Raw genomic sequence first — 62,268 nt, 5'->3', positions numbered from 1 at the left:
GAAGAAAACTAATAGAAACATCTGAATTAATTAGTTTCTTTGTAAACTGGTACTTAACATTTGATTTTTTTCCCAAAACCTGCGAAACAGATGAACAGTGCACCTTAATTTTTTTTAATACTCTTTCATTCCCAGCATTGAAAAGTGAGGTGTAAATGACAGATATAGATTCCACTAAACCATACGCACAGTCACAAAAAAGTACAAAATTGTCTCACCTTAATACACAAATCTGTTTAGAAAAAGGAGAAACAAAAGCACTATACATTTACTTGTGCAAAGACAAACAGCTATGTGCTAATATTTAAATACCATTGGTATAGACTGAACCAGATAATTTTCTCTTTCTTTTTTTTCAGGACTCCCTGACATGAGGTAAAAGTAAGGTCTTTTTATCTTTAGTTAACATAACTTTTAAAAGTCTTTACAAAATTATGCATATCTTCAGTTCATCAGTACTGTAATTGCTACGAATAGTACAATGTGCCTTTTATGTGCATTGGTCCTTTTATATGACAGTCATCAACAAAAGGACTACAACACATTTTTTTAAAACTCACAAACAATTCAAAGAGCCCTTTCAATGTGCACACAAAATGGAAAACCTACATTTTCATGACAGTATTCGGCTAAATTAGAGTACGTAACCCTTCCGCCTTCAAATCCAACACTCGAACAACGGATCACAATAACCTTAAATATACTTTGTGGTCATTTTAACTTGCGGTGGGAATGCCTGAAAAAGCCCCACTTCAATTTAATAAGTCCAGTATCCTTATGTGATGGCTAAATTAATAAAAACTTGTCTTGTTGATTTCAATTGCTCCATTTTTAAGAAACCATGGTTCTTTTCCCCCCTCCAAGCTATTAGGAAAAAAAACACAGAGTCCAGGCTTAATCCTATGTAATCTCTTTCACAGACTCCACACTGTGCAAAGAGACAAGTTGAGACAATGATATGTTGTCACCGTTGTCGAACGAGGTATACTGTATGCAAGAACCGGGCAGGTTGAGAGAGAAAGGGGCAGAGGGGTTAGTATTGCTTTGCCTCTCTCAAGAATCCTGAAACCAGAGCACTCTCTGTCCTATCATCAAAAAAACACAACTTGGACTGTTTTGGACCTTTGGATGTGTGCATGTGTCTCTGAGCCCTCACACACCATATGGAGGCTAGGATGTGACTGTGAAATGCACAGGTTTAATGGAACGGCATGATCAATATGTCACGGAAAATCCAAGCAGGAGATTTGAGAAGTATCAGTTTGTCCCTGTTTTTCCATCCATCTTTTTAGTTCTTTAAGCAGCAAAAAGGCATTTCAGAAGGGGCTATTGAAACCTAGGTGTAATATGTCTGTAAAAAAAAAAAAAGCAGCAGTGTTAATGCATGATGCATTTAAAATGCCTGTGCATGCTCTGCACAAAATATGCAAACTAAGATGTTAAACCAGATCAAGTTCAAACACTGCTTGAAGTTTGCCTGCTGAAGAAGCTCCTCTAAAGGGGTTTTAACCTTATGCAAGTAATGTTGGTGTCATGCACTAACACATGCACACCATGCTAAGAAATTAGTCATTTGCATATTTTGAGCAGATGCGTCACAAAAGCAGAACCTCTAATAAATGTTGTTTTCATAGGCAAAACAAAAAGTGCATATTAGCATTAACATAAAAGGCAAATAAACATCAGAGCAGTGTGCCTTACAAAATAACGTGTCTGCTTTTATAGCATAACAGAAGTCACAAGGATTCATATTGCTGATTTTTAAATGATACATAATTACAAAATATAGAAGATCTCTTTACAAAGTTTCTCTTGCTATATAATACAATTTACAGCATATCAACTAGGAAATATTAATCAGGCTATTCTAAAATTTTAAAATAACCTGCCTGCTAGAGCATTTGTCACAAATGCTTTTGTTGCTTCAAAAGTACACATCTCAAGTTGAATGATGCTATAATTAGGAAAGTTAGTTCCTGCATAATCTGGTATGACTCTATTAGTGCTCCTGACATTTTCACTCAGCTTTAGCAATCTTTGAACAACCTGCTTAAACAACAAGGGGACCGTTTTTTTTCTAACAACTACTCGACAAGATATGCCTCTCTACGCTTGCATTGAAAACTTGCATGATATGCCAAACCTTAATAAAGTGACTGAGGTAATGACATCATAAATGTGATTGTCATCACCCTTAGAAACCCATCCTGTAGAGTATCTCACACCTTTGCCAGCTGGTCCTTCTCTTTCACTGGCATCAATGTCCTCGCCTTCACTGGCTTCAGGCTGTACCTGCAAGTTACCTCAAGGTCCAGACCTTTGGAGGAGGGTAAAGTCAGTCCCTCTGGGCTCAGCAGGGATGGTAGCTAGCTCGGTGCTGTGACCTCCTTTGCTGGCAGGCGGAGAACATTTAAAAGACGGGACTACTGTGGTGTGTCCTTCTTCTATATGCCTTTCCCTTCTGTGTAAAAGGCACTTCTTTTGGTCAGAGCCAACGGATGCATTTCTTTTTAAAAGTTTCTCGACTGTAGTCTATCAAGCTTGTGATCTGCATAAGTCTCCAGCCACTGCTATAAAGTCGTGATGCAGATCATTTCGTCCGCCAGGTCCTCCTCATAAGGAGCCCTGGGTTCCGTCTCTGGCTCCTCGTCACTGTAGCTGGCTCCGGTGTCCTGCAGTTCATAGTCCCTTGGAGTTAGAAGGGGAAACACATTGACCCCGTTAATTCCTGGGGCCATCCCTCCATTTAGTAGGTGGCTCGCTGCACTCTCCATCTCGTCTATTGTCATCTCACATGCATCTGCTATCTCATGTTTTGTGGCAGCAACAAACTTTGGATCCTTGGCGTATCTCCCAAGCCCTTCTGATATTAAAACCTGTAAGACAAAAAGCAAGGAAAGACGCATTACTGTGGATTTTAAGAACTGAGATTTGTTATCTTTTCCTCATAATATTTTTTTAAAACCAAACCCTGTGAGATAAATTTGTCATATCTAAAACAAAAAAAAAAACAACAAAAAAAAAACAGCAGTATATGAACCAACAGCATGAAACCTACAGCTTCTACAAGGCTGGTTGCGCTTCCTCTCTTCTGGTGGTACTGGTTGTGGTACTCAGGTGGCACCTGCAGGTGGACAGGTGAGTATGTCCTCTGGGAGAACTCTGGATCATCTGTGTACCAGGAACTCTTACGCACAGACACTTGGCTGCCTACAACGCTCTCCCTGTGGGGGCGGTCCACACGGATAAGAGGGGTATAGTATGGTGACTGGTCTTTGCTGGCAGGGGTGGCAGGAGGTGTGGCCCAGGAGCGGGTGGAGCGAGTCGGCGAGAGGCGGTGGGCTCTGCTCGAGTCCAAGCCTGCTACAGCCATAACCTAAATAGTCAGAAGGGACCCATGAATACAAAGTGATACATTAAGTCAATCTTTGCATTGTTTCAACTTATTGCTGCTCCACTCCATTTGTACTTCACACCAGCAGAAACCAAAATGGGACACATAAGGTATGGAGGTAGACCTGGCATACCTGATGCTGCATAAGGTGCAGCGGAAGAGCAGTACGCTGATGTGGAAGCTCATCCTGGCTACTTTGTCTGCGCAAACACTCAAAATTGAAGGACGGCCTTCTGTGACCTGAAACAACCAAGGAAAGTAAGAAAAGTCATACTGGAAACATTGATAGCCAGTTGTGAAGACGAGAAATAACACAAGGGTAAGCTAGTGGGAAACTTGCATGGTGAAAAATGTGCTGTTTGTGATAAGCAGCAAACATTGCAGAAACAGTAGAAGTATAACAACAGCTGAACAGCTGCTGTCTCACTTGCCATTGTGCCCTGTGCTCTAATTCTGTTTCAGTGAAGTTTATTTATTCTTATTCTGATTTCATTCTTTTCAAGCTTGACTGGCATGGCTTTTTACTTAACTTTAAGCTTCTCAGTGTTTTGTCTTACTTTGCTGTTCCAATGGGAGAATTGGCATCAACGACTGTACATTTTGATAAAGTAATGTTAAATAGATGCATTACTGCAGTGGAAATGTGTAAAATGTTGATGAATTCCTGAATTTATTTAGTTAGAATTTACAACATATTTGCATGTAAAACTCAGCTAGTGCTCCTGGTTTTGTAAAATAGCTTACATGTGTTGTGTTGTGATATTCAGTTAAAATGAAGGATATACTTAATATTTGTATTTGTGTAAAAGTGAGCAGATACCTTGAGGTGTTGCAGGAAGCAGCCTTCTCTTTGGTGACCTCCGTGAATCACGGTAGAGAGGCTGCTCATCATCATCATAGTAACTATCGGGGTGATGGTAACCTTTAGGAGTTTCATACTCTGTATCACTGTTCTGATACCTGCCAACCATAGAAAATAAAGGGTTTGTTGGAAAAGCTGTGGCTCGACACAAATAACCTGAATTTGTTTGGATCACAGCCTCCTATAATAATTAAAGAAAACAAAAAATAAATTAATTTTTTTAAATTTTATATTATTTAATATATATATATATATATATACATACACATATATATATACAGTATAGATAGATAGATAGATAGATTTCTGAATGAATCTGGATAAATGTTTTCCCCCTTTTTTTTAAAAAAAATAAAGTTGCAAAATATAACAAGTAACATGAATTAGAAACAGAAATACCTCTCTCCTGAGAGCATGCTGTCATCTTCATAAAACTCTTCGCCACTGTAATATTCCCCAGAGAAACGGTCTTCATCAAACTCCTCCTCTCTGCGGATGGTGGGATGGCCGCCATCCCCTCTGTGGGACCTGAGGAATGATCAGGAGATGGGGTTATTTGCTTGCACATTGCTCCAGTTCAGGGGGGATTTACTGCAGAAGGGCCATGCACTGCCATGCAAACACAAGCCTCCAGGGGGCAGCAATGCAAGTGACTATCCTTATTGGAGCTTATTTACCACACTCAGACCAAGACAACAGGCAGATAGAGTGGGCTAAAGAGCACATTCCTGTCATTTAAACTTTGCATTCACCATCGTCTAGTTTAAAACACAGATGTCTTTCTGGTGAGAAGTCATGAAATTGTAGGACAGGGCAGTGTTGTAGAGGGTCAAAAAAGGAAATAAGTGTTTAAACATTCTCTTAAAATTCCTGAAATTCAAGCATCTGGTCCTTCTTCAAAGCAATTGCATCACTTCGACACATGCTTGAGCAGGGCAGCTTCCAGCAATTACTCATCATTTCACGCCAACTCACCTCACTCTCCCATGCTATGCCATGGATTTTCATAACTAAAGAAAAATTGTGTGGCTTTACAAAATCTTACAGCTCTACTCCTTAAACTTTTACAATTTTGAATTTTATAAATTTAAACTTGAAAAAATTATTTGTGTAATTCTTTCTACTCACAACCAATCAACCCTTTTTAATTGGCATTTAATAAATATAATATAAGATATTCAAACACAATAACGAATAACTAAGTAAAATAGCTGTTTTCAGGGAAAATTCTTGAATGAAGAAAAAAGATGCTTATTTTAAATATTCATTATGAACTTAGACAGATTTACAAAAATAAAATAAAGTAAAGTAAAGTAATGTAAAGTAAAGTAAAATAAAATCAAGTAAAATAAAATAAAATAAAAATACAGCAGGTAGCATTTTTAACCTTTGAAATGCCACCTTTATTTAATATTATTAATGTGATAATCTTAAAACAGTTAATAATAACTATGTAGAAGCAAAGTACCCTTACGGTGTTGAACATGTTCAGTCCAAATTTTAAAAAGTCAAACACAGAATGAATGGCTGGAGAGGCTTACAAAGAAGTGCTAACATGAATAAATTCAACACCAAGCGCCATACTAAACAAAATATAGGAAGTAGAGATTAGGACTTTGAAAGGTCACACAAACTTTATATGAGCCCTTTATATATATATATATATATATATATATATATATATATATATATATATATATATATATATATATATATATATATATATATATATATATATATATATATATATATATATATATATATATAATATCAATGGCATTAACTGTGAGGGTTTGGTTTTTTGGCTTGGAATGACCTATATTCTGGCCACATATATTTCTATTATATGTGGCCAGCTTTATTCAGTCTAAAGCAAAGATGGATGATAACCAAATGAATAACTGGCCAACATGTAGCACATACTGTGGACTTAGCGAGGATGCAACCATTCACCCGTTCAAAACTATGTCAACATGAAGCAAACATACTAAAATAGTCCTCCTATTGCTGTTGATGCATATTGCTGATGTCAAACCTAGAAAAACAACATACCTAACATAGGTCTCATAGTAGCGCCTTCTGTCCAAGAAAGCAGAGGGATGGTTGAAAGAAAGCATTTTAGTTAGGAAGAAGATAAGGAGAAGGGGGGAACACAGAGAACAGGGTGGGGAAAGAGTGACATATATATCATACAGTATATGAAACATATACAGCATTCTCATATATATGTATGAGGAGGAGAGAGTATGATGCCAGGTGACAGCTCCAGTGTTGGATGACAATTCCATTTTCTATCCTTAGGATAAGAATCATTCCTCATGTGTAAAGAGGCAGCCATGAAATTGTCCTCCAAACACAGTGGGGACTAAAGAGAAACAAGTCCAGCACTGCAGCAGCTGACTGAACAGAGGATGGGAAATCAGGAAATGAGACTGAGGTTGGTCATTTAGGAAATTAGGTGTCAGAATGAACGCAGGCTGGTGATTCTTTACAGAACGGTGAGATTACAGTCAAGGTTTGTGAAAGGGCTGATAAGAATCTGCTTGTGGATAAGGCTTTGCAGAAAACAATGTCCTCAAGTTGTCTTGTTGCAGCAATCCCTCAGTGCAGAGAAGCTTTCCATCTTTTTCTCTTTTCTCAGATATGTACCGTCATATTATTTAAGATATATGCATGAAATGAGCAAGAAAGTGTCTGAGATGAAAAATGGAAGAAGACGCAACTCTACGTACACAAACATTACTCATCTGACTGAATGCTGGTGATAGTACTAAAGCATTTCTAAAGTAGACATATTATGGCCTTTTTTTTTGCAAAATATCAGTTTTCTAAGTTCTGTGACAGACTTTGGACAAAATATTTAATCACCTCTAGTACTTCAGCTCCGTTTTTACCCTCTACTTTCATACCTGTTTATAGTTGCCAAAACACTTAATCAAAGTGCCTGACAACACAAAATAATATTATTACTGTACAACAGAAAAACTGAAGTAATGGAACAGCCAAGAGTTACAGGTTACAGGTAATAACTACTGCATTCAATAATAAATAGAAGTTTCCAACTGGAAAAAAGTAAATACATACAAGTCTTTTTTTTCTACTTGGATATAAGACATTAAACAAAGTACTTGCAGGGTATTATTTGCTTAATTTGATCTCAGTTTTGTCTGACTTGTAACTGCGAATGAGAAACTATTGTTACTAGAAATGTAAAGAACCAAGAATAAGACAATTGTGATTCATCAATGTGCGTTTTGCAGCTTAATTTGAATTGCAGCTTTTTCTTACTGAGTAAACAAGTCCTTATTCCAAAAGAAAATATCTTCTCACAAAACCATGAACACACCTTGATAACCTATTTGGTATAGGATCGTAGAGAAAAAACAGGTGCATGTACAGATTGAACATTTAGAATAAAAAGAGATGTAAAAGAGTTTTGGTAAATAGATTAATAAAAAAGCAAAGTGATTTATTAGAAGGTAATCAAGATTTTATAATGGTATTATATAAAATAATAATGATGAGGAGGCGAAGGATTCTATTCTTTGCTGCACTGTGACACAAATTTACCCTAAATAACAAAAGTTGAACATTGTGATTGATTATATGTCATCTGAATTGGAAAGCCCTCAAATAAATTTAGAGGGTAAGCAGTTTTTTCTTTTTGTAACGTAAGTTTTTTGAGTCGCAGGTCACTTTAAAAACACTACACCCTCTGACTCATAGAGACTTTTACGTAATGTTTCCTATGAGTTTTCTTTCTTTTCTTTGGTACCTTCAACCATTTATAAATTCATTACTAATTCCATACATTTTCATGTTCTTTCAGGCATGACCCTTACGGTCTGGTGAGTAGAGAGAGAAGAGAATTTTACAAATAATTATACAAACAAATATCTGTCTTTCCTTGTTTTTCTCACATGTAATTTTAAATATTTAGAAAGCTTAAAGAGTAAAAGGCTATCAAACAACACATTTGGAGACAGACGGCACTACAGAGTGTTAAAAAGTTTCAGTATGGACTGAATATTTTATTGTGTTTTATTTGGAAGTGATGTGTGTGAATACCTTTGACCCTGCGGTGTCCGAGGCTTGTCGTAGTCATAATAGGAGCTGCGTAGACCTGGGTATCCATTAGGGGGTGCATGTTCGTAGTAGCGATGGTGTCCTCCATTGGGCAGGCTGGACACGTTGGCATTGTTGAGGTTGATGTTGGTGGATTTGGGAGACTTTCCATAGGAGTTGTGGTGTCGGTGGTGATGGTGGTGGTGATGATGATGATGGTGGTTAGGGTGGGACATTGCATTGGCTCGAGACAGGCGCCCCACTGGCTGCTCCATGTGAGCATAGTGAGGGGGAGGCTGCACCTGCAGAGGGCGCTGAGTGGCGTTGGTTTGATGCCCGTTGGATCGCCGGTGACCACCGTTCATGAGGTGGCTACCAAAGAGGCCACCGTTGCGCTGTGAAGGAATGCTCAAAGTAAAACCACCAGAGCTTCGAGCTGGTACAGCAGAGCACAAATCCCATTGATGTTAAGGCTGAGTACTGATATTGTTTCAGAAATCATATGAGCAAAATCAAATTTAAAAGCTGGTTTATGGTATGGCAAATGTGAGCATAATGACAGAAGTGTTCCAATTTTGTTGGAATTGAAGTGGAGGAAAACCACAGGATAAAACATAACAAAGCCCTACAAACACATTGTACAAGTGGTCAAATTTAGACTTTAAATGTGGAGCTTCTAACGCAAGTACTTTGTGTACCTCTATGTACATTCCCCTCTACATTAAACTTTTTATAAGTGCATCACCATTAAAAAAGACTATCTATATATATATATATATATATATATATATATATATATATATATATATATATATATATAGATAGATAGATATAGATATATATAGAAATAGATATAGATATATATATATATATATCTCAGCATAAATCTAAACATTTCTGCTTGTGTAAATTTAAATCAGTTACCCTATAAACTTCCTCGTCTTCCTCTGGAATAAAGTCTACTAGTTCGTCATCCTGCAGATCACATGATATCGCTCGGCGGATCTCGGGCCCAATATCATGTAGCGTGCGAAGGCCAGCCTGTAACCATGACAACAACAGGGCTAAGCGCTATAGCTGGGACCTCCATTTCACACCTTACAAATCTGACACCATGTACAGTCACAACCACCACACATACTGAACATACACGCACCTGAGCTATGCGACACCTGACATTCACAGTACTGGCAGACTGACAGATGAGAACACAGAGACAGACAGATGTTCTCTCCTGAATACTGTGGATTAAGCTGAAATGTCTCCAGTAGCATCCAGCTTTGTCACTCTGAGCATTTTGTGTTTGCTGAGAAAAAAAATCCCTTTTCCTCCAGTCATTTCCTTTGTATGTATGCAGAGCAAAATTTGTATAATATATATAAAACTTATCATAAAGAAAGTAGAGGATGTATTCTCTTTGATATAAAAGATATATGGGATATACTGAAACCATATATCGTACATTTCAAGGTAACAAAAATGGCCACAAGCTTTGTGGATATCATGTGCTGTGACTTGTAATGAAACATGAAATGGAGGCTGGAGATAATAACACGTGCTTAACATCAACATATATGATATTTAAAGACACGGGGACACAGATACCAGGAGCAATCAATGAAAACATAGAAACCACAGGAACAGATTCATACTGTACATCAAGATCATGAACGGCCTGCTGGATCATAAACCATAACATTAGCACACTTGATGAAATCTGAATGAAATGCACAAAGACATGTTACAGACTTGACTTAACAATATCATAACATCCATTCTCACAAAGTTTTCAACTTTCTCCTCTTCACACGTCACAGTCTCGCAAACACGCCTGAGCACTCACCTGTAAGGCAATGGCTGTGTTGTTCTGGGAAGGGTGTGCACCCACCAGGCCTTCCTCTTTACGTTTCTTGAATTTCCTAAAGTAGTCCTGTATCAGGAAGGTGGCATAGAACTTCCCCACGGTTACCTCATCATCTGAGTGAACAGACCACACAAATGCTTCCTCTGTCAGCAGGCCACTACAAACAGCACCCTGGGAGAGAAAAGGGGATGCTCTTCTCCTCCTGCGTCCATTCTCCTTAAAAAATATGGCTCCACCGGCTTTGGATGGTAGACAAGTTAGGTGGTCTCAACCAGCCAAATCATTTATGTCCAAATTCTATACATCCATCTTGATGGTGTATATACTGTACCTTGGAGTGCAGCACCTACAGTAGGATCCTTTGTTGTATTTCAAAAACAGAAAATGCTTTTATACATATCTTCACTTTATGTGCCTATGGAATGGCGTGTGTCTGTATTTCTGTATGGGCAGGGCTTCAACCACTAAATACGACAGTCTGATTTTAATTTTCATGGTTCCAATTGGAGGAATCACTGTTCAAACACCAAATTTGATTCATTCACACATTCAGTAATAACTGGTGTAACCATAAAGTCTCCCTTCTTACATGAAAAAGAGGTTCCAGTGAACTAAACTGTAAAATAGATAAGAAAGCATGCCTGAAAACTATTGGTTATTTTAAAATCTGTGTAGTTATCCTTCATTTTTTACAGCACGGCTTTTACCACAAACATTTTCACCCATTTGACAAGTTATCAAATGTTTTAAGAAATGTCTGGCGATTGGTGTTTGAACCAAAATATTTCTTAAATGTCCCATAAAGCGTTACATTTTCTGCATTAGCACATGCAAACATGCAGATCGACAATAAGTGTGATACGTGTTGATATCCTTGTGTAAATTCATCAGTTTTAACACTTGTGTATGTCTGATGTATGCCTAATAGAAAAGCTACAATTAAAGTTGCGCATGGGTGTAAATATTTGGGGATATTTATCTCCTTATTTGTCTATTGTTTTCCTTTTTTTATTCTGAAGAGTGTGCGCCAGAGTCCGTGAGAATCATTCTGAAGCAGGGGTCTGAATCACTTCGAACAAGCACGCTGGGGACGGAGATTGGACAGAGAGGCAACACTAGTTCCATGCCACCACCCTAAAACAGAACTGCTTCAGAATATTCTGAAGTGCTTCACAGTTTTGGAAACAGAAATATTAATTTGTGAGGAGAATACGCTGTAAAAGCTCAAGCGGTGAGAACAGACATGAGACGACAGAGTGAGTCAGAGCGAGAGACAGCAGAGAGAGGGGGCAGAGTTATTAGTGAGAAAGACAAAGCATGCACTTGCAATATGGTCTACAAGGCCATGCAAGCCCAAAGCCCAGCAGATAGTCAGTGGTCTCCATCAGCATCCAGGGCAGGAGGGAGGAGTGTGGACCAAATACACACAGATAAAAGACACACTGCTGAGGGGACAACCAGGAGAACATGAGCAGAGCATAAACAGCAGGATATAGGTTCAGTTCAAGTATGTGTACGAGTATTTTTAGGTTACTGCTATGAAAGAACAGCTTGGAGTAATTATATGCCAGCAGCTTTGGCAGCATATGTTGTGTGTGCGCTCTTCTCTGCAGGCTTCTTTAGCTTGGCATGTGTGCTAAAATACAACAGAAGGAGGTGTGTGATTTGGTAGACAAGATGGGGCGAGTTCTACTAACCACCAGCAGGAGGCACTACTTGATCCAGCAACTTCATGCTGGTTCTCTTCCAGATTTTCTTGATGACGGCCCGCAGCTCTTCGTTGGCCTGCTCTAGATTACCTGCACCACAGGGAAACAAACATCCTTGAGAACCAAGTGCTCCAGTTCACAGCTATTTCAAATCCATGTGATCGCAGTTAAGGCAGACAGAGAACAGTGAGCCTTATGCAAGGAATAATTTAATAGGCAGGAGCAAAACATAATGCTGGCATTCATATTTAGCTCATACCTTCTGTTTTGATTTTCAGGGCTGTCCGCACCAGAGCAAACAAGGTGGCGTTAAACATTACGGTGCCATCGCTGTTTAGAGGCATGTTCATGGCCACCAGCCTCTAAAAGAAGAAGGCAGTTATAGAGTTTTAACATGGTTTGTAAATAATTGTAATTATAATTTCCATCTGAAATTTGTGATCGGGACTGCATTAAAAGGGAGGAGAGAAGACCTTGCAAGCTACTCTGTGAGGACACAGTTTGCCAAATCCAAGAGGAGGCTGGATGCGACGAAGAAGGGTCACAACATCCAGATGTTTAATTCTGCCTCTACATGAAAGAAAACAATAGATTTAAGAAATGAGCAGACAGAGTTAAATGTCTGAACAGAAATAATAAAGAACAGAGCCCATACTTTGCCTCGGGATCATACTCTGACCAAATTCTTTTGAATTCATCGAGGTGGTGAGGGCCAAGAATGGACCAATCGCGTGTCAGATAATCAAAGTTGTCCATAATGACGGCTACAAACAAGTTGATGATCTGCATAGAAAGAAGTAAAAATGATGTCATACAGTTGTATAATGTCTCTAAACTTTAAAGTAATTTATTATTAGACATTTTACATCATATGTCTTATAAATAGAAGAAGTCATAAGCTGCGATAAATGACAAAAACATGCCAGAGTGCCCAGCACTGTTTTACAAAGCAATGCTGTTTTCTCTTTGCAGGATTTATGTTGTCCATAGACATGATTATTTTAAAATATTACATTTTTGATACACTCTATACCAAAAAAGCTGGGAAGTCTTCAATCTGTAATATGTTCATTTGTTTGATCTTGTATTTTACAAAAAATAAATAATTTTCAGAGTGTATACTGAAAAATGTAATTGCATTTTTAAAATTAAAAGAACAGATAAGAAATTAGTATTAAAGACAAACTGGGTAAATACAGGGTATTTAGGGCATCAGGGAAAATCTCAGTGTGTCAGAATGCACTGTTTGGCGATCTTTGAGGTACAGGGTACACGGGATGGGAAATTAGAATACCACCACCGTCAGCAGAGTCCCATAGGGCTCAAATGCACAGTAGAAAATCATTTCCACTCAACAAAGTCCACCAAAGCATCCAGAAATATAACCTGAAGAGTGTCATATATAAGCTCTATAGGCAGTGGGCAAGTGTTTTGAGTTCACATCAGATTTGTTCATATTGTGTAATAAGGATGACAATGATATTAAATAACTTTGTTCAAAAAATCAAAAGAGAATAAACACATTGCAGATACAAATTTTTGTTACATTTTTTAAAGTTTTCCATCTTTTTTTTAAAAATGGGATTGGCATTATCATGTTAATGTTAAATCATTAATCAATACTTAAGAAACATCATAATGCTGCATGTGATTGAATCAGCTGCAGAAAGCAGAAAGTTGCAGAAAGAAATTTTATATTTAGAAAAATTAGGTCAGCAAAACATGACTTTTTTTTTTACATACCAAGAAAGCACAGAGCATGTAGAAGGTAATGAAATAAACAATTGCAAATCCACTGCCACACGTCATCTCCTCCCCCGGGTTGTAGTCCGACTCTGGGTCACAAAGTTTCCCTGGCATGCAGGCCAACATTATCTCTTGCCACGCTTCACCAGTGGCACACCTGAAGAACAGACAGGCATGACAGATTTATCTCTAACAAAGCTAACATTTTGATTTACATTCTGACTATGAAACCAGACTCCTACGGACCTGAAAAGCAGGAGCACAGCCTGGGGGAACGTCTGGAAGTTGTTGTTTCTGTTAATCTGCGTGCCATCCACCATGGCAATCTTTCCAAACACCTGAAGCAAAAATTCTCCCCAGCTGAGTATAAAATCAACAACAGGTATGACAGGGTGCAAAATCATTTTCTTCTATTTAGTTACCAACCTGCATGCCAATGACGGCGTAGATGAAAAACAACATGGCTATGAGGAGAGCAACATATGGCAGGGCCTTTGGGCAAAAACAAGAAAAAAGTAGAACAAGATTAAAACATATAACTTTTCCTTTCTGTGCCTGATCATTTCAATAAACTACACCTCACCTGGAAGGACTTGATGAAAGTCCACAGGAGGGTGCGGATTCCCTCCCCCCTGCTGAGAAGTTTGACCAGCCGCATGACTCGAAAAAGGCGAAAGAAGGTGATGGAGATGCGAGCACTGTCCTCCGTGTTCTGTGGAGAAGCAGTCTTGAGTCAGATGGGTGGGGTGAGCAGCAGCGTATCGAGTGAGCATAGAGCGCCTGACTGTGCTTTGCAGGATGAACCAAGACCTTCATACCAGACACATATGGGCTGAGAAAGCAACGCTGCATTTTTATATCATAGCAAACTTTGTGTTTAAAACAAAGCTGACTAAATTTTGAGTAGATAGAACTACCTGTTGGTGGGGAGTACTGATCACATGGAAATATTTGATGTAGCATAATTGAGACTATAAGTGTAGATTTTAGTTTTTCATGCAGTGTAGCTGCAGCTGATATGTTTCTGTAAGTCTGCTACCAAAGCACTGTCAGGATCTCTGTCAGTGAACAGACCTAAAGGGGAGGAAGCAAGGAGGCAAGCATGCTGGAGAAAACCTTTGCCATACTTGACAGGACACATCTGCACAAGCATGGCACCCTCAGTCCAGAGTCACTGCATGCGGAGTCACAGTGGGACCAACCCGAACGGGTCGGCTAGGAGGTTCGCAGGTCAGAGCTAGATGACCTGATCCCAGGGGTCATCCATGGGTCACTACCCCACGCCAGAATGGTGGCAGAGACCATGTAGCAGTGTCAACAGTACAAACGTGAAGAGCGGCTCAAAGAAAGCGCTCCCACCTAACAGGACACAAGCGTCACGTTTGAGTGACACATCCCTCTCCGAAATAACTCCAAACATTCAGGAAAATGTAAAGCAAATGTTCAGAGGAGATATGCAAATGATTGAACAAAACAGAAATGAGAAAATTTGAGAGAATGAAAACCTTAACATGACAACTGAAAAAAGCAACAGATCTTTCAAGGTGAAAAAGACAAGAGTAACAAACAAAGAAATGCAAATCCAAAACATGGCATGGCCCTGACAGGGGGTTGTGGGGGTGGGGGGTGGGGGTGGGGGCGGAACATCTTACCCCCATTTCATCCACCTGAGGAGTCTCCGTTGGCTTTAAAATCAAAGACCTGTATTAATGACTTGAACATTGCCCCCAGGTCTCACACACAGTGGGCCAAACACATGACATTTGAAGTTTTTCTCACACAACGCCAGTACACGTCAGTCAGGACGTAGACAGAACAAAGTCACTACTCTTCTCACTGACAGGACAAAATGTGTCTTATAGTTTCACTACAAAAAGACAAACACTTATTCACTACTGCATATGCACACTGAGTATAATGACGAAAATGATCTTAACACTTTAAAAACAACTGCCACAAAACAAGTTTTACAGCTTAACATTTCTATGTGGGACTTAACGGCAGCATGTCAGACTGACGAACAACATGAAATCACTTAGTCAACATGTAAGACTGGCACTCAACTTTATCACTCCCCCAGTGTTATGGTCATTATTTATGGAACTACATGGATTTCATGGTGAGATGTCTTTGTTGAGATTTATACAATGTTTATGGCAAGTCCACCAACTGACATAAAAATGTGAGATCATGTGTGATCATGATATGAGCAAAGCATCAGCAGCTGATTTTACAGAACTCCAACTCTTAGCAGACTTCATGAACCCTGTAGGCTTCAGGCTCACACAAATACGCATCAGCACATGATTTGAGGGAAAAAAAATCAAACATAATATGCATAATGCATCTGTTTTAGCACTAATACGTAGACACATTCTCTATTGCTTTGAGATGTACGATATATTATAGCTGCGTTTTGTTTAAAATAATCGCAGATTTAAGAGAGCTTGAACATACCAAACCCAATAGACATTTGTTCACAAAGACCAACACCTGTGTACAATTCATGTTGCTAGTGCTTAATTATTGGATATCAGCCAAAATCAGCGAGCATTTGTGCACAAAAAAATTCTGGGTGCGAAATAATGCAGAAACAATAGTCATAGTGGTGGCGTTTAGACTGATAAACATTATTTACCAGGAACATAAATAGATCAGCTTTAATATTGTTGAGTCTCAGCTCAGAAAAATAAAGATTTTCCAGACAGTTATATCTTTATTTTATTCTTTCAGCACAACAAACCATCAGTATGAGGTGCAGAATGAGCAAAAATGGTTAAAATAAAAGTATAATTAGCTTGAGGAGGTTCTTTAGGTAATCCTGGCCACAGCCCTGATGGAACATGCATTCTGAATTGTCAAATCGCTGGGGTAGCACTGCACGCACACACAAGACATTTGAATGATGTGGAGCAGATGGTGATTTCTTTTAGCAATGCAGCAAAACTCATGCATGCCAGTGGTGCCCTGCAACAAAACTGCCACAGCAGGGCGCTCTCACAGTCCGGTGCAAGAGAAGTGAATAAATAACAGAGAAGAGAGGAAGGCGGAGAGTTGAGGAGAAAGAGAAGACAAGCGCTTGAGACCAACGCTGGAACAGAAGTAATGAAAATAGAGGAAAGGCAAAGAAGAGGAAAAGAGGAGAGTGCTGCTGCAGGAAAGTTCATGCACCTGACTGGAGTCTACACACCTGCGCTACACATGAGCTCCATTCTGAGCTTTAAGAGCTCACTACAAGAAGACAGAAATAAACACAGAGACAATCACTCAGAGACACACACACACACACACACAAGATCATCAAAGAACCTCATACTCAGCTGCATTAACCCAAGCTCAAGGAAATGTACAAAATCAGGACTAATTTAGCATCTTCTGATCTGCCAGTAAATGATTTTGATCACATCTTACCTGATTATGGGCATTGTTACTGAAAAAGCTGTTTTACTTGGATTTGGGACTAAAAATTGCGGCATAAGATGAAATTGCTCATTAAGCTTTCATTTCTTTTCAGGTTACTAAATAAACTTGATCTACTTCCTTATATTTGATGCTTTACACCAGCGGTATGCAAAGCTGCAGTGACCTACACAACTTTAAGGAAAGTAAACTGTCATTTAGAAAGAGAAATCTCAACTTTCATTATTTTATAAAAATATTGAACTTGACTGCTTCTGTTAAGTATTCCTTAATGTTGTGTAGCGTTTCCAAGCTCTGAGCTCCAGGGCCATTCTGTCTGGAAGTAAAGAACAAAGGGGGTAGCAAGCAAAAAAAAAAAAAAAGAAATTACAAAAGAAAAGCAAGCTGTACAAAGCTCTATGGATAACACTGACCGGAGGGGAATGGAGCGGGTGGCCAAGCGCAATCTGCGAAAGGCAGGATATGGAAAGGATGTTAGGGAATGAGGTGATGGTCTGACACCCCAGCATGCATTTGGAAAGTGTCCAGATATGATTCTTGATCACTTGAGTCATGACTGGAACAAAGAAGCAACACTCCACATATCACAAAGCAAACTCATAACAGTTCAGCTGTTATGAGTCAATGGAACAATATCTGAACAACAAACATGCAAACTGGATGCAAATCAGAAATAAATGCCATGAATGGTCAGTCCTCATGAAATCAATGACGTATTCCCAACAGTCACAACACACATAGCCTGCAAACACTGACATTTAAAATATACAAATTATACACGTGTAAAACACATACATGCATAACAACAAAAAAACCTAAAAATATCACACTACCTTAGGCTTTAAACAAAGTTAGTGTTTGTTAACACACTCATGCAACACATTTTTCAAAACACAACACTGAAAACATGAATTATTTCTCCAGAAAAACAGCACTGCAGCTCAGACATCAGAGCACTCAGGACAGGGAAGGAGGGTTAAGTCGAGGAGTTAATACACGGTGCACTGCACCTACAGCAAGCGCCTTTGTATTTCACTGCAACTCAGTCTCTCATGGTTCTTGGTAAATGCTTGTAACTTAAACCTCAAATCTATTAAACTATGTGGTCAGGCACCAAACAAGAAAAATCAACATCAAGGCTTTGCTTTAGGTGTTTTGGAGCAGATAAATACCATTAGAAAAAAAATAGATGGTTGTGTTTGTAGTTTCTATCTTTGCTCTAATCAATAAACCATTCTGCGAGTAATTTAACTTTAGCCAGCTTTAAAGGGGTTCCAAAGATAAAGTTGATAACAACAACAGGTTACACACAAGCAACATTTTTTGGTCATTGCCATACTTGCCTCTACAAGTTTCTATGGAAACAAAATGAACAAAAGTAAAGATTAGACAACCGTATCAAAAGGCATCTTCCTGTGAACGAAATACAGCTCACACAGAAATGTGACTACTGTTTTAACACCGGAATATGCAAAAGTAAACAATCAGCAAACAGTCTTCACAGATTTTTGTCATAATATATGCAGCCAGAAAGAGCACAATGAAATTCACACATCTAGAGAAAGAAGTATTTAAACAAGAAAGGTGTGAGGCAGATTAAGTTTTATATGCAGCACAGATTACATAAAGATATACTTGAAAGTTAAACTGAAGCTTTTCATAAACAAGCCAATGGCCTTACAATGTTCTTTTCTTTCTTAAACAGAAAAATGTGGCTTCCTGATACTTTTAATTGCAGGTCACCACAACAAGATATGTAAATTAAAGATATCAGCATTGGTGCTTGCCATGTGGACTTGCTGTAAAGCTTCAGTTAAACTTGGGAATCAGAGAAAATTGGTACTTACATTGACTTCAGTGATAGCAATATCGACGACGCTACCAACAACAATTAAGGCATCAAATGTGTTCCAAGCATCAGCAAAATAGTGCTGTTAAAGTTAACATGTAGGGGAAAGATGGTAATGAAACAGTGAACAGAATTATGGCAGAGTCAGATGGATGATCACAGAGGAGCAGAAAATAAAAAATATGGTAAAAAATAAGCCAAAAGGTGGAATGGCAGGGTCAAGGGAAAAGAGAGACAAAGAAAGGAATGTAAGGTATTAGGAAAAATCAGATCAAAAGCCAGACATCTGCCACTGACACCTACTGCAGAGGAGACCAGAAGAGGAAGAGGTCAAACAGTGGGAGGCTTACTGCTGTAGCTGAGCTTACTTACATCTATCTCACTGAGAACAATGTCTACTATGCTGCCAATGACTACCAGGGCGTCGAACACATTCCAGGCATCCCCAAAATATCCCTTAGCAAGGTGGAGCAAGTGGTGGGTGAGTTAAATGTGTAAAAAAAAAAACAACAAAAAAGGTGTTACTCTTAAACTAAAATATAAATCCACTGATGCAGTTCATTTCGAACACAAAGAAACCCTGCCGATAACTTTAGTGGAGAAGTGCATTGATATAAAGTAAAATATTAACAACAAATTCATTCAAACACAAAAAATAAATAAAACTGCTACATAGAGGTTGACAAAGTTGAAATAAAAATATATGTATTAAATTAAAAGAAAATAGACCACTGCACTCCACACTTTTTCCTCTTACTAGCATCCTGTCCTTCTTTGGAACAAAGAGCTGTCAGCCACGTTGGTATTATAGAAAATGGGAAAAAAGATGAACAGACTTCTCAGTATTTAGATATTTCCACACTGTATGCTGTTCCTTTAAAGCTGGGGTATGTAATCTTGCTCAGACATTTTTTTTACTTTGGGTAAAGAGTTTCCTCGTCCTGATAGTGTTCTATACATTTTGTAATCACGAACAAAAAGAAATATAGTTAGACCCCTCAATTTACTGTAAATCTGAAAAAAACTGACCAAGTTGTTCATTTCTTATATTTTCTAAGCGTCTTCTCATGGCTCCCCTCCTCCCCCTCCTACAGCGCATATCTGATAGCCACACCCTGCAGTGAGTTAGGATGAAAATAATAAGAAGAAGAAACTCTGAAGGCAAACATGGCTGAGAAAATGCAGGAAGGATTTCCCTGACCCAGATTGGTTTATTTGCCTCCTCCAGCTATAAAGCCGAGAAAGAGAAAATCGTTGGTGGAAAAAGCTGCGAATAGATTAGCCTTGAATCATCCAAGAAGCAAAACCAGATTATTGATTGGAGGAGGAGGAACCAAGACAGGATGCCACTTTCAAATCTTGCTAATTCCCCAACAATACCTACCCCAGCTTTAATTAAAGCCAAAACATTGTTTTTTTCAATTTTGAGAAACATGCTTGAGACAGAGATTTAAGCAGAAAATGCCATTTGCAAGTCTTTATCAAAACTACAAAACTAAGTAACAAAACTTAGCTGAGCAGTTCCCTGAAGTGATGTGACTTCTTCGTCTTACAACACAAATTTGATATCTTGTGTTAACTCAAGGTCTTTCATTAGTTTGAAAAATAGATGTCTTTCCTTCTGCTTTTATTTCACTTCATACAGAGACAAGCTGGCTCCCATGTTTTCATTTTCTATTCAAAAGTAAGCAAGCCATACTAAGCTAAGCTAAGCTAAGCTAAACTCAGTCTATTGATTTATGGCCAAGTTTCATATTCAGCCTTGTGTCTTAGCTTACATGTAAACAGTGGAATTAGCTTAATCCTCAGAAAAAGAGGGCTGAATGGAGAAAGACATGTCATTCCATGTTGCATCATGGGATGGGAGTTTCCATGTTGTAAGGACTGCTTTTCTGTTATCTCTGCTGACTACTACAGTTGCCTGGTCAGATTGTAGATTTGACTAAAAAAAATTCAAATCTGGTGGAAAAATGAAGCAATGTAAAAGGGCAACTCACCCTGGGTTTGAAAGCGATGAGTTTGAGAAACATTTCCACAGTGAATACAGCAGTGAAGACCATATTGAGAATGTCCATCACATAGTTAAAAAGCGCTGATTGGCCGTAATGCTGCAGAAATAGATGGTAAAGCATGATTAAAACAAATAAAATAAGGGAGTTTGAACAACAGAGCTGTAACTTTACTAATGTCACCCATCATGCTCATCCATCAAAAGGTACAAATATTTCCAAGAGAAGCATTTTTACAGTTATTGCTTTTAAGGATGAAATCTATTGGCTTCTTACCTGTACAGCCAAGCAAAGTGTGTTCAGCATAATGAGCACAAACATGATGTACTCAAAGCCAGTGGAGTTCACCACATACCAAAACTTGTACTGGTATGGGTTCTTAGGGATATACCTCCTCAAAGGATGTGCCTTAAGAGCATACTCCACACACTGGCGCTGCACAGACACATCCAAAACAGCATGAATAATATGTCAGAGAAGTCATTTTTGCAAACAGTAGCATTGTCCATCTGGAACTTACTCTGAGTTTCTCACAGATTTTTCAGACTTTTTGTCTGATTGTCATTGACTAGCTGGTTCTAACATTAAAGATGATAACTTAAATATTGCTTTTAATTCTATACAAAATTCCATTGACTTTTCACAATGTAGGTGTTTGTCAGATAGTGCTGTTACTAATGAGGAATTGCATCTAAGTCAAGATTTGATGCAATTGGTTGATTTCCTTAGCTAGACTATTATTTTATGAATTAGCTTGTATGAAAACTGATCAGACCACATTATTATACCACGGTGGGACTAATAAAGACTTATCTTATCTTATATGTTGGCTTGAATTAATTTGCCTGTAAAATGCCCTAAGGTGACATTGGTATGAATTAGCAATGCACAAATTAAGCCTAATTGAATTAGTGTGCTAATCTAAGGGACTGTTCATAGTGGGATAATGGCAGTCAGTCTGGTTTTTATGCCCAAACTATACATATCTACTGCTCCAACTCAAAGACAAGAGAAATACAATAACCTACCAGCTTTGTCATGTAACTATAAAAAATTTCTTGCAAACATAAAAATGAATGCATTATCCCTGAGTAACTCACCTGATTCTTGTCTAATTCACAGTTTTTGTACTCTTTTTCTCCCTGTTCCTGAAACGTGACGATCACAAAACCTACAAATATGTTCATCATAAAGAAAGCAATGATGATGATGTAGATAATAAAGAAGATGGAAATTTCCACACGGTAATTGTAAATGGGGCCAAGGTTCTCTCTGTTGGAGTCAATGGCTTTGTATAGTAACCTGAGGAGAGACAAATTAGGGCAACATGTAATTAAGTGCAATGGGAGCAAAAAAATTCTCTGTGATACATATGACAGAGAAAATACTAAACTTTCAGTCAGTTGACCAATTTCAATTGAACTAAAGTGATTTGAAGATTTAACTTCTCATCATCTATTGAGAGTTTTAATAGTGTATATTAAAGCTTTTAGTCTTACGCAGGCCAGCCTTCAAAAGTAGAAACAGTGAACAGAGCCATCATGGCCATAAGGACGTTGTCAAAGTTGAAGTCACTGTTGTGCCACACGCGCCTGTGGATGGTTGGCTGGTTGACGTCTCCATCCTTATACACAATGTAGGTACCCCTATGAAAAAAATGACACATTGCATGAAGATAAAGTCCAACATGGGATGGTGAGTGTGAGTCTGTACAAAAACAACAGAAGTGAAACGAACTTGCACTCTTCTGGGCTTGACTTGGCTTCATCTGTGCAGCGGTAAAATTTTCCCTGCGGATGGAAACAATATATATTTACAATGATCATTATTTCTGGCTTTTTGTTAACTAATGTTTTCTCTTTCAAGCTGTCCTGCTGACCTTGAATAGTTGCACCCCTATACAGGCAAACATGAACTGAAGCAGAGTGGTAACGATCATGATGTTGCCAATAGTTCTAATTGCCACGAACACACACTGCACAACGTGCTGTAAGACAAAGACATCGAAGTGTTTTTCGGCTGAATCTAAGATTGTGGTAATCAATGTGTATAAGCTGAAAAGGATCTCAGTCTCCCACCTTCAGGCCTTTAGCCCTATTTATGGCCCTCAGCGGTCGAAGCACTCGAAGTACTCGAAGAATCTTTACCACGGAGATGGCCGACGACCTGCGCAGTGTAAACATATGAGTGTAATAAATAAAGAAATCCTAACATGGGCTCATGTGACATACTAGCAGGGAACTTTAGTACCCCAGTGCAGGGTTATGCAACTTTTTTCTGGCCTACAAATAAATGCAGAGATGGACCAGAGAGGGACCATCATTGCTGACTGGCATGTTTACTGAGACCTTTTAAAACTGGTAAATTTATTTAGTTTAGTGAAAATGTCATAAAGATATGCAAGTTTGGTTGCATATTTTTGTTACACATAGTGACTGTGCAGTCACTCTATCTGCTTTTGACAAATTAAAAACTTCAAGATAGACGTGTGTAATTCCAGCACATAAGACAAACCCTTTGCATTCAAAAGCCATAAAACATGGTACAGCAGAACCATGTCTTCTTCTCCATCAGTAACACAGATTAAAGAAAAGAAAGCTTTTTTTTCTTGACTACATTTACACCTTTCATGAGAGAATCCATTGCATCTGACATGAAGTACTTGAGTCTCCAAATCACTTGCGGAGTCACACCCTTTACAAGTGCAATCAGTCTGCTTAACAGCCACTTAATGCAATTACTTCGGTACAGATTAGTGATTCAACGCCATCTGTCTCTTTCAAGGTAAATATAAACTTAAGATAATTATTTGTATATTTTCAGGTCTTCTCTCATTTGCATTTATCTATTTCAGTTGTAAAATCAGCAGCAGGTGCTGCCTCAACAGTTTCATCATCGTTTCAGAGACGGAGGAAATCTCTCTTGTGCTCATAGAATTTTTTGGATGAATTACAAAACCATCCACTGGGCTCGGTCATTGCTGTGGTGGATAAGAACTGCAGTGCTTTAGCTAGGAATGTCTTGATTTGAATGGATAAGATTCCTTGGTAGTAAATTACTTTATTATTCATTAATTTGTGTTATTTATTTGACAAAGATATATATTTTTGTTCATTTTAATATTACTGGTGGGTGCATCTTTGTGTTATGGATCTCAGCCAGCTGATGAGAAGGTCAGTCAAGGCAGCCTAAGACAGCCAGTGTGTAACATGAAGCCTCCTGATTGTCAGAGCAGTAAAAGTGTTGGAGGAGGTGTGAAGAGACAGGTCCGGGCTGGTCTTCTGTTGTGACTGAGATAGTCAACATTTTCTGTCTCTATTTCATTCATCACAACATGTTGGATTAATGTCAATGAGTCAATTTAAATTTGTGGGTAAAAATCTACCAAAAATTTCAAGCCCCCTCAGAAATGCCCCTGTGGATCCTCGTTGGACACCTCTGGCCTGTTGAATCTCCTCAGTGGTTTTTCTGGGGTTTCATTCTTCTGACATTTTGGTCCCAAACTGTGCTGCTTCCAGCCCAAATGCAAAGCAAGCACAGTGGTTCCGTTTCTCTTGTACTCACTGAATGCCAAAGGAGACGAGAGAAACTCCCACCACCAACAGGTCCAGGAGATTGAAGTAATTCCTGCAGAACGCTCCTTTATGGAGAAAAGCTCCGTATGTCGTCATCTGAGGAAAGGACAGACGTTGTTAAGGGAGAAAAAGCACACATTCTTCATCAAACACACATTAAACACACACAACTTCTCTATTCCACACAACACACAGCCTATACAAAAATTTCCAAAAGGAAAAACATATTCTCAACACTCACTACCTTGCAGTCAAACACACACGCACACACTTCTCTACACTCTTGTTCACTCTGATTTGGGGTGGCGAGCTCAAAGCATTGAAACAGGAGGCTATATCTACCGTCGCCACCCACACGGCCCTTAATTACATGAATGTAGTAGTAAGTCATTCATTTCACAATCGACTATGGGATGAGGCAATAAAACATGCATTTTGTTGCCATGATTCCAGGGATATTTACTACCTGCAAGAAGTCTAGTTATAGCGATTGGAAAGTAGAAATGGCCTTACTGGCACATTCATGTGGACCGTCATCTTAAAGCACATTCCGTTATGTTCTTTAATACTTTGGAATAAAAAGGGAGGCAGCTCCCAATTAAGAGTTCAGCGTTCAGCAGGCAGAGAAGAAAAACCAGCCAAAATAACTCTTCTTCAAATAATAAAAGTAAAGGACTAATTTTCTGAGTACATTTAAACGTGAAGCCCTGCAGACAGTTAAAGATAGGAAATTGCTAACTGAGAGCACTAGGAAATTTAGGGTCAAACATCAGTGGATTTCTCAGTTTTTCTTCTTTTTGGTTATTTGTTTGTTCATTTTTCCCCCCAAACAACTGCAGAGGCAACTCCACATTTAGATGCAGTCAGTCAGGGAAAGCAGACTGAACCATGCTCGGCAGGAACATGGTTGGTTTTGCCCCCTCTTTTATGGGTAATCTGAAGAGCAGTCAGTAAGAGAGGCGCGGAGGTAGCTTTGACTGGAGCTGACTTTACATTGTTCAACAGGACCCTGACTTCAAACTCAACTTCAGCCAATGCATAAGCAATGTCTGGACAGCCCGTTAAATTTTGTTGCATCGCACAGAGGGGTTGCACTACGTATAATTATGTATATATTTTTACTAAAATGATTTCAGCGATGACTGCCCAAATGACATGAAACCCATGTGAGTATAATGTAATGTTGATTTGATGTTTCCTTCCCCCAACAATAGCTCTTTGATTTACACAATTTGAACAATTTTTAACAAATTGCTTAATGTGTGTACAAAACAAAATAGCTAAAAATATTCCAATATATGTTTTTTTTTTATTTTGCTTTTTTAAAAGAGGTGCCATGAAGAAAAAAAGTAAATAAGAGAAAGGAAACAAACAAGCCAGGTTGTACTGAGCGGCAGGTGACACACAAGGAGAGAATGCAGCAAGGCTCTCGTTGTCATTTTAAGGGGTTACCTTCAATATGATCTCAAATGTAAACATACTAGTGAAGACATAATCTGCATAGCCTAGGACCTGGAAGGCAACGAGACGTTTGGAGTGTTATTGGGTGAGGTTAGTGACAGCACGGACAGGGGACACAGGGCATTTACCTTCAAAACGATCTCAACAGTAAAGATAGCGGTGAAAGCATAGTCAAAGTAACCAAGTATCTGCAAAAAGCAATGTAGATGTTTAACAAAGACAGGTCATTGTGCAGCTTCATACAAAGTATGTACACAAGACGAAAGAAAGGAGAAAAAATTAAAGCATTTTTGAGGAGGATTGAAAAGGGTCAGCTCCTCTGGTTCCTGAATATAAACACAGAAAGTATTTTGCATTCGAAATCATTACAATGCATGACCGCACAATACTAGTGTATTTGCATGTTTTAGCCCATACAGATGAGTTCACACCTAAGTTTTCATTTTTGTTCGAAATAATTGGAGATTAAGTTGGTGGATTCATTACAGTTTAAAAAAATATGTTTAAATCAGACGTCCAATAAATTTATACAAATTCATCGAAAAAAATAACTATTTATTGTGGACTCAAAAACTTGAATAATGTGAGTAAGGTCACTTAGAAATGTAAATACTTTATATTATATTATTTTTTTCCACATTGCTTTGATGTGAGTAGCTGAATTTACACTCTGGACACTTTGCTTGTTGTCCTTCTGAAGTATAACTAAGAAGCAAGAAAACAGAGTTGTTTTAATTCATTCAGCTTCCAAATATCACTCTATCCAAATACAATCAGTTCTGACATTCAAAAAGATGGCAGGAGCAAAATGAAGCACTTAGGACACCAACATGCCAGTTCCCAGACTAACAGGTAAAGTCATGGTAGCCACATATTTTCCATTTCATCAATTATACACAGCACCATGGATACATGAGGATAATGGCAAAGAACTATGACTCTCCTAATCTGCTGTGTGTTTTCCAAATTGAAAAAACCACAGACGTAAAATGAACAAAAATCAAAGTAAGGTTTTTTTTTTTTCAAACATACAATACAGTTTTTCTCCTCACTTTACCGCTTAAACACACACTGCTTTCCATAAAACCAAGCCTATCGGTGCCATGTGATTGACCCCACTGGTGCTCCTCTGACACATTTTTAGACAGAAATCTGATGAGGTCAGACCCAGTAAGACAAATGTGTCACTGTCAACACGGCACAAGTGTGAACTGCAGCAGTTACATTAATCAGGCAGAGCCCAATAAAGACAGTGAGTTCATTTTATAAATAATCAGAGACTGAGAGAAATCCAACAGTTGTCATTTAAACACATCAATATTTCAGCCGTTCCCATCAGTCAGCTCTTTGTTTACAACAACAGTTCGTGCTCATTAGCTTCATGTCAATTCAAACGACTAAACTGTACTTCAGGTATTGAATAATATCAAATACGTGAAAGCTGTTTTTGTCTTGCAAATTAATATTTTTTAGTTCCTGAATTGATCACATTTTAAAGCATAAATTTAAGGAATTTTCCATGCTGGGTTATATGTCTCCCCCTGAGCAGGAAAAAAACACTTGTTCATTAATCTTTACAACAGGACCCAAACTGCATGAGAACATGAAGACCAGCGTATGCTAAACTGCTCCAATGTAATATACTGAGGAGACCAAACAGTGTAAAGTAAAAGTTCTTGTATTTGTGACTGGAAAAACTCTGAAATTTTGCTTTTATTAATTATACTTTCGCTGAACATCAAATGCTCTAAAGCATGCAAAGACAACATTTTGGTAATTTAAAGAAATCGCTAAATGCTAAACAAATAATCCTATCAGTAAAATTGCCTCATTGTCTTGTGATTGCTTTTCTGTGGAAGGAGGGTGGACTTACAATGTTACGGGCTGAGAAGTTTCTGATCGGATCCTCAGCAGCAAGAGAGACTGAGCTGAGCATGATGAACACCAGGATGAGGTTGGTGAATATGTGATGATTGATGAGTTTGTGGCAAAACACACGCACCCTGAAAGCGAAAAGAAAAATATCACAGCAGTGTGACAGGAAACACTGGCACTGTGTATTTGTACAGAACTTAAAGTAATTGCATCTTACGGGTTTGTGTTGCTGAAGATGAAGAAGGCACTTCCCTCTGGAATAGGAGTGATCTTCTCTTTCTTTACCAAGTCAGAAATGGCCGGCCGAGGCCCCGATGGAACCTCTGGGTCTTCCTCTTCCCCTGCATTGTCATCAATGTCCTCCTCTTCGTCCTTTCAAAATAAGCAGAACATGTGAAATGCATGTCACATGGCTTGGGAAAATCCCTTTTTGATTCATTGACTGAACAAAATTAAAGAATACCTTTTCATCTTTTTCATCGTCCTTTTTGTCACTGTAAGGAATTGCAGAAAAAAAGTTAGTGCATCTTATCAAAATTTTGGTACCAATATGTGAAATTACTGTATGTTTGCCACAGAAAAACTTCAAGATCAAGACTTCACTCTTTTTTGTCCCCTTCATCTGTGTTGAGAGACTCTGCGTCTGCCAAGTTGTCCACAGCGATAGCCAAGAAGACATTCAGGAGGATATCTGAGCAACTGATTCAGTAAACAATAACCATCTTGTTTGACACACCCAACCTCTCCAGAAATACCTGATAGCACATTTGCTGTGTATATGTGCACCACAGAAAATCATTTTATAAAACCAGCAATGTATGGACTTTTCTTTAGGCATGTCAGAGGATACAGTTTCCACAAATGAAGAGGATGATGAAGTAAAAACACACAACCATGCCAGTAGAAGAGGGGCCTCCATATGCCATGATCCCATCATACATAACAGCATTCCAGTCTTCTCCAGTCAGAATCTGAATGGATCAAAACAATATGTGAGATCCAATAAGACAGGGTAGGAGGATTTACAAGAACAAAGCTGATATTTATAAACCTTTGTGCCGCTTTTATTAGAATTACCACATTTATCTAACTGACTTGTTTGGCTTGTTTGGTGTTCATGTAGTCGAAACTTCAGACAGCTGTTGCTGAAAAAGGAGTCTTAAAAACTAACATTTATTTATGTTTCCATGTTTCTGTTTATTAATGCCCAAAACTCCAGTGCTCAAGGGCCAGTATATGCAAGTTTTTATTGTCTCCATGCTCCGACACACCCGACCAAAATGAATGAATAGGTTGAAAAGAAGCCGTTGGACCCATTTGATTTGAATCAGATGTGTTGGTTCAGGGAAACAACAAAAACCTGCCGGATACCAGCTCTCAAGGACTGGAGTTTAACACCCCAACCTTATCCTAAGCTAAATTTTTTTACTTTAAGCCTTTATTCCTTTTCTCACTGTTTGTTTGACTTTTTATGTGACAGTGGAGGCAATCAAATCAAATCCATTTCCAAATAGAGGTTTTGCTTACCACCCAGCAAGAAAACTTATTTTATTCTTGTTAAGCCTGCATAATCGCTGAATGTTTAATGTCTATAAGCAATGTGCTGATAGGTAGTATTTACAAATAAAGCTGGATTATTATTTAAAATATAAATGAAGGTTTTCATACTTGAAACACAGTGAGAAGGGCTTGTGGAAAGTTGTCAAAGGTACTCCTCTTTGTCTGGGTTTCATCAAAGTTGAATTTTCCACCAAACACTTGCATGCCCAGCAGTGAGAAGATGATGATAAAGAGGAAGAGCAGCAGCAGCAAGGAAGCAATGGACTTCATGGAGTTGAGCAGAGATGCTACCAGGTTACTTAAAGACTGCCAGTGTCTGTGAGGAACAGATGACCAAGAGAACACAGGAGAGACAGACTATTACCTGCATATCACTTACAGTGTACTGAGAACATGCAAATAGACGCATTTTCATTATAATCATACCGTGTGACCTTGAAAATTCTCAGCAGGCGGACGCAGCGAAACACAGAAATCCCGAGGGGAGACATGATTTCCAGCTCGACCAGAATGGTTTCAGTGATTCCTCCACACACCACGAAGCAATCAAAGCGGTTGAACAGGGAAACAAAATAGGCCTGTAGCCCTAAACTGTACATCTTCACCAACATCTCACATGTGAACAAGGCTAGCAGCACCTTGTTGGCCACATCTAAAATGCAGAAAACCAGACATAAACAAAAAATGTACGTATAATTGTGCTTCAAAAGATAATTGTTTTGCAGCACAGAAAAGCCGTTGTTCAATATAGATATTTCTTCACTTTATTACTAAGAAATATTAAGACAACTTTGATCAATTTTCTGGTTTTCAAGACAAAACACTCAACTTTATAATAATAATAATATAAAATTAATTGGACAATCTCTATACTTCAAATGAATTCCTACCCTGCACTTGGGTGAGCCACAAAGGTTGGTTATAATGCTCTGATGAAATGGTGAGAGTGTTCAGGAACACCAGGATGATGACCAGCCAATAGAAAGGCACCGACTTGACAGCCAAACGGCACTTCCTGCGGCAGAACCTGTTCCAGCGGCGCCAGCGCCGACTGCAGGAAGAGACAACTACTTCATTGTGTGCAGAAGGACGTTAGTGTTCTTACTTTCTACAAAAAAACCCAATGTAAAATAGCACAAAATGTGGTCAGATAGAAACTACTGTCGAGGCAGTGGAATAGAAAGATCACCTCAGTGTTTCTAAAGGAAATTTCTAAAGAAAAGTTTGTGTTCATTCATAACAAGAACGCAGTGTGAGATGGTAGAGGGAGCCACTGGGGAGGTGCATGAATAAAATTGTGTAAGTCATACTGTTCAGTAAATGAGCTGTTGTAGAAAACACTGTGTAAGGCTATTCTCAGTACATGCTGACCTTATGAAAAGCGTTAATTTATCACCCCTGTAACACTTCATTTTAAATGCAGCGAAACAAAAGCAAAGCAAATAAAAAATCACCATAAAGTAAAACAGGGACTAACTTTACAGTAAAAGATACAGTTTTTGCAATACTAAGGAACACATATATAACATCACAGGGAGATAAATGTACTGACCTGAACTTTGACTTCGAAATTTTTTGACTGGAAGAAAGAAAAACTTTTAAAAATTTGTTTGGGAGCAATGACTGTATAAAGGTCAATAAAATTGTAAACACAACATTAATATGCTCTAGTTTAAAACAGTTGAAACAGGACATGTTTTGTGGACATGCTTTGTGTTAAAAACAAAGTTTGTTGTCCACAAAAGCTGCACATCCTCACCAGAGAGGTCCACAACATGTCGTCTTTTCATCCTCCCCGTTCTGATTTTCAGTGTTCACAGATTCTGTTTCACTGGCAGGAACACTCGCTGTAGCAGCACATAAATGTTTGTTAAAAAACAACAACAACATGACATATAATCACTCTGCAGTGGAAAAGGGTTCTTTGGGAAAATACAATGCAACATATCCCATAGGGAAGAAACAAAGCAGAGCTTGTCCTCCTCTTATAAATTCTAATTTCATTAAAGACTTGAAAAGACACACAAAAGGAACATACAAATCAGCAAAGCTAGAGCTCATTATGATACACTGAATTCAAATGAGTCACACTCATTTGATGAAGATTTTAATCTTCAAAGCCGCACCAGAACCACACAACAGCTTTTAAGACAAGAGAGAGCTGCTTTGTATCGTTGCTCCGGCTCACTGTCATTATCAATATCAAATACCAGGTGCTGAAAGTGAGCTGACACGAGGCATGAGATCAGACAGCTGCTCTATCGGGTTCAGCTGATCCCGACATTAAGTAACAGACGGAAAAATGGAGTCAAGCGAGGAGGACAGGACTCTTAAAACTGTCCCTGAAATGCTACACTCAAAGCAATATTGTCTGTGCAGCGAGATGATGATTAAGCGCGTGAAACGTCTCAGCAGTTTAATTCGTGTGAGGGAGCATGCTCCTGCTTAGCTTACATAGACGTGTTGGCTTTGATTCCTGAGCTGTTGGGACAGCTCTCGGCTCTGAAAATAGTGCTGACTGCCGGAGTTGGGATCTGGGTTTAGCCCTGTTTCCTATATTCATGCTTAGTTCCTGCTTCGGAAATGGGGCAGCTAACTGCGTGTGGCTGCTATCACACCATATTTCTATTCCAAATTAGACTCATTTAGAGGGGAAATTTATTTTAAGAAGTACTGCATTGGACCTTTGTTGAGGAACTATTAAAGGAGGAATAAAAAAAAAAAAAGTGATATTGGAACGCAATGAGTAAAAAAGTGATTACATATTTCTTAAGATTGTAAGTTGTTCTTATAGAGATGCACACAAAGTCACAATCTAAATTTGTTTTCACAACACATTTATTTCATATTGAAGCCATAAAAAAGGCCAGTGAGAAAAAAAACAACAACATTCTTGTTGATCTATATATCTAAAATTTAACCAAAATTATTTATTTCTCGGAGTTAATAAGTTTTCAAAGTCAAGAAAAGGTCGCATGGACACTTTCTTTAGGAATGTTTTTTATTTATAATTTCACTTTGTTAAATAAAAACAACTCTAGCAAAAAAAAAAAAAAAAAAAAAAAAAAAAAACCCCTAAAAACTATTTGAACTAATATAATAAAGTAAGCAGCCACAAAATGGATGGATAGGCTTCTAATGTCTTTGTTTTTGTAGCATTTATTTTGGCCACTAGAGGCTACAGAGCAACGACACACTGAGTTTTTAATAAGACAACAGAATAGTTTTTCTTTTCCTCTCTTTTACTTGGTTAAACAAATTTTGAGAGCTATTTTCAACTGAAACTGTTGAAAAAAAAGTGTTTTTTTTTTTTTTTTCCTTGTTTATTCACGTTTGCCTATCATTGTTGGCATCTTTAGTAATATATTTACCAATTCTGTTCATTCTATTAGGTTCAACAAATATGACAAATCATATTTTAATTACTTTAAAAGCTAAAACAGCTTGGTTCTGTTTTTTTCAACAAAACACATGAACTTTTTCAGCATCAGAACAATTTGAGCATCAAAACAGCAGACAAACACATTTATTTGCACACACACACACACACACACATACACACACACACACACACACACACACACACACACACACACACACACACACACACATACTAACTGTAGAGAACACTGAAGGGAGAACCACAGGATTTACCATGAGTGTCGGACGACTGGCTGAACCACCCAAACCTTCCTTTCTTCTTCTCAATGAGGTCAGCCAGAGTCACCCCTTCATGTGTAATGCATGCAAGCCCATGCATTCAGACATAACGGCACAGCAGAGGGACATGGTGGGGGGGGGGGGGGGGGGGGGGGGGGCAAGAATGAGCTGCTATCAAAATGGGTCAGAGCAGACAACACCACAGGACAACAACAGTATTCAAAATATCAATATACAACAATGACAACAGCAGCAGGAACCACATGGGCTGCAGACACTGAGGAGGTCAGAAGAACAACACAGAGAACTGTTAGTCACAGGAAGCATCTGCAGGTGACGCAGACCAGGACTAACATGTAGGCATGTTAGCTGGGGTTCAGGTACTGCTGACAGACACTCAAAGCCAGAATGGATGCTGGAGATAAGCAGCATGAACACTTTTAACATACTGTAACTTTAACTGCAATCTTCAGACATTATGAAAAATATGCGTAATGATGCGAATGAAAATTGAACATTAAATTATAAAAAGAGGAAAAAACACGTAGGAGAAGCAACAACAGACAGAGACCATAGTGAGCAGACAGTGAAAGAGATCCAGAACTACCTAACCAAAACTGTACGGTGAAGCCGACGCAGGTTGTCTCTTCTGTATCATGTGTGCTGCTTATTTAAAGAGGATTTGGATTAAGAGTTTCTCCACTGCTCAAGTCATGCATTTTTTTTTTTTCCTTCTCAGATAAACTGCAGCAAGACTTAAAGTGTGCTCCAGTTCCATCAGTAGCATACACAAGTATGCAGACAAAACTAATTCATACATACAGCATCAAATGCATTTTATATGTTTAAAATAAACACTTCTAAATACCTCTAAATGGTGTCGTTGAACACAGTCTAACATTGTTGATAATTACATCAGATTTCTAATTATACAGACTCTTACTTTTAACACTGTTTTACCTGCATTTTATTTGCTCAACCTGTTTGTCAGTGACTGCATGAAGAAACAAACTTAACATGGAGAATTGCACAAACTGGGTTACACTACTGCTGGCTCTGTTGAAAAATGTCTGATTTTTTTCCTGCATGTTTGAAACATTAAGAATAAATTTTTGGGCTCAAGAAAGATATGGCCTCCAAGTAATTTTTTTTCTTTCTTTTTTTTTTATATGATACTCTATCTGATTAACAGGCCTGGAATCTGTATCTGTGCTACAAGAACATGATCAGTTATCTGGGGCAATAAGGAAAATAGAGCACTTGAAACCAAAACAAGAGCAAGAATAAAGGGAATGTTCTGAACCAGAGGGATGTGATAAATGTCTCCCCCAAATATCGTTTTAACTTAAATCACCAGTGATTTTCAAACTGTCACTGCAGCTCATCACATATTTCCAAGAAAATATAACAAAACCATTAAAAACTCAATGATTATTCAGTATGTATGATTCAAATATACACAACACATGCATCTAGATGACATTACTGCAAATTATTACACTATCATGATTAACAGTACAATATATTAAATAACGCAGAACTGAGAAGGATCCAGAAACATTTTTAGACTGGAAGATGCTTGAAAGCTGCTTGTGAGTTTTATTTAAATCACATTTTAAGATAGATTTTCTGAAGATATTTCGGATTACTTATTATTATCCAACTATTTGTATAAGATGTAAGATATAACCTCTGATAAGTAGTCGTCTCTTTAACAAAGTCCAAAAGTGGAGCAATAGTTCTGGATATTTAACTAAATGATGCAAGAACAGTGTCAACCTGCTTAATGGGTTGTAGCTATTGCGATAGTTGCGTAGTCTTTATCTTAACTGCATGAGAAAAGAAAACCGAACTGGGTGCTTACGGTTACGTTTGCTCCCCTCCTCTGCCTCGTCCTCGTTGTCAGGGTCGATGTCTTCAGCCTGGGTGATCCAGTCCAGGTAACCCTTCAGGTCCTCCTCCAGCTGCTGCTTCTCACGCAGCTTCTGGAAGTCTCCACGAGCTTTTGCTTTCTCTCTCTCTTTGGAGAACTCACTGGGGTTGAAAAAAAAGCATATAAATGAATGAAAGACTACAAACACAATACAATCACAGCAAACATTCATTTTTGTCAACACAAAATAAAATAAAACACATCTAATCATGTCAGACAACAGGAGCTTTAATCACTGTGTGATCATATCCGGTGTAAACTTTCCTGTTTATTGTCACATTCATGCTGTAAAGAATAAATTTGCAAACTTGAGTCACAACATGTCAATATATTGTGTGCTTTTCTGAACTGTAGCCACTGGAGGGAGATGTACACCTTTTCAAGACAACACGGTACTATAAATAGAGCTCAACAGTACAGTAGTGCATCCTTCAGGCGAGCATCTTAATCATAAAGAAAAGGGAATTTAGGTAGACAGATGGTTTCATGGAGACATGCAACATTTGCACGTTATCTCAATTTATAGATTATATAAGATGATGTGGAAACTTTAATATGGGAAACTGTTAGGACAACTTAATTAAATGAGAAATGTCTGCTTCTAGTTAGATAGTGTATGTGATAAAAATATTGAAGACTTTCAGTGATAAGAAGCCTGCAGAGTAGAGGTGGTAAAACTGAAATGATTTAATAAATGATGCCAATTTAAAGCAGATGAATGAGACAGCAAGACGGACTGATTTCATGATTGAATAAACCTTGTCAGCTTTCTAAATAAGTAAATTAATATAATAATAAAATAAATAAATAAATAAATAAAAGAGTTTTTCTAACTGGTCAACTATCCAGAGTTAATTCTACTGTAATACCCCACCCCCACTCCACAGAGCTCGGAAAGTAAACTGGGGTTTGACGGAGCTTAGGAACACAGAGGGAGTGAAGGGCGAGCAATAAGATTAATTTCTCTCTCAGGAGGCTGGGTGGGCTGGGGGGTGCGCTGGGGGAAGAAATGCTCACTTTGCAGTTGCCGTGGCAAGGATGTAATAGTTTCACATGGGCGGTGAAATACAAACGCCTGTGAAATAATTTATTTTGATACTCTAACATAGACAGGTTACAAGTTTATCATCTCAAAATGTTTGTTTTAAGATCAGGATTTATTTTGGTGTGTGTATGGCTCAAATTTTAAGCATTTGCACCATAGCATATACTGTATCTATATCTGGCTGCCACTGCTTGTCAAACACAATCAAATATGCTCTGCACACTGCAGACCAAAACCACTGCACACGTTGCCTCTTACCCACTTAGTACACCTAATACAAGGTTTAAAACGAAAAAGGATCCCAGTATAATCAGGCTGACAAAATAAATCCATGGGGTTTCCCATCCAATGGCATCGTTGACCTACAGGAGCCAAAAGCAGATGTTAACAGGCACAGACTAAAGAAAACAGAGAACCTTCAGCCTGTAATCAAGCAGAAAGTCTCTGTTTTCAAACAGAAGAAGGTTTCTTACCCGCTCAACACACCCAAAACCAGGTTCAGAACGAAAAAGGAGCCGAAGATCACAAGACTGACAAAGTACACCCATGGAAGCTCAAAGCCCATAGCATCGTTCATCTGGATCAGCGAGGAGTTGCAACAGAAGGAGGAGAAGACGATAAAGAGAAGAAACGGAGTATGAAATGCAGAAAAAGTCAGAAAGCATACACGGTACGGAGTCTTAAGAAAAGCGGAGTTCTTATAGGAACACAAGATCATGCAAGAACAGCAGCATTTTGCTGAAGGAGTTGATGAATGCATTCAGTCATTTAGGCAATCAATCATATCTGAGTGATAAGAGCTGCCTCAGGAAATTATCATCTGCTTCATCATCACATTGTCAGTCACATCACTGCTGTGTGTATGATGATAAGACACTTTGAAGCCGAGGGCGTGTATCTGTCACAGGTTACTGAGCAGGGCGTGCAGAGGTACAACGAGTATAAAGCTCACCCAGTACAGCACGTCTGTCCATCCCTCCATGGTGATGCACTGAAACACCGTCAGCATGGCAAACAGAAAGTTGTCAAAGTTGGTGATGCCGCCATTGGGACCTTGCCAGCCTTCCCTGCACTCTGTGCCGTTGTGGCACTGGCGCCCATGACCTGAGATCGCACATGGAGCTGGTTCCTCTTCTGCTATTGCTTCTGCAGAGAGATTTTTAATCATCAGGCTCTTTGTGTTATCGTAAAATAATGCATTAAATATGATAGTTTCTCACTTTGTATTTACATTCAGGAAGCTACAGTCGTCCTCAGATTTATTCATACCCTTGCATTAAAGAAAAGGCTGAATTTACAAATAACTGGAGATTGCAAAAAGGAACAATAACTAAAAATTTGCTAAACTATAATTTATTGATTTAAGACATTGTTTTTTTATTTAATTGAATGAAGAACAAACAAATCAGTCCTGGACAAATTAGAGCTTTTTTTTTTATGAACAGTTGGAGAAATCACCTGTCAGCAGGTGCAGAAGTCTGATTGAGAGGTACAGGAAACACCTGATTGTAGTGGAAACATCAAAGGATTGTTCTTCAAAATATTAGTTTATGAGTGATGTAAAATATGTCATTTAATTGTATTTGCGTTAAAAAAAAACTCTTTTGAACCAGAATTATAAAATAATGTAACGATTTTCATTAAATTTTTATTTTATTATTACTTTTGTTTATTTCATCTTATTTCACAGGCAACTGTTTTTTCCTTCTTTACAGGGAGAGTCTGAATAAATTTGAGGACGACTATATGTGTTCGTATAAAGATGCACTACGACCAACAATGCTCAGGACTTTTTAAAAATACAAAAAAGGCTGAGTTAATGTTTGCCCCTCGTCTAAAGTAAAAGGTTTCATCAATTAGAGGTTGATAAAAATCTATTTCATTAATGCACAGGGTTTAGATACTTGCATTTCCATCTAATATGACCTATCAGAGAGGCACGTTGTATTTACAATAAAAAATTAACCTTACAAATCATCAAAAACAATAATGTAAAAATGACAACTTTTTGCACATTGTCATACTTGAAATGGCATGCAGTTGCAGATATATTTTAATTTTTTAATTTTTTTTTTTTTTAAAGAAAAAAATAAACATGCCGAATTTTTCAAGCAATAGAAACACTGCAACATTTCTCTGTATACTGTAAAAGTGGTGCATACACAATGGGGAGTCACTGGTTAATTAATAATATCAATATTAATATTTTCATTCTTCCTATTATAATTATAAAGATTTTTATTTTTTATAATTATTTTTATTTCATTTAACATTTAAAATAATTATTGTTGCCATGTTAAAATTATTTATTTAATTGCAGTAATGACTTTTTCCTTATTTATATTTTATGTTTCCCATTACTTATTGCCATTACCATTCCTATTATCATTACAGCTAAGATTATTTGACTGTATGATCATTATTTGGTCTTGCATTTATACTGATTTTAAAAAAGCCTACATCAGTGACAGATTCACAGGCAAACTGTACTTGGCATAGTTTTTTTTTTTTTTTATTCTTGAAAAGACATGGTATTACCTGCTTATTCAGTAGAATAAAGATAAAATTAGCCAGTTACAGAGTAAAAACATGTTTCACTCTATGTATCTGTTAATATGTACTCTAGTGGTTAAATATATGGTGTAAAGTTAACATGTTAACAAATAAAATCTTCCTCTGTTACTGAATAGCCGAACAACACCTTTTAGCTGCATTGGGAGGGTTTATAAGCAAAAAATAGTAATAAAACTAACTCGGGAAAGCTGTATTGCCTCGACATATGCATTTTCCAAGAAGACCATATGAGTGTGTGGGTGAGCTGTGCCTCAAGCGGATGACCGTGCAAAGCAACATGTGATAAGCTGACACTGGTGCAACAGCAAAAAAGATCTGTTTGAAGATTAATGTTCAGAATCGATTGAGGCAATTAAAAAAATACGCACTTTATTATTTGAAACTTACAATCCCAAATAGGAAAAATATTGAAAATCATTATTGTGATGAAGCGATATGGGGAATAAAATCTGTCCTATGCCTCAGTTTTACAAATAAACAAGGCAAGATCAGCAATTTTATAAACATATTTTGATGAATTCTTAAAAACAAACATATTGCATAAAAGGCTGGTTTTCTTTATGTTTAAAGACTGCCAAGAGCACTTACCAGAACCAGGTATGAAGCAGGATGCGTGCATTTTACCAATGAAAAGCTCCAACCCGATAATAGCATAGATGATGATGACAAACAAGACCAGGAGGGCAATGTGCAGGAGAGGGACCATGGCTTTAATGATGGAGTTCAACACCACCTGTAAACCTAAGAAAAGAGGAAAATGAAGAAGTCAAGTTGATCTCTGTGTGGCTGAATGTTTAAAATACAATTATAAACACTTAGATCTGCTGGACTCCTTTATGAAAACATTAACAGTACCTGCTACAGGTACACTGCATCCTTTACTGAAGTCTAGTTAATTACTATGGTATAATATAGTTTCAAATTCATATTAAAGGTAGAGATGGGTCATAGTGAAGTCTTATGTAATAGTTTGCAATATGTATACAAACACTATGTTTTTCCTTTAATCAGAAAAAAGACACTCCACTCTCTGTAATAGCATTAACAGCTTTGGTGTTTGTGCACATCTAACTGCAACTCATCATAATATTAGATGTGTTTATTCTCAGATTATTTATTGTTATTACACTCAGAGCACCTGTCTCTGAGGTACTGACAAGGATGCTGAATGGATGCTTTTGGTAAACAGTCTTCTGAGACTGCACTTGGACCATCTGGACTTGCCGTGCGACTGTTTACTCTCCTCTTGATTGCAATGGGAATTAGGGAATAATACAATTATATAATAAATAGAGTAGATGAGGCAAATGTTTCTCACACTCTGTTAACTCACGCTGCCTCTATACAGAGCTCAAAAGTTGTTACCACTTACTGGGTACTCCTGAGACCAGCCGCAGGGGTCGCAGCACACGGAAGGCTCGAAGGGCTTTAACGTCAAATCCACCTGGCTTACCACCGTGCCCATGCATCGACGGATGGGGTTCTTCTCCTTCGCCTTCTCCCTTCTCATCTTTGGTCAAAAGCTCCAAGACAACACTGAAAAGTCTGGTAGAAAACAAACTTATTATTAGATAGACAGACAAGCAGACTGATAGATAGATAGATAGATAGATAGATAGATAGATAGATAGATAGATAGATAGATAGATAGATAGATAGATAGATAGATAGATAGATAGATAGATAGATAGATAGATAGATAGATAGATAGATAGATAGATAGATAGATAGATAGATAGATAGATAGATAGATAGATAGATAGATAGATAGATGGAGGGCTGCATCCCCACAACTGCTTCCTACTGTGGTCACAAAGTGAAATCAACACCGAACAAGTCTTTGCTGATGAAAGTGGACACCTTATTACAGTCAGAGAGACATTCCTCACGTTGCCAAGAGGGAAAGTCATCTAGACTCATCCCATCAAAAGCTGTGGAGTAAGAGCGGTGAATGAAGCTGCCGATAAGAGCTGGAAGGAGTTCTGATGGCCTTAAAGCGCAGTCTGCTCTGACTTCTGTTTTACTGAGTCACAGCTGGAAGACTGACCGTCCGCAACTGGGGGGGCTTCATTAGTCATCCAATCATGCTCAAAAGAAAAGTCTCTATTACATATTGACAGCTTTTTATCGAACAAGCCTGAGTAGAGCCAAATAATTTGCCAGGATTCTCTCCCAGTGACTCTGAAGCCAGTGACGAACCAAATGCTTTGCTCCATCACAATCCAAATGTATAGTAGCAGTAGTGTTTATACTTTTGCCACAGCTGAATGAATACCCTGTTGTAGTAAACTAGACTTGAATTTCTTAAAGCCATTCGGTGAACCATGACACTGTATGACACATTGTGTTTCAAATAATTTATTTTTTATTAGTTTAAATTCTTTAAAGTTTGGTATTAAACTTAAAACAGTGATCTATTAGACTACTGAAAGTTGCAACAGTGAACAGCCTGCGAAGCGGCTGCCTTTTTATTCAGCCCCTAATAAAAACCAGCCCTCAACCTGATCTCATTACTTCGCCTGTAATAGCAAAATGTTGCAGTTTTATAAAAGAGGAATTAAAAATTGCAAATTGATGTTTTATCGCTCATATTTCCACAAAGGCAGAGCTGATGTCTCACCACATGATGCAATGCACTAGCAAAGCCGCTGATTTGGACACAAACACTTAGAAGGAGAGAGCAGTGTTGATAAGAGGGACTAGTTTGTAAACTCCCAAGTTTAAGACCCTTCAAGAGGACATTTTTCTACTTTGCTCTAAGTTGCAATGGTTAACTTGAAATTGTAGGCTGTTAATAAATATAAATTACTGAGGTAAAGTAAGTATAACCATGCCATGTGACATGACATGGTTTTTGGCATGTCACATAGTTTCAGGACATATTGCTATCTTCAATTTTCCATTCAGAATTAGTTAGAATTGAAGGTTTCGAACAAAAGTATGCAAGTGTCCAACACCAGCTTTGTTTGGAGGTGTCTTTTTGATTATCTGCTTCATCTAACCCTTTGAAATCCTTCAGTTTTTGTTGAAAACAGGTTTTTATGGATAATACTTGTTCTGGATCAACTTTCACTAGACTAAAAAAACAGCTTCGGTGATAAATTTAATTGATGACTGGTCAGAAATAGGTGTTCACCAAATCCACAGTTATGTATGTAGTCTGCATTAGAATATATCATTCAAACTTTCAAATCACAAGTATCTTAGCTTTCAAATAGATTACTACATGTGTAAGTACTTGGAAGGTAGACTGCTTAAAATGTATATTTGTATTTACAGTTGCTCTGACATCCCATACTGTACAAGCAAAATTATCTCTAAGTGTCTTTCAGTTGATTTAGCAGCAGTCTTCATCAAACAAGCAGCCTTCGTTGCGTTTGACTGCATGGCAGATCAACCCAGCATGCGGCACACAGACAGAGATCTGACCCAGCTACCCACTGGACTGTGTGTATTAGAGGAGAGATAGAGGGAAGAAAGAGAGGAAGGGGGAAAAAAAAGAGCAAAAAACAGAAAAGCTGCAATACGGATGAAAATAATAAGAGGAGAGTGTGCAGGAGATGGGAATGAGGGCAAAGTGGGATGGGGATGTGCACAGTGCGGACCATCTGAAACACGAAAATAGGAGGAGGAAGTAATAAGAAAGAGCTGCAGAGACAAAGCAGAGGAGGGTGGAAGTGTGTGACAGAAAGACAGTCAATGAGAGGAGAGAAGAGGGAAAGATGGGAGGGTAAATAGGAGAGGAGATGAAGTATGGAGAGATGGTGACTCACTCCAGTGGTGGTAAAGCTCTGATTTATTCTCTCTGTCTTTTCTGGGTCATATACTGTGGGTGTATCAGGGTCTCTGTTAGTACTTGGCCACATGGAGCTGAGGCTTAAGCAACTTTATCTTGTCCCCTCACAAATACGTAAAACTGTCAAACTGAGATCAGGGCACAAACCCAACAGACTAAAAATAACCAAACCTTGTGACTTTGCTTTAAAAAGACACAAAATGTTTAAATGAGTTGGTTTCATGTCTATTGCACAACAAAAGTATTTGAATTCGAAGATTGGTTATTGTTGTAATTTTATTTATTGATATTGCTGATTTTTTATGTGGAGCACTTTGGAAACATATTCTGTTTTTAAAATGTGCTTTATAAATAAAGTGGATTGGATTGCATTGGACTTACCCTATTACCACGATAACGAAATCCAGCATGTTCCAGCCGTTTCTCACATAAGCATTCTGATGCATCACCAAACCATAAGCGATAATCTTCAGGAAGGTCTCAATTGTGAAAATGATGAGGAAGGCATATTCAACTGTTTCCTGTAGACACATAAAAAATATTTACAATGACAGCTGCAATAAACAGTCCAAAAAAAAAAGTCCATAACTTTATTCACTGAGTGGGAAACACTTTACGATATGCATAACTTTGTAAAATTGACAGGTTGACATTTTAAGTGCTTACCACTGCAAATACTTTATCAAAACTTGACTAACAGTGAAGTTTCATGCAAATGATATGATTTAGGAACATACTGTCATACTAAGCTAAGCTGTATATGGTGTCCATGCACACTGCTGGCATATGTAGGAGATGCAGTAATCAGCAGTCACCACAATGCAAGATCCCACATATCTAAATTGTTCTGGCCCGATTGTGGATGCTCGGCCCATGTACCTCAAGGATTGACAGCTCTTTGGTTGCCTGGATCTGGTGGCCCACCCACTGGCCAGCACGAGGCCACTTGCACACAGTGGTGACCCAGAACGTTTTTACACCTCTGGCATCAGATGTCAGTCTAATGTTTACTTTAATCAACCCATGTGCCATGTTTGGGTCAGACTAAAACTACCTCAGCAACAGGGATAGTTATACCAATAACATCCATTTTTGACTGAATAACTTAATGACTATTTACTAAATAACACTATATAAAGAAAAATCAATCAAAAACAATTAACAATTCAAAATCCAATTAAAAAAAAAACTGTAAACTGAAACATGATCAGAAGACAAGTACTGCAAGAGTACAATCGCTCTTTACAACATGCAAAAACATAATTATATGCATATAACTGCAGTTCACTGCAGGAGAGGAACAAGGTTTTGTACCAAGTGACGCAACAGAAAGAGAATTAGGACCAAAGTAGAAAACTGGTTCATGTGTCGAGAGATGGCCAAGAAGAGCAAAGAGTTTGTCAGTTGTCAGATGGATGGCCATTCTGAAGTTTTATTTGTTGGTGGTCAGGGAGGCATCAGCAGACAGTCTTTTCAGAATAGTAAATAGTTATTTAATTTCTCAGCACTCAAATACAAAGTTGTCCTGTAAAGTAAGGAAAGGGTAGAACCGCATGTTTTTCAACACTTAATGGCTATGAACTTTAAAACCTTTGTCATATCATAACTGTTGACATACCATTTGTCAGCCAGTAGTGTCGGCTTGATGCCAGACCAGGCCAAGGCTTGTGTTGTGTGGGATGGGATGGCCCATCAACTGGACTCTTGAATAAGGTTTCTGCATGTTCCTCTTATTCGGATTCATTTTTTTCTCATGGAGCAAAAACAAGCCTGTAAGGTTAACTAGTGATTTTAAATAGACAGTAGGTAGACATCTGGTCGCCTCCCTGTCTGTGTCTTAGCAGTGAAATGGACTGGCCTGACAGTACCCCACCTTTTGCACAGTGACAGCTGGGAAAGTCTTCAGCTGCCTGTGGTTCAGCTTAACAAACGTAATTAAAAATATTGCTTCACACCAGCAGTTTTTAATAGAAATTACCAGAATATTATGAAATTCTGGGCCATTACCCCTGTATTAGATAGTAATCTGGCTTCTAGCTCTGCATTTCAGTGAATGCATGACCCAACAGCATTTTTTGAACCCAACAAAATAAATGTGCATAAGTTTTTCAAGTTTTAGGGTAAAGTCATGTGACACAACCAGGATATCCCAGATAACTATTACCTCCTGCACCATTGGGTCTGGCTATCTTATTAGCGGATCAGGGTTTTTATTGTTAAAGTGTGACATATGACTTTAAAAGAGCACATCAAGTCAACTCATTGCTTTCTTTTCAGTTACATGTGATTTGGACAGCTGATAATTATATGCACCTTCTATAACACCAATGAAAACCAATAACTTAAAAGTTTATGTACTTCTGATCTTCAAAGAGCTCAAGGAAAAAAAAAAAAAGATCTTTTCATATTCCAATAACAGGGATTCTGAATACGTATCATGCCGGACAAATGTGACCATTGTGCGCCAGTGTGGAGGAAGAAAGGGCAAAAAACACTACGAACAAAAAGGAAAAGAGAGTAAACAAAGTGACACTGAAGAGGGGAAAACTGATTCAATAGATTGAAAAACCGAGCAGAGAGCTCTTAAGGCATGAATGTATTGGAGAGGAGCGGAGGTTAAAAAAGGAACAAACACACACTAGATGAAATGGCTTGGATAATCAGTGCTTTTTAGAGGTTATGTGGAGATTAGAAACATGATGTAACTCAGTTGTGCTCCTTTCTCCGGTTGTTTCAAAGGCAGAGAGAACACAGGAACATTAAGCCATGAGGTTGAGGTCGGCTGAGAGTGAGGCTGACAACAGAGGCACACACAGACATGTGTGTCTCACTGCAGCGAGGTGTGTGAGAAACAAGGTGTGGATACAACATAGGTGACTCAGCTTGTTTAGGACAGTCCTGGGACTTCCCTAGAGACCACAGAGAAATGCTTTTCATCTTTATTTATAAGACAGGTCAGCGCAAATGCAGCACATAGCTGAATATTTAAAGTATGTCTTTCAGTGCAAAACACTAAATACATAACAGAGAAGAATTTACCTTCTAACCCAGGAAACACACAATGCAAGCTAATGCAAATATACATCTCACTTACAGTAGATATCAACCTCCACTGCCAGGAGGAGTCTTTCTGCTCTCTGATCTCTGCAGACACCATAAACGCAAGAGCACCGCTGTTTTCCCAACAGCTAACTGCTGATTGTGAGAAGCACTTAGCCCAGAATAGGAGACATGGGCCTCTTTGTTACTGAAGTAAAAGGTTGACTTAAGCTCAAGGCTGCTGAATCTGTGACGGAGCATCTCCCAGCCGCAGGGGGCAGAGAGAGCAGAACGATTCATGCGAGGATGGACGGAAAGTGACAGAGAGACAAGTGAACAATTTTTGAGGCATTTATAAGCAAAAAGGACAGACTGTAAACTGATGCAGCAGTTTAACATAAGTGCCTGACAAACAAATAAACAATTAGATAATTAAACAGAAAATGACAGCATGTCTTTAAATTGTAGAAATATTACTTTTATGGTGAATTTTAAAGAAAAGTATATCTAATAAATCTTTCTGTGTCTAAAGCAGTACTCAAGTAGTATGTTTACTAATATTATTTTGTCAATTAAAGCTTCTTAAGCTAAAGTAAATTTATGCAAAGCATGTTGAACTTATCAGGAAATGGTAACCATCTCCCATAAACTTAAACTGCATTTTATTCATTCATCAGTATGTTGAGCTGTAAGAAGAAACAGAAAATATGGAGAGACAAGAGAAAGACACCAAAGAAAGCGGCCTTTGGGGATGACCATAAATATCTCTGACTCATCTTAGTTTATTTGTGCTTTAAAGGAAGAGCTACTGTAATACTGTGTGTTGCCTTCTCACACACACTTTATGCATGTTTCAAGCAGTAAACATGTTTGCTGCACTTGCTGATATTCTCTCTGGTACATGCACAAAATCTTGGTTCATGAGGCAAAAGCACATTTTCAAGTCCTTGAATACATCCTAACGGCAAAGTGCTAAACTCACACTGCAGGATGCGACACAGCAAGTCCCTCTTCAACCCCCTCCCATGGCCACAGTCCCAACTGGACTTCCTCCGCCACAGGGTGAGTGTTAACATCTACAGGCACACTCAGTTCATCTCACAGCTGATCAGTTCACTATGTGACATATGATGCTGCTAACCCGCTGAACCATGCACTCTCCTCCGTAACTCGCCATATGACTGAGCCACGCGGACAGCAGTAAAGTGAACACATTAACAGTTCAGAGTGGCATGTCCACAGTGCTCATCTGCAGCAGTTTATCTTTCCTGCAGAGGGCATTATCGTAAGAAATGGAAATAGAAAGATAATTTTTAAAAAAGTCTTTCAGTTATAGCACCATGAGTTAAAGACTGATATCAAAGTAAAACTCAAAAAGATCCTTCTGGAGGAGAAAACTAGAAAACAGAAACTGACAACCTTTGTATACATCTTGCATGAGAAGAGCAAGACAAAGAAAGATGCGGATTCAGCCACAGAAAGCTAAGTTTAAAGTAGGAATCTGACTTTTTTTTTTTTTTTTTTTTTTTTTTTTTTTAAATAAAATGAGGTTGAATGAAAAAGATGGCATTCATTCTGTTTATTTGTTTAACAATGACAGAACCGGCTGAGCATTAACTTTATTAAGATTGAAACAGAAAGTCAAATAAAACTATATTTTCCATTTTTCTAACAATTTACATTCTAAAAAACAAAACTTCCTCCGATTCTTCAAAGCAATCTTTCTAATAATATAAGCAAAGCAAGGCTGTTGTATTTATTGTCCACAATCACAAAAAAGCAACTCAATGTGCCTTACAGACAACATAAATAAAACAATAAAAGATTAAAACAACAGAAATAGATAAATATTTAAAAGAATCAAATAAAATAGTACAGAGATAGAATAGATAAATTTAGGTGCCTGCAGGACCAAATAAAAACATTTTCAGCCAGTTCTGAACATTTCCACGCTACACATTTGTCTCACATCTTCAGTCCGACTGTTCCAGACTTTAGCTACTTAACTTTCTAGACTTGTTTAACGACACAGTGAAATCTTTTATGTGCATTTCTAAAGCCGATGCTGACCAGCAGAGCTCCGAGGTAAAAAACGGCACCATACAAATTTTTAATACCGAAAATTGCTTGATGTTGCAGCAGAGTTTCGCTTTCATTGTACTACAAACACACTGGTTGTTTTCAAAGTGCACCATCACTGATTCAGCAAGGAAACACAAGAAGATTTAAAGGGAGTAAGGGACAAAACAAGAGTCACTGTAAGATTGTCTTTTGCTGGCTGGAAAGAGCCAACAGATCAGGCAGGATGGATGCCGAATTAGCTGTCGATGGGGGTGCGCGTGACGAGGAAAATGGCAAAAGTTCTGGAGTGGGTCTTTAAAGATCCATCATCATCAGCATAAAGGTCCCATTTTTTTCTTTTTACCTCAGCTTCTGCTGTTTAAGCAAAGAATCTTGAAGAAGCAGAGCAAACAAGTGAGAGAGGAGACCGAATTTTATCATTGTTAGACCTCATACACAGGCTATAGGGACACACACAGCTGTTAAAAAACCTTCATAAAGTTTGTTTTGCATTATACGGGACCTTTAAAGTTCACATGAGTCCATTCAACTTTTAAACATTGTGTCACTTATCAAAAAATAAACCTGATTATAAGAACGATACTTAAGAGGAAAAAAAACTCCCAGTATTACTCCCAGTAGACATTTGTATTTTATCTGAAAATATAAATTCAATACATAAATGTAGTAAAATAATAATGAACGTTCTGTACAACTGCACACCAGTCAGTCTAAATCTGCAACACTGACAGTCCAGAGCCAACAGCGAGGCTTGTGACCACAAATCATCACTATAATCAACTCACTTGATTGTGAAATTTAAATGAGAAATAATAAAACATTTTATGTTTTAAGCTTAATTCTCTTGTTAGGATGAAAATATTAATCCCCCGACACAAACCATATGTATAATTTGTGAATCCTGTAACAAACACATTTTGCATGAATGCATAAAACAAATTTCATGTTTTACTTATTTCACAACCACCTGATTGTTACTACACTGTATGTGCGTGTCATCTGAGCATGTGGCGGCAAGCCCAGAGTCACAAGAGTCATAGTGACATGCATGTTAGATATCTCTGTATGACCAGAATGCTTACACGCAGAGCAAATACAGCAAGCTGAAAGCCATACAAATGTTGGTGAAAATCATATGTAGTCCAGAGTGAGGAACACACACTTTGTGTAAGCTATACAATACTGATATTGTCCATGGGAGAGTTTGACTTGAGGATTTGTCCAGTATGTTAAAGAAAAAAAAAGGGGGGGGGGGGGGATCATATCTATTTATCTATCTATCTATCTATCTATCTATCTATCTATCTATCTATCTATCTATCTATCTATCTATCTATCTATCTATCTATCTATCTATCTATCTATCTATCTATATACATATATATATATATATATATATGCTTTTAAATGCACATGTCCAACTGTTAAATGTTTCAATAAATTTTGCACAAGTTGCTGTTCTCTAACAAGGAGCTTAACGGCAAAAATCACGGCAGGTGTGTGATCCTTGAATTGACCAATAAATGTCCTGGTTCAATTAGAGCTGGTGTTTAAACAGTTGTCCTCATCATGCTGTTCACATTTTGACATCATGAGACCAAGACGACACCAAACAATGGAACAACAGTCCCTTGCCATTGCGATGCTTCAAACAGGACGTTCTCAGACAGAAGTGGCCACTGAGCTTGGAGTGTCATAGAGTGTCATCAGCAGGTTGCAACAGAGATATGGAGAGACTGGAAGAGTCACAGAAAGGCCTAGAAGTGGACGTCCTTTGGCCACATCCCGTGCTGATGACTGCTACATTGTGAACACTGCCCTGAGAAACCTGATGATGAATGCCACTCAACTCCAGGCACGTTTAAGAGAGGTGAGAGGCACCCAAGTGTCACGTCAGACCATTCGAAACCGTTTCCATCAGCGTGGTCTGCGTGCTCGACGACCTGCACGGGTACCTGACCACACCACCAGGCACAGGCATCATCGTCTTGCATGGGCCAGGGAGCATTTACGCTGGACGAGGAACCAGTGGGCCTCTGTGCTGTTCTCTGATGAAAGTCGATTCACACTGAGCAGAAATGATGGCCGGCAACGATGTTGGAGACGTCAGGGAGAGCGCTATGCATCAGCCACTGTTGTCACCAGGCGAGCTTTTGGTGGTGGCGGTGTTACAGTGTGGGCAGGGGTGTCCAATTGGTACAGAACTGCCCTACACTTTGTGAATGGTACAGTGACAAGCCCATACTACCTGAATAACATCATTAATCCAGTGATTGTGCCCCTACATGAACAGCCCAACCATGCAACACCCCAGAACCTCAATGACCTGAGGGCTGCCCTTCAAGAAGAGTGGGATGCCATGCCTCAGCAAGCAATAAGTTGCCTTGTGAACAGCATGAGACGTCGTTGTCAAGCTGTAATTGATGCTCAAGGGCACATGACAAGATATTGAGACGTTCAAATTTTTTGTTGTGGTGTAACTACCATTGTTGTTACCTTTTGTGTTGAATGAATTTTTTGAGATGAGGAAATCAGTAGTGCATCCTTCTACTTAAATGTCTTACTTTTATGATATTATATCACTGTAGCATGAACATATTGCATTTTCCATAAATTTCACCTGAAAGCCAAATATCCCTAACTTTTTGTGAGTAGTGTGTGTATATATATATATATATATATATATATATATATATATATATATATATATATATATATATATATATATATATATATATATATATATATATATATATTTATATATATATATATATATTTTTTTTTTAATTAATTTATTTTTTTTTTCTCACTAAAAAAGAAAGATATTCTCACTCCCCTGCCAGCATCTCTGTTTCCCCTTCCCTGTCTGAATGGATCAGTCAGGGCCATCCAGCCAAGCCAGCCGAGTGAAAACAGCCAGCATTTAGTGCTCCTTCACTGCCTCCTCCAGCAGGTTTCAACAGACAATAAGCGTGCTTGAATGTGCAGTCTATATTAAGATGGCTGTTCAAGTGTGTGGTGTGCATGTGTCTTGTGCAGCTTTTAACAAGGCCTATTGTGTTATGAGTGAATTATATGTTTAGATGTCATGCCACACACTGTGTAACTACTACATCTGAGTATACACAAAGTTGTGCACTTTTAGGTTTATATTCATGTGAAGAACTGTGGGGGTTAACAGAGGTTCTATGAAGATGTGGCTGTCACTCTGCTAAGTAAAGCACAAGGGCAGGTCGGCTTAAGGAATGGAAGTTTGTCCCAATATGAATCCAATTTTTTGGCCCTGATATGACCCATACCTTCTGGCTAAAGAGGATGACTTCACTCCATGAACGCCTGGCAGCACAAATGAACCAACTCCTGAGGGATGGGACTCACCCTGAATGGCTGACCAAGGGACGAACAGTACTCAACTGAAAGTCCCCCACAAGGGATCAGTTTCATCCAACTACCGCCCAATAACCTGCCTCTCCACAACATGGATGCTCCTGTCAGGCATCATAGTGGCTAAGGTAAGTGGGCACATGGATCAATACATGGCAGAGACACAGAAAGGCATTGGCAGAGGAACCAGAGTAGCCAAACACCAGCTGCTGGTTGACAGAAAAGTCACCCAAGACTGCAAAACTAGACAGACAAAGCTGTGCACCGCCTGGATTGACTACCGAAAAGCCTACGACTCAATGCCACACATGTGGATCCTGGAATGTCTGAAGCTGTACAAGATCAACGGCGACATAAGGACCTTCGTTGCTAACTCTGGCTGTGGCAGACCACCCTGGAGGCCAACTGCTCAAGTCTCCATCAAATGTGGCATTTATCAAGGAGATGCCCTGTCCCCACTGCTGTTCTGTATAGGCATGAACCTCCTCAGCTAACTAATCAACAACAATCCAGCACCTCACAGCAGGATGCAAGATACTGGCAGGCAAAGAATACATAGAGCACCATAACCAAGTAGCTGGCATATTGTACAGGAACATCTGAGCAGAATGTGGACTGGAGACCCCTAAGTCCTCAGGGAAACCTTCAAAAAGCATGGCATGTCATATCACTCTTATGCTGATGACTGCCAGATGTACACGTCAATCTTCAAAAGCAATTGCTGCCTCCTGACACCCTTACTCAATATTGTCTTTGTGACGTCAAGGCCTGGTTGGCTCAAAACTTTTTTTAATTAAATGAGGAAAAGATTGAGATCCTGCTGTTGGAAAACTCCCTCGTTGACTTGGGACCGGTTCAAAATTTTGCGCTTTCAAAGGTCACCAGCCTTGGCTTCACAATGGACGGTGATTTTAAGCTTGATAAACAGGTCAATGCCATTTTATAATCAAGTTTTTATCACCTTCATCTTTTATCAAAAGTGAAACCTTTTTTTTTTTTTTCATGTTCTGGAACAAGTTTTATTTCTTCTCGACTGGACTACTGCAACGGTCTTGATGCAAGTATCGGCCAACAGGCTCTTTCACGCTTGGAGTTAGTCCAGAATTCTGCTGCACGACTTTTAACTGGTACCAGATAACATGAACACATCGCACCGATTTTAGCTTCTCTCGACTGGCTGCCTGTACGTTTTAGAATTGATTTTAAGATCTTATTGTTTGTTTTAAAAGCTTTACATGGACTGGCCCCTCAATACATTACAAAATCCCTCCAAATTTACACCCCAGCTCGCACCTTGAGGTCTCAGGGTCAGTCCCAGCTTGTGGTGCCTAAGTCGAGACTTAAGACAGGGCATTCTCTGCAGTCGTTCCGAGACTCTGGAATGCTCTGCCCCTCCATCTCCGAGCTGCCCCCACAGTGGAGTGCTTTAAGTCTCGTCTAAAGGCCCACTTTTATTCTTTGGCTTTTAACACTGTGTGAGTTGTGTGGTCCTCTGTGTCTTTAATTTGTTTTATTGTTCCTTTTAATTATTTTATTGGGTATTTATTTATTTTTAATTGTTTTACCTGTTTTTATTATATATATATATATATATATATATATATATATATATATATATATATATATATATATATATATATATATATATATATATTACATATATATATGTAATTTGTTTTATTGTTCTTTTTAATTATTTTATTGGGTATTTATTTATTTTTAATTGTTTTACCTGTTTTTATTATGTGTGTGTATATATATATATATATATATATATATATATATATATATATATATATATATATATATATATATATATATATATATATATACACACACACACATATACATATATATATATATATATATATATGTATGTATATGTTCATCAAATTAAATAACTAATATATTGCAAATATTGTGATTTGTATTTGTATTGCAAATACAAATCACAAAATATTGTTTTCACAAAAATAATTTTTGATGCCTTTTTATGGTATGACATATTAAAATAAGCCCATAGACAACACAGTGTCCTTGCATTTTGTGATGATAATGACTGTTGGCATACATTTTAAGAGGCAACAAAGACTGCTTTTGGATATCGGAGTGGGTTAGAGAATAGAGCTACACACACAACAGCTGACTTCAACCGAGTTTTTAAGCAGCTTTACTCACAGAAATACCACTGAAATCTTACTAAAATGTCATTTTAGGATTGAGTAGCTTGTCCTCATTATTGTCTGAGGTTTTATGTTTTTTGGTTCTATGTTATCCTGATGCTCTCATTTCCATATTTTATATTCAGTGTTTTTTGTGTTTGGTTGTGTTTAATTTGTGTTGATTTTATGGTTGTTTACTTTTGTAAGTGTGTTTGTTAGGTTTTAATATAAATATGATTTAAAGAAAAGTATCAGGTTCAGTGTTACTAGCTCTGCTGAGGTTCTACGGTTTTAAAGGTTTAAACTACAAAGTGAGGATTCAGCTCATAAAAATCATCTTGTGTTCTGTATGTGCTGGTATTTGCACTGCAGCTGAGCAGAGAAACCGACATATATGCAGCAGTAATAAATCCAAACCCTGAGCTCTGCAGATGGCCCACAGTTCTTTTCCAAACTTGAGGTCCTCTTATGCAAAACACTTTAAAAGACTCCTAGCAAACTTGAGCCAGACAGAAAGCACATCCTATTGCAACAATCCCTTTACATACATGATGCCACAATTAATCGCTGTATCATATGTGGCGATTGATTAATCATAGATATCTCTTAAAATATCCCTCACTTTCCATTAAGGATTATGTCAGAAATACTAAAGTAGATCAGCACAACTTGCACACAGATTGAATACAAAGTTACACAACATCAGAAGGAATTCTGCTGAAATGGGACTTTTTGGTTACTTTAGAGCAGTGGTGTCCAAAGTCGTTCCTTTAATGGCCGCTGTCCCGCAGCTTTTTGATGGATCCCTGTTCTAGCACACGCGGCTCAAATTAAATGGACCCAGTGACCAATGAAGTCCTGCAATGACTAATTAATTTGAGGCTGCTGTGTTGGAACAGGGATACACGGAAAACCTGCAGGATTGTTATTCAACATAGAACTGCTGTCTGAAAACGTCTATAAAACAGTTTGCAGGTTTTTAAGAAAACAGTTGATCACAGAAAAAGGATATGATTTTTTACGCATACAAAACAGGTTTATTAACATGCTGGATGTCTTTTATCATTTCAAGCGTGCATTCATTCTATAGTATTATAGCATTTCTCATTGGCCATTGTGCTGACAGCTGGTCGTTTTTAGGCATTTGGTTATTTTTAACATATCTATGTATTTTTCAGATGCATAAAAATAGAGGGTAGCAACTTTTGATAACAATATGCCCTGAATCGGTCCAAAGAAGTAATTATGTTACATAGAAAATGGAACAACATAATTACATGTAATTTTTTAACTGAATATACCCAACATGGTAACTTATTAATAAGGTGAACAAGATATTAAATAACAAAACATTATGATTTTTTTAGATCTCACACCATTTTAAATTATGTTAAATTATTTTATTGACATTTTTCATAAGCAAAGTGAAGCTAATTCCTGCTTTTCCACTTTAAGCAGTAGCGTCTGATGCTGCTCTGCCATTCTACACAATCCACAATCACATAAACAAGAGCAGCTCTGACTCGTTTTTCTCTCCTCTCTCTCTCGCTCTCTCTTTCTCAGTCAAACACTCATGTGTAAACACACGCTCATGCTTGCACACACACGCAAAAAATACACATTCAAGATAACAAGCAGGGACAGTGCTAGTGTGAGCAGCAAATGAGCAGTTACGTTAAGTGACTAAACACATTCTTTTACCATCATCTCCACGGGAGTTCCCAGTCCAGACGTTGCTGCTTGTGCCAGCCATTACACTCGCACATACAGAGCCAAATGCTTTATTCAACTCACACGTGTTCACATTTACACGCTTCTGCAACACAACATGTAGCCAAAACACTGGCATATAAACCTTAGCAGCTTGACTCATGTAATACATGTAATCTGCAATCTTGTTTTGACTTCGAACCTGTTATAAGAACAAAATAAACAGACTCAGGAGAATATTGATTTATAGCTGTGGACAATATGTGGTTAATAAAAATGTTTTGAGTAAATCAACACCTAAAAATTGTTTTCACTTGAACGACACAGAGCTTTAAAAGCGCAACACAAAGGCAACAAGCCTGGTGAAGACAGATTATTATTACTTATTTAATTTTTTATTACTGTTTATTTCTTACATTTTCTTTTTTATTTGTTTATTCATTTATTTCATTTTATGTGCATGCTTTTCCTTTTTGTTGCTTGAAATTTTAATTTCTATGAGGGAGTCATCCCAAAGGGATCATAAAGTCAAGTCGAAGTCAAAGTCTAAAATAAGGAACTGGCTTCTTTGAACATCAGATTTTCTCTGATTCAGCAAAGAAATGCAACAAGAATAAAAGAGAGAAAGGGATAAAACAAGAGTAACTGTAAGTTCTTCTTTTGCTGGCTGGAGAAAAGTAAACAGCTCAGGTAGGATGCAAGATGGATGTTGAATTAGACATTGATGAGGGCACATGACTGTGAAATTGGCAAAATTCTGTACTATGTCTTTAACAATAATGCAAATTCTTTGCCTCTAAGAAAGCAGCATGTAAATTCAATATATAGTAGGAATTATTTTTAAAAATTTATTTATTCAATTAGCTTTTGTTTTATGACAAGTCATTGAAAATTCAGCAAAACAGGTGCTAAACTGGGCTACAATTAGTAAATTAATCTAGCATTTCCTCACAGCTAAATACATGCCCATATCTATTATCATTGTAGCCACATTCCAACCTCTTTAACGAAAATATATATACTGTGTTATCAGATTTAAAATAAGCTGAATGATGGTTGCTTTTTATTTACATTTTGTTGAAAACCTTGAAGGAATTTATTCAAATGACCTGTATCAATTAAATTAATTTAAGCTGGGAACCTTTTGTGAAATTCAAAATGAGTGCTTTGTTAGTTTGATCATGGGCAGCTCAGTCTTTCCCTGTCTATTTGTCCCCTGCTACAATAAATGGCTCTGTGGCTCAAGAGTTATGCAATAACAGCAATATGGACATGGACACAACCTGATACCAGACGCAATTCACTGCATGTTGCCTTACCAATGATGAGCTGTATGAATCATATTCATCATGAAAAGGTCATTGTTTTGCTCAGCCACCTTCAGCAGGAGCTGCCTGGGGTGTTGAGTCTCAGATAGATAAGTCAGAAATGACCTTAAAGCAAAGGCAGTGGTGCTGCAGACTATTTGTCTGTCCCTTAGACAAAGTGGGTATGGAGGAGACATGGTCATGTGCAGGATGGGTTGTGTGTGCACTTTTTAATTTCACAGTGGAATGACTGAACAAAGAAAGAGCAACACGGGTGTGATATGAGCCAGAGAAGATTCAAAATATGTCAAGGTTTGTTGTCGCTTTGCACACGTGCATGTGTGTGTGTTTGTATGCTGGCTGTTACTCACTAGTGCCTCCTGGTGGTACTAGGACCCCAATTTTTTTGCCCTCTGTTCTGCCTGAGGAGGAAATTGCTTTCTATTTATAATGAGCTGCTGCATTTAACCAAGCCTCACTAACAAGACATGCAGACTGTTAAAGCCTTCATGATTCTGCAGCAGTGTAATGCCGAAGCAGTTCTGCCTTGACACTGTATACATGCATTTATTCAGGATTTTACCCCATAATTTAATGATAATGGACAATGCACATAAACTCAGAATGCACTTATGAAAGAGTTTATATGTCCCCAAACTCTAGACATTAGCTTAATGCTTGGGTTTACTCTTTGTGTTGAAAGCTACACCACATTTTAATGTGTCACTGAGTAACAACCTGCATGGTTCAGTAGCTGTGTGATACAATTTGATCCTTGCTTTACACGTTAGGCTACACAGCGCCCCGACTCAGGTTTCACATCAGTCCACAGTCCACCTGTGAGGCTGCAGAGCAGAGTGTTAAATCGCACCCCTCACTACAGTCTTGCCTGCTGGCTGCTAATGAAAACTAGCTCAGCATTTTTCTCCCTCAAGCTCCTCCTGTGACTACAGCCTGAGTTTTGTAGAACAACTGAGGCCAAACCCGGCACACCTGCCCTTTAAAGTACTCTACCGTTCAGCCTCGCTGAAAAAAGAAAGATTGCATTATTCCCCCTCTGGTATGATTTAGTGTTGACACAACAGAATTAAACCAAAGTACTGTGCAAGCAATGTAATGTTGTCTGAGGCACTGGAAAAGATTGTGTGTAACTTTGAGAAAAAAGCATGGATTGAAAAGATAAAGGAGGCACTTGCACATTTATGCAGCTTTGCCATATCTATATGTGTTACTTGAAGCTATAAATCACTTCATATCTGCTCATCAGCTTGTCCTTTCATCCTAATGACCTTGTTTATGAAGCATGCAAGCCACGTCAGTGATCTTGTTTGGTCCAGGACCTATTCAGACAGTTAGCTATTAAGTTCATTCTTAATAGATGCATGCATAAATTCAGACACTCATAGTGTAAGAAACTACACAGCAGGTTCAGATTACATCAATAATTTAAACAGATAGCAGTGTCTATACATTAGCTTTTAGCACACCAAGAAAAAAAAATAAAATGTGGAAAGTTGCATATTTATTAATGAGCTGGAGTAAATCTATCTGGTCATTACTTAAGTAAATGCTTAAAAGATGTTCACATCTGTGAACCCCTGCATAAAATTGCTATTGACATTGTAGCATAATGCTTATGATGCAAAATGCACCAGTGGTTTAAAGGCTGTGCAAGAAGTAACGGTTGAGAACAAAGTAAGCACCTCCTCATAATATACACACGGTTCATTAATAAGGCAGCGGAGCTGTAATTTAAAAAAGAAAGTACACTCATCCTCAGGAGTGGGAACAATGCTTACAACACTACATCGCCCATAATTCATCATATGGACATAAATGTACAAGGTGCGCAGAGTGGTGCAATGACAAGAAAATTCTAAAAATAGAATGCTGAATAAAACCTCTGTACAGGAAAACTGTGACATGATAAAGCACCAGGTCCAACGCTTTCTCTCTGTAGGCACAGCATATTCTTTGGCTCTGAATAATGTAGCTATATACTGAAAACGATCTGAAAGTCTTGCTTTTCCTGCAAAACTACTGACTATGTCTATATTTCACATATGTAATCAAACTTTACCACCTGAGATGGCATTAGGCAGTGAGGACACTCTGTAACATGACACTATTAGATAATAATAGAGAAATATTTACAGACTAAAATCCTCTTGTTAATTTTTGCTTTCATGATAGTAGAAGTCTGAAAAACCAAAATGGGTAATTTAAAAAGCTATGTAGAAGTTATGGCCCCTGGAAAAGCCTCAAACAAATAAATAATGCCATTTTACTCACCAGATCATGGTTTGTGGAGTTGGAATCATCTTCAGGAAAAGGGACGTAGACAGCTAAGGCCATGCAGTTGGCAAAAATAGCAATCAATATAAAGATATCAAATGGCCTGAGAAAAGCTGTTAAGGAAACTGATAAAACAAAATGACATAACAAATAAAAACAAATGACAAATGACATACAAATAAAATGAAAATGCAGGAATTGTGTTACTAATGACAATATTTAAGTAAAGTGCTGTATTCTTTGCATTACTTGTCTTTTAACCTATGAAAATAGAAGTTTCTTCTGGGTAATGAACTTGCTGTCATTTAGTACCTTTAGCTAGTTTTTGTTTTACACTTTTTTTATTCTCTTTCATTAAGGACATGGTTTCCAAACAGTCTGGAACATCTCACCAGTAGACTAAATGTTTCTACCTTTACTTATCTGGCATCAACCTAAGAATGAGTGCCTGCTCCTCTGTGTTATTTTGGACCGTTCAGTTACCAGTTAGAGCAGACTAAAACTAACCTGAACTTAACTGAACACAAAGACAGATTGGTGCAGCAAAGCACAGTATAAAAGCAGTGTGTTTTTACACCTTATTGAGACTATAGAGTTAAACTGGTGCCCAAAAGGCTCCAACTGCTTAATTTCCCCTTTAATAAGTTTGGTTTAATAACAAAGGAGGGATCTTTGTTCAAATCATTAAAAAGCCACACATGCACCACCACAAGACCACAGTAAAGGATACTTCCACTCCACCAGGCTGATGCAGGCCCTGCGTATGGGGTTGTTGAGTTTGAGGCAGAACAGAGCTCTCGGTGGCCTGCTGTTGGCATTACTGCCCTGTTTCTTGCTCTTTGCATACTGCTGCCGCTTCTTCTGAGCCAATGCACCAACAGGGATGGTGGTGGTGGTGGCTGGGGCAGGTGGAGCGGCAGGAGCTGGTGGTGCTGCGGGTGCAGGGGCAGGGGGCGGAGCCGGGGCAGGGGTTGAAGCAGGAGGAGCTTCTGGGGCTGTGGGGGCTGGGTCTGGGGCTGGCCCGTTGGCGCTCATGGTGTTGGCGTGGCTCTTTGAGGAGCATCCAGCAGCATGGATCTGCCAGGGAGGCTAGAGAAGGACAGAGTAGTCTGACCGATGAGCTGGCACTTCACCAGGGTGAGCGACTCGGATGCTGCTGGCATAATTTGCCTCTGAAAGGAAAGATGTAAAATAAACAAAAAAGATTTCATTAGTTCACAAAAATGTGGTTGTTTCAGCTTGTAATATTACATATGTCATCATGGCAAAATATGTCCCAACGTTGTCTGACTGAAGTAGGAACAACTACAAAAAGTAACTGAGTTTTTTAGGACCTACTTCCTCAAATCCTGTCAGTCCATTTGCTCTTAGATAGATAGATAGATAGATACATACTTTATTAATCCCCCGTAGGGGAAATTCAAGTGTCCAGCAGCTGTACATTCACACAAATTCACATTCAGTACAGGTTAAAAAGTTAAAAGTTACTAGCAATAGTAATAAAAAGTGCACATGATCAGACTGAGCTGTTACACAGTCTTATAGCAGCAGGAACGAACGACTTCCTGAACCGTTCCGTTCTACACCGTAGGGAGAGAAGCCTGTCACTGTGGTTGCTCGTCTGAGCAGACAGACATTGGTGTAGTGGGTGCCTGGTGTTACTCTTCTGTCAGCAGATGAATTATCTCTCTGTTGAACCACTTTAGTGCAACAACGGTGGAATAAGTTGTTGCACAGCAATCAAAGTGTGTAGTTAAGTTTGCACGTTTAAGGTACGGCCCTTTGTGGGGTCCTAGAAATACAGTTGACAAAGGCTCCCATGTTAAGCCACCGTCACCTATTATATGTGAGTGTTATACTCGGAAATATCTCTTATAGTTTCTTGACAAATATTATTTTTGTAAATGGCTTTGACCCATGTTCTCCCTTAGCATGCATGTGTTAAATCAAGGGACTCTGGCTTAAGTCCAAAAATATTTATAATAGATTAATTGGTGCTTTTAAATTCTCCTGAGGAGGGAGAGTAGGTGTGTGTGGTTGTTTGTGTTTGTTAGCACTATGATGTGATGGACCACGCCTCTCCTTTGCAGCTCCTCTGCAACCCTGGATAGATGGACGGACAGATGGATGGATGAATGAATAGGTGTGATCCATGAACTTTGATGTGCACCTCTATATAAAATAAATCACCTAAATGACCTAAGTATTGTTTCAGTCATAGCCACACTAATGGCCCATACTGGAAAGAACAGAAGCCTCCTCCAGCTGGACAGTGTGTGCCGACAACAAAAACCTGCAGAGGAATGGCTCAGAGTGGCTTCATCACCGTTCCGACCTGACCAAGCATCCATTCCCTGGAAGATGCAGAAGATAGACTGCAAACATCCCATTTCCTGACATCACAATACTAAAAATATTCTGGTGGCACAAGGAAACCAACACAGTAGGTGATAGTCCAAGATTTAGTGTATGTTTACTTAGAAAACAAGTCTCATCCCTGAATTCTTTGATGTACAAATAATTAATTTAACTTCTGGTAAAATATGTTTCAGCAACCTTTCTGTGGTACCAAATAATATATGTGTCAAGTTTTGACAGAAAGATTTTATAATTTTTTCATTTTTAAATACTGGTACTTAGTATATATATATATATAATATATATATATATATATATATATATATATATATATATATATATATATATATATATATATATATATATATATATATTTATATATACATCAAGAATTCATCCCTGAATTCTTTGATGTACAAATAATTAATTTAACTTCTGGTGTATATATATATATATACACACACACACACACACACACACACACACATATATATATATATATATATATATATATATATATATATATATATATATATATATATATATATATATATATATATATATATATATATATATATATATATATATATATATATTGTTTATATACATATATATATATATTTTTTTTTTGTTTATATATATATATATATATATATATATATATATATATATATATATATATATATATATATATATATATATATATATATATATATATATAAACAAAAAAACAGCTATGTACATTTTCCATCAAAATGCTTATAAGACAGAGACAAGTCCAAACTACGACGAAAAAGGGAGACTGATCTGGCTTTGATGTTCCTCTTAAAGCTTAGCCATGGTGCATGGTTAAAAAAAAAAAAAAAAAAAAAAAAAAGGACACAGATTGGAGCATAATGAAAAAAATTGAAGCAGGTGCTTAATGCAGCTTACATCAGAACACAAACAAATAACGCGTGTAAAAATTGAGAGCTGCCACTCTCAGACATCACGAGTTCACGTCCGCTGTGTAAGTCCTTGAACTGCGAGTAGGCCCCGCAAAGGAAGAAACAGAAAAGGTCACATTGCAGTGATGCTCCGAGAAGAATTAATCTTCTTATTGCCAACTAAACGTGATATGAGCTGTACTGCAATGCATGACTCCACATCTTGTAAGCACATACTGCAAGCTTTGCATCTTCTTTGTGCTACGTTTTGCCATAGCCTACAGCAATGTCAGTGTATGAATAAATGCGTTTTTAAACCCCTCTTTTTTTTTTTTTTTTTTTTTTTTTTTTTTTTGGCATATCAATTTCACTGCTGCATCGACATCGTCGACTGGGCTATGATGATGAGAATGAAAACTGACGTTTCCATGAGCGATTCGTGACAAACTAACCCATCACCGCGCGTCCTCGTGTTTCTCCTTGGACATAACCAAGGTAAGTCGTGGTTAAATCCCCCCCCCCCCCCCCCCCCCCCCCCCAAAAAAAGGACAGTCTGACTCCAGGCGTTTGTAGTGAAAACTGAGCAACGTAGCCATCTGATGGTCCTC

General features: G+C 38.1%; 1 protein-coding gene across 1 annotated transcript; it reads right to left on the bottom strand.

Annotated features, from left to right (window-relative positions):
• Window positions 1–2,570: 2,570 nt before the first annotated feature.
• cacna1da (calcium channel, voltage-dependent, L type, alpha 1D subunit, a) lies at window positions 2,571–59,411 on the bottom strand (the record flags this gene model as incomplete). Its single annotated transcript, XM_079242531.1, has 48 exons — window positions 2,571–2,876; window positions 3,059–3,376; window positions 3,528–3,634; window positions 4,215–4,354; window positions 4,656–4,784; window positions 6,309–6,335; window positions 8,325–8,716; window positions 9,246–9,362; window positions 10,165–10,298; window positions 11,883–11,984; window positions 12,154–12,256; window positions 12,368–12,464; window positions 12,550–12,677; window positions 13,638–13,797; window positions 13,887–13,978; window positions 14,067–14,132; window positions 14,224–14,352; window positions 15,293–15,325; window positions 18,908–18,991; window positions 20,907–21,017; window positions 21,195–21,353; window positions 22,019–22,220; window positions 22,418–22,564; window positions 22,656–22,708; window positions 22,798–22,905; window positions 22,997–23,084; window positions 24,483–24,589; window positions 25,946–26,005; window positions 26,083–26,142; window positions 27,828–27,957; window positions 28,047–28,201; window positions 28,293–28,323; window positions 28,433–28,520; window positions 28,680–28,800; window positions 29,498–29,705; window positions 29,816–30,041; window positions 30,280–30,440; window positions 30,942–30,968; window positions 31,149–31,236; window positions 33,044–33,118; window positions 34,914–35,083; window positions 36,501–36,604; window positions 36,980–37,173; window positions 39,190–39,342; window positions 39,974–40,146; window positions 42,779–42,918; window positions 58,374–58,479; window positions 59,107–59,411. 48 exons carry the CDS (start codon window positions 59,409–59,411, stop codon window positions 2,571–2,573), a joined length of 6,414 nt encoding a protein of 2,137 aa, XP_079098657.1.
• Window positions 59,412–62,268: the final 2,857 nt, after the last annotated feature.

This window comes from Telmatherina bonti (genome assembly GCF_933228915.1).
Source record: "Telmatherina bonti genome assembly, chromosome: 6".
Taxonomy (NCBI): domain Eukaryota; kingdom Metazoa; phylum Chordata; class Actinopteri; order Atheriniformes; family Telmatherinidae; genus Telmatherina; species Telmatherina bonti.
This window is presented reverse-complemented; position numbering and strand designations above follow the sequence as displayed.